The sequence below is a fragment of the Amborella trichopoda genome, chromosome 13 (assembly GCF_054954075.1).
Source record: "Amborella trichopoda isolate Santa Cruz 75 chromosome 13, AtrichopodaSantaCruz75HAP2 v2.0, whole genome shotgun sequence".
NCBI lineage: Eukaryota > Viridiplantae > Streptophyta > Magnoliopsida > Amborellales > Amborellaceae > Amborella > Amborella trichopoda.
Window position 1 is genome coordinate 24,817,076 of NC_142348.1, and position 60,948 is coordinate 24,878,023.

A 60,948-nucleotide genomic window follows, 5' to 3' on the forward strand; every position below is an offset into this window, starting at 1 on the left:
TTCTTGTTATTGTTTTATTTATTGTTCTATTTCTTGTTCTTATTCTTGTTCTTGTTATTCTTGTTCTTATTGTTCTTGTTCTTTGTTGTTCTTCTTATTGTTAATGTTGCTGTTGTTATTATTTTTTATTTTATTATTGTTCTTGTTATTCTTGTTTTTTTCTTATGCTTGTTTTTATTGTTCTTCTTCTTGTTGTTTTTCTTTTTGTTGTTGTTGTTGTTCTTGTACTTCTACTTGTTGTTATTGTTACTGTTTTTGTTCTTGTTCTAGTTCTCGTACTTCTACTTGTTGTTCTTGTTCTTGTTCTTATTGTTGTTGTTCTTGTAATTGTTTTTGTTCTTCCTGTTCTTGTTCTTGTACTAGTTTTTGTTCTTGTTCTTGTTCTTGTTCTTGTTCTTGTTCTTGTTCTTGTTCTTATTCTTGTTTTGGTTCTTGTTTTAGTTATTGTTATTATTCTTGTTCTTCTTGTTGTTGTTGTTTTTTGTTCTTGTTTTTGTTGTTGTTATTGTTGTTATCTTTCTTGTACTTGTCCTTCTTGTTGTTCTTGTTCTTTTTTCTTGGTCATATTCTTGTTTTTTATCATTGTTGTTCTTATTCTTGTACTTGTTATCATTGTTGTACTTATCATTGTTCTTGTTCCTATTATCATTATTGTTTTTATCGTTGTTCTTGTTTTTTGTTATCATTGTTGTTCTTATCGTTGTTTTTGCTCTTGTTGTTCTTGATCTTGTTCTGGTTATTGTTCTTGTTTTTGTTCTTATTCTTGTTCTTATTGTTTTTTTTTCTTGTTCTTGTTCTTGTTCTTGTTCTTTTTCTTGTTCCTTTTCTTGTTATTATTGGTGTTGCTGTTGTTCTTATTCTTGTTGTTATTTTTGTTACAGTTTATGTTGTTATTGTTGTTGTGGTTGTTGTTGTTGTTATTTTTTTTGATCTTTTTCTTCTTCTTCTTGTTCTTGTTGTTGCAGTTCTTGTTTTATTCTTGTTTTCGTTGTTTTTGTTCTTGTTGTCGTTGTTTTTGTTTTTAATATTATTTTTGTTCTTGTTCTTGTTATTGTTCTTGTTCTTGTTCTTCTTGTTGCTGTTGTTGTTGCTTTTCTTATTCTTATAGTTTTTCTCGTTGTTTTTGTTTTTTTTCTTGTTCTTATTGTTGTTGTTGTTGTTCTTAATCTTGTTCTTCTTGGTGTTGTTGCTCTTTTTCTATTTCTTGTTGTCGTTCTTGTTGTTGTTGTTGTTATTGTTGTTGTTATTCATTTTCTTATTTTTGTTCTCGTTGTTATTTTTATGATTGTTGTTCTTGTTCTTGTTCTTGTTATTCTTGTTCTAGTATTATTCTTATTCTTGTTCATGTTATTATTGTTTTTGTCCTTATTCTCTTCTTCTTTATGTTGTTTTTGTGTTGTTGTATTTTTGTTCTTGTTTTGTTCTTGTTTATGTTCTTGTTGTTGTTCTTGTTGTTGTTCTTGTTTTTATTATTGTTCTTGTTGTTGTTCTTGTTGTGGTTGTTGATGTTCTTGTTCTTATTCTGGTTTTTATTCATATTTTTTTTATTATTCTTCTTATATTTGTTATTGTTATTATTCTTGTTATCGTACTTGTTCTTATTCTTTTTATTATTCTTCTTGGTTTTTTTTTTGTTATTGTGTTCTTGTTCTTGTTGTTGTACTTATTCTTGTTCTTCTTGTTCTTGTTGTTGTTCTTTTTCTTGTACTAGTTCTTGTTCTTGTTCTTGTTCTTGTTTTTATTCTTATTCTTGTTCTTGCTCTTGTTCTTGTTCTTGTTGTTATTATTCTTGTTCTTTTTCTTATTAATGTTCATGTTATTATTCTTTTTCTGCTTCTTGTTCTTGTTGTTCTTGTTCTTATTCGAGTTCGTGTACTTGTTCTTGTTGTTGTTCTTATTCTTTTTCTTGTTCTTGTTGTTGTTCTTATTCTTTTTCTTGTTCTTGTTGTTGTTCTTATTCTTTTTCTTGTTCTTGTTGTTGTTCTTATTCTTTTTCTTGTTCTTATTGTTGTTATTTCTTGCTGTTGTTCTTGTACTTGTCCTTGTTGTTTTTCTTGTTCTTATTCTTGTTCTTCTTCTTGCTTTTGTTCTTATTCTTATTCATGTTCATGTTCATGTTGTTGTTTTTGCTGGTGTTGTTATTGTTCATTTTCATGTTTTTATTCTTGATGTTCTTGTTCTTGTTAATATTCTTTTTCTTTTTCTTGTTGTTGTTTTTATTGTTGTTCTTCTTGTGTTTTTGTTGTTGTTGTTATTGTTCATGTTCATGTTTTTATTCTTGATGTTCTTGTTCTTGTTCTTGTTAATATTCTTTTTTTTGTTCTTGTTTTTGTTCTTATTGTTGTTCTTCTTGTTGTTTTTATTGTTGTTGTTATTGTTCATGTTCATGTTTTTATTCTTGATGTTCTTATTCTTGTTCTTGTCGTTCTTGTTATTGTTCTTTTTCTTGTTCTTTTTCTTGTTCTTGTTGTTGTTCTTATTGTTGTTCTTCTTGTTGTTCTTGTTCTTATTCTTATTCTTATTGTTCTTGTTCTTGTTGTTATTGTGGTTGTCCTTGTTGTTCTTGTTGTTGTTCTTGTTGTTGTTCTTATTCTAGTTTTAGTTCTAGTTCTTGTTGTTCTTTTTGTTGTTCTTCTTGTAGTTGTTGTTGTTCTTATTGTTGTCATTGTTGTTCTTCATGTTCATATTCTTGTTTTTGTTCCTTTTGTTGTTCACAACACAACAACATGAACAACATTAAGAACAACAAGCATAAGAACAACAATAACAATAAGAACAACATGTTCTTGTTGTTGTTCTTATTCGAGTTCATGTTGTTGTTATTTTTATTGTTCTTGCTCTTGTTGTTCTAGTTCTTGTTATTGTTCTTATTCTTGTTGTTGTTCTTGTTGTTATCTTGTTCTTGTTCTAGTTTTTATTCTTTTTATTGTTACTGTTATTATTCTTGTTCATGTTGTTGTTGTTTTTATTCTTAAGGGTGTTCTTGTTCTTTTTGTTCTTATTGTTGTTGTTTTTCTTTTTGTTGTTGGTGGTCTTGTTCTTTTTTTCTTATTATTGTTGTTGTTGTTGTTGTTGTTGTTTTTGTTCATGTTCTTATACTTGTTCTTGGTTGTTCTTGTTCTAGTTCATGTTCTTGTTGTTGTTGTTCTTAATCTTGTTTTTTTTTTATTTTGGGTCTTGTTCTTGTTCATGTTGTTGTTCGTGTTTTTGCTGTGTATTCTTGTTATTTTTTCTTGTTCTTGTTGTTGTTATTTATTTATTTATTTTATTCTTTTTTTTTGTTATTGTTCCTATTGTTCTTTTGTTCATGTTGTTGTTCGTGTGTTTGTTCCTATTGTTCATGTTGTTGTTCGTGTTTTTGTCGTGTATTCTATTTAGTTTTTCTTGTTCTTGTTGTTGTTATTTTATTTTATTTTTGTTGTTTTTTTGGTATTGTTCTTATTGTTCTTTGTTCTTTGTTCTTTTTCTTCTTTTCTTTTTTTTTCTTATTCTTGTTCTTGTTTTTCTTCTTGTTCTTGTTCTTCTTTTTATTATTGTTCTTGTTGTTCTTTTTCTTATTCTTATTACTGTTGTTGTTCTTGTTATTGTTGTTGTTGTTCTTATTCTTATTGTTGTTTTTGTTGCAGTTTCTTATTCTTGTTGTTGTTGGTGTGCTTTTTCTTATTCTTGTTGTAGTTTTTATTCTTATTCTTATTTTTGTTATTGTTCTTGTTCTTGATCTTGTTATTCTTGTTGTTGTCGTTGTTGTTATTCTTGTTTTTATTATTGTTCTTGTTGTTGTTCTTGTTCTTCTTGTTGTTGTTGTTGGTTTTTTTGTTTTAGTAGTCTTGTTGTTATTGTTCTTGATCTTGTTCTTGTTCCGGTTCTTGATCTTGTTTTTTTTATTGTTTTTCTTGTTCTTATTGACGTTCTTCTTGTTGCTGTTACTATTGTTGTTATTATTTTGCTTGTTCTTGTTCTTGTTATTTTGTTTTTTGCTGTTACTATTGTTGTTATTCTTTTGTTGTTCTTATTCTTATTTTTGTTATTGTTCTTGTTCTTGATCTTGATCTTGTTATTCTTGTTGTTGTCGTCGTTGTTATTCTTGTTTTTATTATTGTTCTTGTTGTTCTTGTTGTTCTTGTTGTTCTTGTTCTTCTTATTATTGTTGTTGGTTTTTTTGTTTTAGTGGTTTTGTTGTTGTTGTTCTTGATCTTGTTCTTGTTCCGGTTCTTGATCTTGTTTTTCTTATTGTTTTTCTTGTTCTTATTGACATTCTTCTTGTTGCTGTTACTATTGTTGTTATTCTTTTGCTTGTTCTTGTTCTTGTTATTTTGTTTTTTGATGTTGTTCGTGTTGTTGTTTTTAATGTTCTTATTCTTGTCTTTCTTGTTCTTGTTGTTCTTGTTATTTTTGTTCTGGTACTTGTTCTTGTTCTTGTTTATGTTGTTTTTGTTATTGTTCTTTTCATCTTTATGTTGTTGTTTTTATGTTGTTGTTGTTGTTGTTGTTGCGTTCTTCTTCTTCTTCTTCTTCTTTTTCTTCTTATTGTTGTTGTCCTTATTGTTCTTGTTCTTGTTCTTATTATTGTTCTTGTTCTTATTAATGTTCTTGTTCTTATTGTGGTTGTTGATGTTCTTATTCTTATTGTGGTTGTTGTTCTTGTTCTTTTTTTTTATTATTATTTTTGTTTTTATTGTTATTGTTGTTGTTCTTCTTGTTCATGTACTAATTGTTGTTCTTATTTTTTGTACTAGTTGTTATTGTTGTTGTTGTTGTTGCTGTTCTTGTTCTTATTTTTGTTCTTGTTCTTGTTTTAGTTCTTGTTCTTGTTGTTATTATTCTTGTTCTTGTTCTTGTTCTTTTTTTCCTTTTTGTTCTTATTCTTATTTTAGTTCTTGTTCTTGTTGTTATTATTCTTGTTATTGTTATTGTTCATATTCTTATTCTTTTTTTTATATGTTATTGTTGTTGTTGTTGTTGTTATTGTTCTTATTTTTGTACTTGTCCTTGTTTTTTTTTATCTTATTCCTGATCTTTTTCATGTTGTTGTTGTTCATGTTCATGTTCTTATTCTTGATATTATTGTTCTTGTTATTGTTATTGTTAATCTTGTTATTGTTCTTGTTCTTATTCTTGTTCTTGTTCTTGTTCTTGTTCTTGTTTTTGTTGTTGTTATTGTTTTTGTTCTTTTTCTTGTTTTTGTTGTTGTTGTTGTTATTCTTGTTATTGTTTTTATTAGTATTCTCTTTCTTGTTCTTATTCTTGTTCTTGTTCTTGTTATTCTTGCTCTTATTGTTCTTGTTCTTTGTTGTTCTTCTTATTGTTAATGTTGTTGTTATTATTACTTTTTATTTTATTATTGTTCTTGTTCTTGTTGTTCTTGTTTTTGTTCCTATGCTTGTTTTTATTGTTCTTCTTCTTCTCGGTTTTCTTTTTTGTTGTTGTTGTTCTTGTACTTCTACTTGTTATTGTTTTTATTTTTGTTCTTGTTCTAGTTCTTGTACTTCTACTTGTTGTTCTTGTTCTTATTCTTTTTCTTGTTCTTATTGTTGTTGTTCTTGTACTTGTTTTTGTTCTTCCTGTTCTTGTTCTTGTACTAGTTTTTGTTCTTGTTCTTATTCTTGTTCTTATTCTTGTTTTGGTTCTTGTTCTAGTTATTGTTATTATTCTTGTTCTTCTTGTTGTTGTTCTTTGTTCTTGTTTTTGTTGTTATTGTTGTTGTTATCTTTCTTGTACTTGTCCTTCTTGTTGTTCTTGTTCTTTTTTCTTGGTCATATTCTTGTTTTTTATCATTGTTGTTCTTATTCTTGTTCTTGTTATCATTGTTGTGCTTATCATTGTTCTTGTTCTTGTTATCATTGTTGTTCTTATCGTTGTTCTTGTTTTTTGTTATCATTGTTGTTCGTATCGTTGTTCTTCTTTTTTGTTATCATTATTATTCTTATCGTTGTTTTTGCTCTTGTTGTTCTTGTTCTTGTTCTTATTCTTGTTCTTGTTTTTATTCTTTTTCTTGTTCATGTTCTTGTTCTTGTTCTTGTTCTTGTTATTGTTCTTGTTTTTGTTCTTTTTCTTGTTCTTGTTCTTTTTTTTTCTTTTTCTTGTTCTTGTTCTTTTTCTTTTTCTTTTTCTTTTTCTTGTTCTTGTTCTTCTTCTTGTTTCTTGCTCTTGTTGTTTTTGTTGTTCTTATTGTCGTTGTTCTTGTTTTTTTTTTTATCCTTGTTGTTGTTGTTGTTCTTATTATTGTTCATGTTGTTGTTCTTGTTATTATTCTTGTTTTTGTTCTTATTCTTGTTCTTATTATTCTTTTTCTTGCTATTGTTCTTGTTCGTTTTCTTATTATTGTTCTTGTTCTTCTTCTGGTTTCTTGCTCTTGTTGTTTTTGTTATTCTGATTGTAGTTGTTGTTGTTGCTATTATTGTTCTTGTTATTATTCTTGTTGTTGTTCTTATTCTTGTTCTTATTCTTGTTCTTATTATTCTTTTTCTTGCTATTGTTCTCATTCTTTTTCTTATTCTAGTTCTTGTTCTTCTTCTTGTTTCTTGCTCTTGTTGTTTTTGTTGTTCTTATTGTAGTTGTCATTGTTGCTATTATTGTTCATGTTGTTGTTCTTGTTATTATTCTTATTCTTGTTTTTGTTTTTTTGTTCTTGTTCTTGTTCTTGTTCTTGTTGTTCTTGTTATTCTAATTGTTGTTATTGTCCTTCTTTTTGTTCTTGTTGTTGTTCTTGTTCTTGTTATTGTTCTTCTTGTTGTTCTTGTTCTTGTTATTATTCTTCTTGTTGTTCTTGTTCTTATTATTCTTCTTGTTGTTCTTCTCTTTCTTGTTCTTGTTGTTCTTGTTGTTCTCTTTCTTGTTTTTGTTCTTGTTCTTATTTTTATTTTAGTTCTTGTTGTTGTTGTTGTTGTTGTTATTCTTATGTTCTTGTTCGTGTTTTTATTCTTGTTTTTGTTGTTATTATTGTTATTGTGTTTGTTATAATTCTTATTATTGGTGTTGCTGTTGTTCTATCGTAGTTGTTGTTGTTGCTATTATTGTTCTTGTTATTATTCTTGTTTTTGTTCTTATTCTTGTTCTTATTATTCTTTTTCTTGCTATTGTTCTTGTTCTTTTTCTTATTCTTGTTCTTGTTCTTGTTCTTCTTCTTGTTTCTTGCTCTTGTTGTTTTTGTTGTTCTTATTGTAGTTGTTATTGTTGCTATTATTGTTCATGTTGTTGTTCTTATTATTATTCTTATTCTTGTTTTTGTTTTTTTGTTCTTGTTCTTGTTGTTCTTGTTGTTCTTGTTATTCTAATTGTTGTTATTGTTCTTCTTTTTGTTCTTGTTGTTGTTGTTGTTCTTGTTATTGTTGTTCTTGTTGTTCTCTTTCTTGTTCTTGTTCTTGTTCTTATTTTTATTTTAGTTCTTGTTGTTGTTGTTGTTATTCTTGTGTTCTTGTTCTTGTTCTTATTCTTATTCTTGTTTTTGTTGTTATTATTGTTATTATTATTGTTATTGTGTTTGTTATAGTTCTTATTGTTGGTGTTGCTGTTGTTCTTATTCTTGTTGTTATTTTTGTTGTAGTTTAAGTTGTTATTATTGTTGTTGTTGTTATTTTTGTTGATCTTTTTCTTCTTCTTCTTGTTTTTGTTGTTGCAGTTCTTGTTCTATTCTTGTTTTCGTTGTTTTTGTTTTTGTTGTTCTTATTGTCGTTGTTTTTGTTTTTAATATTATTTTTGTTCTTGTTATTGTTCTTGTTCTTGTTCTTGTTCTTCTTGTTGTTGCTTTTCTTGTTTTTATAATTATTCTAGTTGTTTTTGTTTTTGTTCTTCTTCTTATTGTTGTTGTTGTTGTTCTTGGTGTTGTTGCTCTTTTTCTTTTTCTTTTTCTTTTTCTTGTTGTCGTTCTTGTTGTTGTTGTTGTTGTTGTTATTGTTGTTGTTATTCATTTTCTTATTCTTGTTCTTGTTGTTATTTTTATGATTGTTGTTCTTGTTATTGTTCTTGTCTTTCTTGTTCTTGTTATTCTTGTTCTAGTATTTGTTCTTATTCTTGTTCATGTTATTGTTGTTTTTGTTCTTATTCTTTTCTTCTTTATGTTATTTTTGTGTTGTTGTATTTTTGTTCTTGTTATTGTTGTTGTTTATGTTCTTGTTGTTGTTCTTGTTTTTATTCTTGTTGTTGTTGTTCTTGTTGTGGTTGTTGATGTTCTTGTTCTTATTCTGGTTTTTATTCATATTTTTTTTTTATTCTTCTTATTTTTGTTGTTGTTATTATTCTTCTTCTCGTACTTGTTCTTGTTCTTTTTATTGTTCTTCTTGGGTTTTTTTTTGTTATTGTGTTCTTATTCTTGTTGTTGTACTTATTCTTGTTCTTCTTGATCTTGTTCTTCTTGATCTTGTTCTTCTTGTTCTTATTGTTATTCTTTTTCTTGTACTAGTTCTTGTTCTTGTTCTTGTTCTTGTTTTTATTCTTATTCTTGTTCTTGCTCTTGTTCTTGTTCTTGTTGTTATTATTCTTGTTCTTTTTCTTGTTAATGTTCTTGTTATTATTCTTTTTTTCTGCTTCTTGTTCTTGTTGTTCTTGTTCTTATTCGAGTTCTTGTACTTGTTCTTGTTGTTTTTATTCTTTTTCTTGTTCTTATTGTTGTTATTTCTTGCTGTTGTTCTTGTACTTGTCCTTGTTTTTTTTTTTAGTCTTATTCTTGTTCTTTTTCTTGTTCTTCTCCTTGTTTTTGTTCTTATTCTTGTTCATGTTGTTATTTTTGTTGTTGTTGTTATTGTTCATGTTCATGTTTTTATTCTTAATGTTCTTGTTCTTGTTCGTGTTGTTCTTGTTATTGTTCTTTTTCTTATTCTTTTTCTTGTTCTTGTTGTTGTTCTTATTGTTGTTCTTCTTGTTGTTCTTGTTCGTATTCTTATTCTTATTGTTCTTGTTTTTGTTGTGTTCTTGTTCTTGTTGTTATTGTTGTTGTCCTTGTTGTTCTTATTCTAGTTTTAATTCTTGTTCTTGTTGTTCTTCTTGTAGTTGTTTTTGTTCTTATTATTGTCATTGTTGTTCATGTTTTTGTTTTTATTCTTTTTGTTGTTCACAACTCAACAACATGAACAACATTAAGAACAACAAGAACAACAAGAATAAGAACAACAATAACAAGTCTTATTCTAGTTTTAGTTCTAGTCTTGTTGTTCTCGTTGTTCTTCTTGTAGTTATTGTTGTTCTTATTGTTGTCATTGTTGTTCTTTATGTTCATGTTCTTGTTTTTGTTCTTTTTGTTGTTCACAACACAACAACATGAACAACATTAAGAACAACAAGAATAAGAACAACATGTTCTTGTGGTTGTTCTTATTCTAGTTCATGTTGTTGTTATTTTATTGTTCTTGCTCTTGTTGTTCTTGTTCTTGTTCTTGTTATTGTTCTTATTCTTGTTGTTGTTCTTGTTGTTGTCTTGATCTTGTTCTTGTTTTTATTCTTTTTATTGTTATTGTTTTTATTCTTGTTATTATTCTTGTTCATGTTGTTGCTGTTGTTAAGGGTGTTCTTATTCTTTTTGTTCTTATTGTTGTTGTTTTTCTTTTTATTGTTGGTGGTCTTGTTCTTTTTTTCTTATTGTTGTTGTTGTTGTTGTTGTTTTTGTTCATGTTCTTGTACTTGTTCTTGGTTGTTCTTGTTCTAGTTCATGTTCTTGTTGTTGTTGTTCTTATTCTTGTTTTTGTTTTTATTTTGGGTCTTGTTCTTATTCATGTTGTTGTTCGTGTTTTTGTTGTGTATTCTTGTTATTTTTTCTTGTTCTTGTTGTTGTTATTATTTTTTTTTTGTTCTTGTTTTTTTGTTATTGTTCTTATTATGTTTTTTTCTTTTTCTTTTTCTTGTTATTTTTCTTATTCTTGTTCTTGTTTTTCTACTTGTTCTTGTTCTTCTTTTTCTTATTGCTCTTGTTGTTCTTTTTCATGTTCTTGTTACTGTTGTTGTTCTTGTTATTATTGTTGTTGTTGTTGTTCTTGTTTTTTGTGTTGTTGTTGTTGTTGTTGTTGTTGTTGTTGTTGTTCTTATTATTGTTATTGTATTATTGTTCTTGTTTTTTGTGTCGTTGTTGTGTTGTTGTTGTTGTTGTTGTTGTTCTTGTTATTGTTGTTGTTGTTCTTGTTTTTTGTGTTTCTTGTTTTTTGTGTTTCTTATTGTTGTTCTTATTATTGTTGTTCTTGTTGTGGTTGTTGTTGTTAATGTTGTTGTTATGCATTCTTTTTCTTATTGTTGTTCTTGTGGTTGTTGCTCTTTTTTTGTTCTTGTTCTTGTTCTTGTTCATATTATTGTTGTTGTTGTTGTTGTTGTTCTTATTCTTATTGTTGTTCTAGTTGTTATTTTTGTTGCAGTTTCTTATTCTTGTTGTTGTTGATGTGTTTTTTCTTATTCTTGTTGTAGTTCTTGTTCTTATTCATGTTTTTATTATTGTTCTTATTCTTGATCTTGTTATTGTTCTTGTTATTCTTGTTGTTGTCGTTGTTGTTATTCTTTTTTTTATTATTGTTCTTGTTGTTGTTCTTGTTCTTCTTGTTGCTGTTATTGGTTTTTTTGTTTTAGTAGTCTTGTTGTTTTTATTCTTGATCTTATTCTTGTTTTGGTTCGTGATCTTGTATTTCTTGGTGTTGTTTTTCTTGTTCTTGTTGTCGTTCTTCTTGTTGGTATTACTATTGTTGTTATTCTTTTGCTTGTTCTTGTTCTTGTTTTTTTTTTTTTTTGTCCTTGTTGATGTTGTTAATGATCTTATTCTTGTCTTTCTTGTTCATGTTATTTTGTTCTGGTACTTGTTCTTGTTCTTGTTTATGTTGTTTTTGTTATTGTTCTTTTCATCTTTATGTTGTTGTTTTTGTGTTGTTGTTGTTGTTGCGTTCTTCTTCTTCTTCTTTTTCTTCTTCTTTTTGTTATCCTTATTGTTCTTGTTCTTGTTCTTATTAATGTTCTTGTTCTTATTATTGTTCTTGTTCTTATTAATGTTCTTGTTCTTATTGTGGTTGTTGATGTTCTTCTTCTTTTTTTTTTATTATTCTTCTTGTTTTTGTTGTTATTGTTGTTGTTCTTGTTCTTCTTGTTCTTGTACTAATTTTTGTTGTTCTTGTTTTTTGTATTAGTTGTTATTGTTGCTGTTGTTCTTGTTCTTGTTTTAGTTCTTGTTCTTGTTGTTATTATTCTTGTTCTTGTTCTTTTTTTTTTTTGTTCTTATTCTTGTTTTAGTTCTTTTTCTTGTTGTTATTATTCTTGTTCTTGTAATTGTTCTTATTCTTATTCTTTTTTATATATGTTATTGTTGTTGTTGTTATTGTTCTTGTTTTTGTACTTGTCCTTGTTTTTTTTATCTTATTCTTGTTCTTGTTCATGTTGTTGTTGTTCATGTTCTTATTCTTGACGTTATTATTCTTGTTCTTATTCTTGTTAATCTTGTTATTGTTCTTGTTCTTGTTTTTGTTCTTGTTTTTGTTGTTGTTATTGTTTTTGTTCTTGTTCTTGTTTTTGTTGTTGTTATTCTTGTTATTGTTTTTGTTATTGTTCTATTTTTTGTTCTTATTCTTGTTCTTGTTATTCTTATTCTTGTTGTTCTTGTTTTTTGTTGTTCTTCTTATTGTTAATGTTGTTGTTGTTATTATTTTTTATTTTATTATTGTTCTTGTTCTTGTTGTTCTTGTTTTTGATCCTATGCTTGTTTTTATTATTCTTCTTCTTCTTGTTTTTCTTTTTGTTGTTGTTCTTGTTCTTGTACTTCTACTTGTTGTTATTGTTATTGTTTTTGTTCTTGTTCTAGTTCTTGTACTTCTACTTGTTGTTCTTATTCTTGTTTTTTTTCTTGTTCTTATTGTTGTTGTTCTTGTACTTGTTTTTGTTCTTCCTGTTCTTGTTCTTGTACTAGTTTTTGTTCTTGTTCTTGTTCTTATTCTTATTTTGGTTCTTGTTCCAGTTATTATTATTATTCTTGTTCTTCTTGTTGTTGTTGTTTGTTTTTTCTTGTTTTTGTTGTTGTTATTGTTGTTATCTTTCTTGTACTTGTCATTCTTGTTGTTCTTATTCTTGTTCTTGTTATCATTGTTGTGTTTATCATTGTTCTTATTCTTGTTATCATTGTTGTTGTTATCGTTGTTCTTGTTTTTTATTATCATTGTTGTTCTTATCGTTGTTCTTGTTTTTTGTTAACATTGTTTTTGTTATCATTGTTTTTGTTATCGTTGTTTTTGCTCTTGTTGTTATTGTTCTTGTTACTGTTCTTATTCTTATTCTTGTTCTTTTTCTTATTCTTATTCTTGTTCTTGTTCTTTTTCTTGTTCTTGTTCTTGTTCTTGTTCTTCTTCTTGTTTCTTGCTTCTGTATTTTTTGTTGTTCTTATTATTGTTGTTTTTGTTTTTGTTTTTATCCTTGTTGTTGTTTTTTTTTTTTTTTTTCCTGTTGTTGTTCTTGTTATTATTCTTATTCTTATTTTTGTTGTTTTTGTTCTTGTTCTTGTTCTTGTTCTTATTCTTTTTCTTATTATTGTTCTTTTTGTCCTGGTCCTTGTCCTTGTCATTGTTCTTATTCTTATTCTTATTGTTCTTGTTCTTGTTCTTGTTATTCTAATTGTTATTGTTGTTATTGTTCTTGTTATTGTTCTTCTTGTTGTTCTCTTTCTTGTTATCGTTCTTATTCATATTCTTATTTTAGTTATTGTTGTTGTTGTTGTTCTTGTTATTGTTGTTCTTGTTGTTCTCTTTCTTGTTGTCGTTCTTATTCATATTCTTATTTTAGTTAGTGTTGTTGTCGTTATTGTTGTTCTTGTGTTCTTGTTCTTTTTTCTTATTCTTATTTTTGTTGTTATTATTATTGTTATTGTGTTTGTTATAGTTCTTATTGTTGGTGTTGCTGTTGTTCTTATTCTTGTTGTTATTTTTGTTGCAGTTTATGTTGTTATTGTTGTTCTTATTTTTGTTGCTTTTTCTTCTTCTTCTTGTTCTTGTTGTTGCAGTTCTTGTTCTATTCTTGTTTTCGTTGTTTTTGTTCTTGTTGTTCTTGTTGTCGTTGTTTTTGTTTTTAATATTATTTTTGTTCTTGTTATTGTTCTTGTTCTTCTTGTTGCTGTTGTTGTTGCTTTTCTTGTTCTTATAGTTATTCTCTTTGTTTTTGTTTTTGTTCTTGTTCTTATTATTGTTGTTGTTATTAATCTTGTTGTTCTTGGTGTTGTTGCTCTTTTTCTTTTTCTTTTTCTTGTTCTTGTTGTCGTTCTTGTTGTTGTTGTTGTTGTTATTCATTTTCTTATTCTTGTTCTTGTTGTTATTTTTATGATTGTTGTTCTTGTTCTTGTTCTTGTCTTTCTCGTTCTTGTTATTCTTGTTTTAGTATTTATTCTTATTCTTGTTCATGTTATTGTTGTTTTTGTCCATATTCTTTTCTTCTTTATGTTTTTTTTGTGTTGTTGTATTTTTTATCTTGTTTATGTTCTTGTTGTTGTTCTTGTTTTTATTATTGTTCTTGTTCTTGTTGTGGTTGTTGATGTTCTTGTTCTTATTCTGGTTTTTATTCATATTTTTTTTATTATTCTTCTTATTTTTGTTGTTGTTATTATCCTTGTTCTCGTACTTGTTCTTGTTCTTTTTATTGTGCTTCTTGGTATTTTTTGTTATTATGTTCTTGTTCTTGTTGTTGTACTTATTCTTGTTCTTCTTGATCTTATTCTTATTGTTGTTCTTTTTCTTGTACTAATTCTTGTTGTTGTTCTAGTTCTTGTTTTTATCCTTATTCTTGTTTTTGCTCTTGTTCTTGTTCTTGTTGTTATTATTCTTGTTCTTTTTCTTGTTAATGATCTTGTTAATATTCTTTTTCTCTGCTTCTTGTGCTTGTTGTTCTTGCTTTTATTCGAGTTCTTGTACTTGTTCTTGTTGTTGTTCTTATTCTTTTTCTTGTTCTTATTGTTGTTATTTCATGTTGTTGTTCTTGTACTTGTCCTTGTTGTTTTTCTTGTTCTTATTCTTGTTCTTTTTCTTGTTCTTCTTCTTGTTTTTGTTCTTATTCTTGTTCATGTTCATGTTGTTGTTGTTATTGTTCATGTTCATATTTTTATTCTTGATGTTCTTGTTCTTGTTCTTGTTCTTGTTCTTGTTCTTGTTATTGTTCTTTTTTTTGTTTTTTTTCTTGTTCTTGTTGTTATTCTTTTTGTTGTTCTTCTTGTTATTCTTGTTCTTGTTCTTATTCTCATTATTCTTGTTTTTGTTGTGTTCTTATTCTTGTTGTTATTGTTGTTGTCCTTGTTGTTGTTCTTATTCTAGTTTTAGTTTTAGTTCTTATTGTTCTTCTTGTAGTTGTTGTTGTTCTTATTGTTGTCATTGTTGTTCTTGTTGTTCTTTATGTTCATGTTCTTGTTTTTGTTCTTTTTGTTGTTCACAACACAATAACATGAACAACATTAAGAACAACAAGAACAACTGAAATAAGAACAACAATAACAATAAGAACAACATGTTCTTGTTGTTGTTCTTATTCTAGTTCATGTTGTTGTTATTTTTATTGTTCTTGCTCTTGTTGTTCTAGTTCTTATTATTGATCTTATTCTTGTTGTTGTCTTGATCTTGTTCTTGTTTTTATTCTTGTTATTATTCTTGTTCATGTTGTTGTTGTTTTTGTTGTTAAGGGTGTTCTTGTTCTTTTTGTTCTTATTGTTGTTGTTTTTTTTTTGTTGTTGGTGGTCTTGTTCTTTTTTTCTTATTGTTGTTGTTGTTGTTTTTGTTCATGTTCTTGTACTTGTTCTTGATTGTTCTTGTTCTAGTTCATGTTCTTGATGTTGTTGTTGTTGTTGTTCTTATTCTTGTTTTTATTTTTATTTTGGGTCTTGTTCTTGTTCATGTTGTTGTTCGTGTTTTTGTTGTGTATTCTAGTTATTTTTTCTTGTTCTTGTTGTTGCTATTTTTTTTTTTTTTGTTCTTATTTTTTTGTTATTGTTCTTATTGTTCTTTGTTCTTTTTCTTTTTCTTGTTATTTTTCTTATTCTTGTTCTTATTTTTCTTCTTGTTCTTGTTTTTCTTTTTGTTATTGTTCTTATTGTTCTTTTTCATGTTCTTGTTACTGTTGTTGCTCTTGTTATTGTTGTTGTTGTTGTTGTTGTTGTATTTGTTCTTGTTGTTGTTATTGTTTTTTTGTTGTTCTTGTTTTTTGTATTTCTTATTGTTGTTCTTATTATTGTTGTTCTTGTTGTGGTTGTTGTTCTTGTTGTTGTTATTTTTTTTTTTTGTTCTTGTTTTTTGTGTTTCTTATTGTTGTTCTTATTATTTTTGTTCTTGTTGTGGTTGTTGTTCTTGTTGTTGTTATTGTTGTTGTTACCCTTTCTTTTTCGTATTGTTGTTCTTGTAGTTGTTGCTCTTTTTTTGTTCTTGTTCTTGTTTTTATTATTGTTGTTATTATTGTTGTTGTTGTTGTTGTTGTTGTTCTTATTCTTGTTTTTGTTTTTATTTTGGGTCTTGTTCTTGTTCATGTTGTTGTTCGTGTTTTTGTTATGTATTCTTGTTATTTTTTCTTGTTCTTGTTGTTGTTATTTTTTTTTCTTATTTTTTTGTTATTGTTCTTTGTTCTTTTTCTTTTTCTTGTTATTTTTCTTATTCTTGTTCTTGTTTTTCTTCTTGTTCTTGTTCTTCTTTTTGTTATTGTTCTTTTTCATGTTCTTGTTACTATTGTTGTTGTTGTTGTTGTTGTATTTGTTCTTGTTGTCGTTGTTGTTTTTTTGTTGTTCTTGTTTTTTGTGTTTCTTATTGCTGTTCTTATTATTGTTGTTCTTGTTGTGGTTGTTGTTGTTGTTCTTATTGTGGTTGTTGTTATTGTTGTTGTTGTTGTTAACCTTTCTTTTTCTTATTGTTGTTCTTGTGGTTGTTGCTCTTTTTTTGTTCTTGTTCTTGTTCTTATTATTGTTGTTGTTATTGTTGTTCTTGTTCTTGTTCTTATTCTTATTGTTTTTCTTGTTCTTGTTCTTATTCTTATTCTTATTGTTGTTCTTGTTGTTGTTTTTGTTGCAGTTTCTTATTCTTGTTGTTTTTGGTGTGCTTTTTCTTATTCTTGTTGTAGTTCTTATTCTTATTCTTTTTTTTGTTAGTGTTCTTGTTCATGATCTTGTTTTGTTCTTGTTATTCTTGTTGTTGTCGTTGTTGTTATTCTTTTTTTTTTTTTCTGTTCTTGTTGTTGTTCTTGTTCTTCTTGTTGCTGTTATTGGTTTTTTTGTTTTAGTAGTCTTGTTGTTGTTGTTCTTGATCTTATTCTTGTTTTGGTTCGTGATCTTGTATTTCTTGGTGTTGTTTTTCTTGTTCTTGTTGTCGTTCTTCTTGTTACTGTTACTATTGTGGTTATTCTTTTGCTTGTTCTTGTTCTTGTTATTTTTTTTTTGTTGTTGTTTTTGTTGTTGTTGTTAATGTTCTTATTCTTGTCTTTCTTGTTCTTATTGTTCATGTTATTTTTGTTCTGGTACTTGTTCTTGTTCTTATTTATGTTGTTTTTGTTATTGTTCTTTTCATCTTTATGTTGTTGTTTTTGTGTTGTTGTTGTTGCGTTCTTCTTCTTCTTCTTTTTCTTCTTCTTTTTGTTATCCTTATTGTTCTTGTTCTTATTAATGTTCTTGTTCTTATTGTGGTTGTTGATGTTCTTGTTCTTTTTTTATTATTATTCTTCTTGTTTTTGTTGTTATTGTTGTTGTTCTTGTTCTTATTGTTTTTATACTAATTGTTGTTGTTTTTGTTTTTTGTACTAGTTGTTATTGTTGTTGTTCTTGTTCTTATTTTTGTTCTTGTTCTTGTTTTAGTTCTTGTTCTTATTGTTATTATTCTTGTTCTTGTTCTTGTTCTTGTTTTTCTTTTTGTTCTTATTCTTGTTTTAGTTCTTGTTCTTGTTGTTATTATTCTTGTTCTTGTTATTGTTGTTATTGTTCTTGTTCTTGTTCTTGTTATTGTTCTTATTCTTATTCTTTTTTTTATATGTCATTGTTGTTGTTGTTATTGTTCTTGTTTTTGTACTTATACATGTTTTTTTTTATCTTATTCTTGTTCTTGTTGTTGTTATTGTTAATCTTGTTATTGTTATTCATGTTCATGTTCTTGTTATTGTTATTGTTAATCTTGTTATTATTGTTCATGTTCATGTTATTTTTTTTTCATGTTGTTGTTGTTCATGTTCATGTTTTTATTCTTGATGTTATTGTTCTTGTGCTTGTTATTGTTAATCTTGTTATTGTTCTTGTTCTAGTTGTTCTTGTTATTTTTGTTCTTGTACTTGTTCTTGTTCTTGTTTATGTTGTTTTTGTTATTGTTCTTTTCATCTTTATGTTGTTTTTGTGTTGTTGTTGTTGTTGCATTCTTCTTCTTCTTCTTTTTCTTCTTCTTGTTGTTATCCTTATTGTTCTTGTTCTTATTATTGTTCTTGTTCTTATTGTGGTTGTTGATGTTCTTGTTCTTTTTTTTTATTATTCTTCTTGTTTTTGCTGTTATTGTTGTTGTTCTTGTTCGTCTTGTTCTTGTACTAATTGTTGTTCTTATTGTTCTTGTTCTTATTTTTGTTCTTGTTCTTGTTCTTATTCTTGTTTTTCTTTTTGTTCTTATTCTTGTTTTAGTTCTTGTTCTTGTTGTTATTATTCTTGTTCTTGTTATTGTTCTTATTCTTATTCTTTTTTTTTATGTTATTGTTGTTGTTGTTATTGTTCTTGTTTTTGTACTTGTCCTTGTTTTTTTATCTTATTCTTGTTCTTGTTCATGTTGTTGTTGTTCATGTTCATGTTCTTATTCTTGATATTATTGTTCTTGTTCTTGTTCTTGTTATTGTTAATCTTGTTATTGTTCTTGTTCTTGTTTTTGTTGTTGTTATTGTTTTTGTTCTTGTTCTTGTTTTTGTTGTTGTTATTCTTGTTATTGTTTTTGTTATTGTTCTATTTCTCGTTCTTATTCTTGTTCTTGTTATTCTTGTTCTTATTGTCCTTGTTCTTTGTTGTTCTTCTCATTGTTAATGTTGTTGTTGTTATTATTTTTTATTTTATTATTGTTCCTGTTCTTGTTGTTCTTGTTTTTGTTCCTATGCTTGTTTTTATTGTTCTTCTTCTTCTTGTTTTTCTTTTTGTTGTTGTTGTTGTTCTGGTACTTCTACTTGTTGTTATTGTTGTTGTTTTTGTTCTTGTTTTAGTTCTTGTACTTCTACTTGTTGTTCTGGTTCTTGTTCTTTTTCTTGTTTTTATTGTTCTTATTGTTGTTGTTCTTGTACTTGTTTTTGTTTTTCCTGTTCTTGTTCTAGTACTAGTTTTTGTTCTTGTTCTCTTTCTTATTCTTATTTTGGTTCTGGTTCTAGTTATATTTATTATTCTTGTTCTTTTTATTGTGGTTGTTTTTGTTCTCGTTTTTGTTGTTGATATTGTTGTTATCTTTCTTGTACTTGTCCTTCTTGTTTTTCTTATTGTTCTTGTTCTTTTTTCTTGGTCATATTCTTGTTTTTTATCATTGTTGTTCTTATTCTTATTCTTGTTATCATTGTTGTGGTTATCATTGTTCTTGTTCTTATTATCATTGTTTTTATTATCGTTGTTCTTGTTTTTTTATTGCCATTGTTGTTCTTATCGTTGTTCTTTTTTTTTGTTATCATTGTTGTTCTTATCATTGTTTTTGCTCTTGTTGTTCTTGTTCTTTTTATTGTTCTTGTTTTTGTTCTTATTCTTGTTCTTATTGTTCTTTTTCTTGTTCTTGTTCTTGTTCTTGTTCTTGTTCTTGTTCTTGATCCTGTTCTTGTTCTTCTTCTTGTTTCTTGCTCTTGTTATTTTGTTGTTCTTATTGTCATTGTTGTTGTTCTTATTATTGTTCATGTTATTGTTCTTGTTATTATTCTTGTTTTTGTTCTTATTCTTGTTTTTATTGTTCTTTTTCTTGCTATTGTTCTTTTTCTTGCTATTGTTCTTGTTCTTTTTCTTATTCTTGTTCTTGTTCTTGTTCTTCTTCTTGTTCTTTTTCTTGTTTCTTGCTCTTGTTGTTTTTATTATTATTGTTGTTCTTATTGTTGTTGTTGTTGTTATTATTGTTCATGTTGTTGTTGTTGTTGTTGTTGTTATTCTTATTCTTGTTTTTGTTTTTTATTTCTTGTTCTTGTTCTTGTTCTTGTTCTTATTGTTCTTGTTATTCTAATTGTTGTTATTGTTCTTCTTTTGTTTCTTGTTGTTGTTGTTGTTCTTGTTATTGTTCTTCTTGTTGTTCTCTTTCTTGTTATTGTTCTTGTTCTTATTCTTATTTTAGTTCTTGTTGTTGTTGTTGTGGTTATTATTCTTATATTCTTGTTCTTGTTCTTATTCTTTTTTTGTTGTTATTATTGTTATTATTATTATTATTATTATTGTTATTGTGTTTGTTATAGTTCTTATTGTTGGTGTTGCTGCTGTTCTCATTCTTGTTGTTATTTTTGTTGCAGCTTATGTTGTTATTGTTGTTGTTATTTTTGTTGATCTTTTTCTTCTTCTTCTTATTCTTGTTGTTGCAGTTCTTGTTCTATTCTTGTTTTCGTTGTTTTTGTTCTTGTTGTTCTTGTTGTCGTTGTTTTTATTTTTAATATTATTTTTGTTCTTGTTATTGTTCTTGTTCTTCTTGTTGCTTTTCTTGTTCTTATAGTTATTCTCGTTAATTTTGTTTTTGTTCTTGTTCTTATTGTTGTTGTTGTTATTCTTAATCTTGTTGTTCTTGGTGTTGTTACTCTTTTTCTTGTTCTTTTTCTTGTTCTTGTTCTTGTTCTTGTTGTCGTTCTTCTTCTTCTTGTTGTTGTTATTGTTGTCGTTATTCATTTTCTTATTCTTGTTCTTATTGTTATTTTTTTTATTGTTGTTCTTTTTCTTGTTCTTGTCTTTCTTGTTCTTGTTATTCTTGTTCTAGTATTTGTTCTTATTCTTGTTCATGTTATTTTTGTTTTTGTCCTTATTCTTTTCTTCTTTATGTTGTTTTTGTGTTGTATTTTGTTCTTGTTCTTGTTTATGTTCTTGTTGTTGTTCTTGTTTTTATTATTGTTGTTGTTCTTGTTGTTGATGTTCTTGTTCTTGTTCTTATTCTGGTTTTTATTCATATTTTTTTTATTATTCTTCTTATTTTTGTTGTTGTTATTATTCTTGTTCTCGTACTTATTCTTGTTTCTTTTATTGTTCTTCTTGGTTTTTTTTTGTTATTGTGTTCTTGTTCTTGTTGTTGTACTTATTCTTGTTCTTCTTGTTCTTGTTGTTGTTCTTTTTCTTATACTAATTCTTGTTGTTGTTGTTGTTGTTTTTGTTTTTATTTTTATTCTTGTTCTTGCTCTTGTTCTTGTTCTTATTCTTATTCATGTTCTTGCTACTGTTGTTGTTCTTGTTATTGTTGTTGTTGTTGTATTTGTTCTTGTTGTCGTCGTTGTTTTTTTGTTGTTCTTGTTTTTTGTGTTTCTTATTGTTGTTCTTATTATTGTTGTTCTTGTTGTGGTTGTTGTTGTTAATGTTGTTGTTATCCTTTCTTTTTCTTATTGTTGTTCTTGTGGTTGTTGCTCTTTTTTTGTTCTTATTCTTGTTCTTGTTCTTGTTCTTATTATTGTTGTTGTTGTTGTTCTTATTCTTATTGTTGTTCTAGTTGTTGTTTTTGTTGCAGTTTCTTATTCTTGTTGTTGTTGGTGTGTTTTTTCTTATTCTTGTTGTAGTTCTTGTTCTTATTCATGTTTTTATTATTGTTCTTATTCTTGATCTTGTTATTGTTCTTGTTATTCTTGTTGTTGTCGTTGTTGTTATTCTTTTTTTTATTATTGTTCTTGTTCTTGTTGTTATTCTGTTCTTCTTGTTGTTGTTGTTGGTTTTTTTGTTTTAGTAGTCTTGTTGTTGTTGTTGTTGATCTCGTCTTGTTCCGGTTCTTGATCTTGTTTTTCTTGGTGTTATTTTTCTTGTTCTTGTTGTCTTTCTTCTTGTTGCTGTTACTATTGTTGTTATTCTTTTACTTGTTCTTGTTCTTGTTATTTTTTTTTTATTGTTGTTATTGTTGTTGTTATTAATGTTCTTATTCTTGTCTTTCTTGTTCTTGTTGTTCTTGTTATTTTTGTTCTGGTACTTATTCTTGTTCTTGTTTATGTATTATTTTGTTATTATTCTATTCATCTTTATGCTGTTATTTTTGTGTTGTTGTTGTTGCGTTCTTCTTCTTCTGTTTTTTCTTCTTCTTGTTGTTATCCTTATTGTTCTTGTTCTTGTTCTTATTAATGTTCTTATACTTATTGTGGTTGTTGATGTTCTTGTTTTTTTTTATTATTATTATTCTTGTTTTTGTTGTTAATGTTGTTGTTCTTGTTCTTCTTGTTTTTGTTGTTTTGTTGTTCTTCTTGTTCTTGTACTAATTGTTGTTGTTCTTGTTTTTTATACTAGCTGTTATTGTTGTTGTTGTTGTTCTTATTTTTGTTCTTGTTCTTGTTCTTGTTTTAGTTCTCGTTCTTGTTGTTATTATTCTTGTTCTTATTCTTGTTCTTATTCTTGTTCTTGTTTTTCTTTTTGTTCTTATTCTTGTTTTAGTTCTTGTTCTTGTTGTTATTATTCTCTTTCTTGTTATTGTTCTTATTCTTATTCTTTTTTTTATATGTTATTGTTGTTGTTTTTATTGTTCTTGTTTTTGTACTTGTACTTTTTTTTTTTTATCTTATTCTTGTTTTTGTTCATGTTGTTGTTGTTTATGTTCATGTTCTTATTCTTGATGTTATTGTTCTTGTTCTTATTATTGTTAATCTTGTTATTATCCTTGTTCTTGTTCTTGTTCTTGTTTTTGTTGTTGTTATTGTTTTTGTTCTTATTCTTGTTTTGTTGTTGTTGTTCTTGTTATTGTTTTTGTTATTGTTCTATTTCTTGTACTTATTCTTGTTCTTGTTCTTGTTATTCTTGTTCTTATTGTTCTTGTTCTTTGTTGTTCTTCTTATTGTTGTTGTTGTTGTTCTTATTTTTATTGTTGTTCTTGTTGTTATGTTTGTTGCAGTTTCTTATTCTTGTTGTAGTTCTTGTTCTTATTCTTGTTTTTATTATTGTTCTTGTTCTTGATCTTGTTATTGTTCTTGTTATTATTGTTGTTGTCGTTATTGTTATCCTTTTTTTTATTATTGTTCTTGTTGTTGTTCTTGTTCTTCTTGTTGCTGTTGTTGGTTTTTTTGTTTTAGTAGTCTTGTTGTTGTTTTTCTTGTTCTTGTTCTTGTTCTTGTTCCTGTTCGTGATCTTGTTTTTCTTGGTGTTGTTTTTTTTGTTCTTGTTGTCGTTCTTCTTGTTGCTGTTACTATTGTTGTTATTCTTTTGCTTGTTCTTGTTCTTGTTTTTTTTTTTTTTTTTTTTTGTTCTTGGTGTTGTTGTTAATGATCTTATTCTTGTCTTTCTTGTTCTTGTTATTCATGTTATTTTTGTTCTGGTACTTGTTCTTTTTCTTGTTTATGTTGTTTTTGTTATTGTTCTTTTCATCTTTATGTTGTTTTTGTGTTGTTGTTGTTGTTGCGTTCTTCTTCTTCTTCTTTTTGTTATCCTTATTGTTCTTATTCTTGTTCTTATTATTGTTCTTGTTCTTATTAATGTTCTTGTTCTTATTGTGGTTGTCGATGTTCTTGTTCTTTTTTTTTTATTATTCTTCTTGTTTTTGTTGTTATTGTTGTTGTTCTTGTTCTTCTTGTTCTTGTACTAATTGTTGTTGTTCTTGTTTTTTGTACTAGTTGTTATTGTTGTTGTTGTTCTTATTTTTGTTGTTGTTCTTGTTTTAGTTCTTATTCTTGTTGTTATTATTCTTGTTCTTGTTCTTGTTCTTGTTTTTTTTTTTGTTCTTATTCTTGTTTTAGTTCTTGTTCTTGTTGTTATTATTTTTGTTCTTGTTATTGTTCTTATTCTTATTCTTTTTTTATATGTTATTGTTGTTGTTGTTATTGTTCTTGTTTTTGTACTTGTCCTTGTTTTTTTATCTTATTCTTGTTCTTTTTCATGTTGTTGTTGTTCATGTTCATATTCTTATTCTTGATGTTATTGTTCTTGTTCTTGTTATTGTTAATCTTGTTATTGTTCTTATTCTTGTTCTTGTTCTTGTCCTTGTTCTTAGTCTTGTTTTTGTTGTTGTTATTGTTTTTATTCTTGTTCTTGTTTTTTTGTTGTTATTCTTGTTATTGTTTTTGTTATTAATCTGTTTCTTGTTCTTATTCTTATTCTTGTTCTTGTTCTTGTTATTCTTGTTCTTATTGTTCTTGTTCTTGTTCTTGTTCTTGTTATTCTTGTTCTTATTGTTCTTGTTCTTGTTCTTTGTTGTTCTTGTTATTATTTTTTATTTTATTATTGTTCTCGTTCTTGTTCTTTGTTGTTCTTCTTATTGTTAATGTTGTTCTTGTTATTATTTTTTATTTTATTATTGTCCTTGTTCTTGTTGTTCTTATTTTTGTTCTTATGCTTGTTTTTATTGTTCTTCTTCTTCTTGTTTTTCTTTTTGTTGTTGTTGTTTTTCTTGTACTTCTACTTGTTGTTATTGTTATTGTTTTTATTCTTGTTCTAGTTCTTGTACTTCTACTTTTTGTTCTTGTTCTTGTTCTTTTTCTTGTTCTGATTGTTGTTGTTCTTATACTTGTTTTTGTTTTTTCTGTTCTTGTTCTTGTACTAGTTTTGTTCTTGTTCTTGTTTTTGTTCTTACTCTTGTTTTGGTTCTTGTTCTAGTTATTGTTATTATTCTTATTCTTATTGTTGTTGTTGTTTTTTATTCTTGTTTTTGTTGTTGTTATTATTGTTATCTTTCTTGTACTTGTCCTTCTTGTTGTTCTTGTTCTTTTTGCTTGATCATTTCTTATTTTTTATCATTGTTGATCTTATTCTTGTTCTTGTTATCATTGTTGTGCTTGTCATTGTTCTTGTTCTTGTTATCATTGTTGTTCTTATCGTTGTTCTTGTTTTTTGTTATCATTGTTGTTCTTATCGTTGTTCTTATTTTTTGTTATCATTGTTGTTCTTATCGTTGTTCTTGTTTTTTGTTATCATTGTTGTTCTTATCGTTGTTTTTGCTCTTGTTGTTCTTGTTCTTGTTCTTGTTCTTGTTCTTGTTTTATTCTTGATGTTCTTGTTCTTGTTCTTGTTCTGGTTGTTCTTGTTCTTGTTCTGGTTGTTCTTGTTCTTGTTCTGGTTGTTCTTGTTCTTATTCTGGTTGTTCTTGTTCTTGTTCTGGTTGTTCTTGTTCTTATTGTTGTTCTTGTTCTTGTTCTTGTTCTTATTCTTATTGTTTTTGTTTTTGTTGTGTTCTTATTCTTGTTTTTATTATTATTGTCCTTGTTGTTGTTCTTATTCTAGTTTTAGTTCTAGTTCTTATTGTTCTCGTTGTTCTTTTTATTGTTGTTCTTGTAGTTGTTGTTGTTCTTATTGTTGTCATTATTGTTCTTGTTGTTCTTTATGTTCATGTTCATGTTCTTGTTTTTGTTCTTTTTGTTGTTCACAACACAACAACATAAACAACATTGAGAACAACAAGAATAAGAACAACAATAACAATAAGAACAACATGTTCTTGTTGTTGTTCTTATTCTAGTTCATGTTGTTGTTATTTTTATTGTTCTTGCTCTTGTTGTTCTAGTTCTTGTTATTGTTCTTATTTTTGTTGTTGTCTTGATCTTGTTCTTGTTTTTATTCTTTTTATTGTTATTGTTTTTATTCTTGTTATTATTCTTGTTCATGTTGTTGTTGTTGTTAAGGGTGTTCTTATTCTTTTTGTTCTTATTGTTGTTGTTTTTCTTTTTATTGTTGGTGGTCTTGTTCTTTTTTTCTTATTGTTGTTATTGTTGTTGTTTTTGTTGTTGTTTTTGTTCAGGTTCTTGTACTTGTTTTTGGTTGTTCTTGTTCTAGTTCATGTTCTTGTTGTTGTTGTTCTTATTCTTGTTTTTGTTTTTATTTTGGGTCTTGTTCTTGTTCATGTTGTCGTTCGTGTTTTTGTTGTGTATTCTTGTTATTTTTTCTTGTTCTTGTTGTTGTTATTTTTTTTTTCTTGTTTTTTGGTTAGTGTTCTTATTGTTCTTTGTTCTTTTTCTTTTTCTTGTTATTTTTCTTATTCGTGTTCTTGTTTTTCTTCTTGTTCTTGTTGTTCTTTTTGTTATTGTTCTTGTTGTTCTTTTTCATGTTCTTGTTACTGTTGTTGTTCTTGTTATTGTTGTTGTTGTTGTATTTGTTCTTGTTGTCGTTGTTGTTTTTTTGTTGTTCTTGTTTTTTGTGTTTCTAATTGTTGTTCTTATTATTGTTGTTCTTGTTGTGGTTGTTGTTGTTGTTGTTATTGTTGTTGTTATCCTTTCTTTTTCTTATTGTTGTTCTTGTGGTTGGTGCTCTTTTTTTGTTCTTGTTCTTGTTCTTATTATTGTTGTTGTTGTTGTTGTTGTTCTTATTCTTATTGTTGTTCTTGTTGTTGTTTTTGTTGCAGTTTCTTATTATTGTTGTTGTTGGTGTGCTTTTTCTTATTCTTGTTGTAGTTCTTATTCTTATTCTTTTTTTTGTTATTTGTTGTTGTTCTTGATCTTGTTATTGTTCTTTTTATTCTTGTTGTTGTCGTTGTTGTTATTCTTTTTTTTATTATTGTTCTTGTTGTTCTTCTTGTTGCCGTTGTTGGTTTTTTTGTTTTAGTAGTCTTGTTGTTGTTGTTCTTGATCTTGTTCTTGTTTCGGTTCTTGATCTTGTTTTTCTTGGTGTTGTTTTTCTTGTTCTTGTTGTCGTTCGTCTTGTTGCTGTTATTATTGTTGTTATTCTTTTGCTTGTTCTTGTTCTAATTATTTTTTGTCGTTGTTGTTATTCTTGTTGTTGTTGTTAATGTTCTTATTCTTGTCTTTCTTATTGTTGTTGTTAATGTTCTTATTCTTGTCTTTCTTGTTGTTGTTGTTCTTGTTGCTATTGTTAATGTTCTTATTCTTGTCTTTCTTGTTTTTGTTGTTCATGTTATTTTTGTTCTGGTACTTATTCTTGTTCTTGTTTATGTTGTTTTTGTTATTGTTCTTTTCATCTTTATGTTGTTGTTTTTGTGTTGTTGTTGTTGCGTTCTTCTTCTTTTTCTTTTTCTTCTTCTTGTTGTTATCTTTATCGTTCTTGTTTTTGTTCTTATTATTGTTCTTGTTCTTATTAATGCTCTTATTCTTATTGTGGTTGGTGATGTTCTTGTTCTTTTTTTTTTATTATTCTTCTTGTTTTTGTTGTTATTGTTGTTGTTTTTGTTCTTCTTGTTCTTGTACTAATTGTTGTTGTTCTTGTTTTTTATACTAGTTGTTATTGTTGTTGTTGTTGTTCTTATTTTTGTTCTTGTTCTTGTTTTAATTCTTGTTCTTGTTTTTATTATTCTTGTTCTTGTTCTTGTTCTTTTTTTTCTTTTTGTTCTTATTCTTGTTTTAGTTCTTGTTCTTGTTGTTATTATTCTTGTTTCTGTTATTGTTCTTATTTTTATTCTTTTTGTTATATGTTATTGTTGTTGTTATTGTTCTTGTTTTTGTATTTGTCCTTGTTTTTTTTAATCTTATTCTTGTTTTTTTTTATGTTGTTGTTGTTCATGTTCTTGTTCTTATTCTTGATGTTATTGTTCTTGTTCTTGCTATTGTTAATCTTGTTATTTTTTTTGTTCTTGTTCTTGTTCTTGTTCTTATTTTTGTTGTTGTTATTGTTTTTGTTCTTGTTCTTGTTTTTTATGTTGTTATTCGTATTATTGTTTTTGTTGTTGTTCTGTTTTTTGTTCTTATTCTTGTTCTTGTTCTTGTTCTTATTATTCTTGTTCTTTATTGTTCTTCTTATTGTTAATGTTGTTGTTGTTATTATTTTTTATTTTATTATTGTTCTTGTTCTTGTTGTTCTTGTTTTTGTTCTTATGCTTGTTTTTATTGTTCTTTTTCTTCTTGTTTTCTTTTTGTTGTTGTTGTTGTTCTTGTACTTCTACTTGTTGTTATTGTTATTGTTTTTGTTCTTGTTCTAGTTCTCGTACTTTTACTTATTGTTCTTGTTCTTATTGTTGTTGTTCTTGTACTTGTTTTTGTTCTTCCTGTTCTTGTTCTTATACTAGTTTTTGTTCTTGTTCTTGTTCTTGTTCTTATTCTTGTTTTGGTTCTTGTTCTAATTATTGTTATTTTCTTTTTCTTCCTGTTGTTGTTGTTTTTTGTTGTTGTTTTTGTTGTTGTTATTATTTTTATCTTTCTTGTACTTGTCCTTCTTGTTGTTCTTGTTCTTTTTTCTTGGTCATATTCTTGTTTTTTATCATTTTTGTTCTTATTCTTGTTCTTGTTATCACTATTGTGCTTATCAGTTCTTATCGTTGTTTTTGCTCTTGTTGTTCTTATTCTTGTTCTGGTTATTGTTCTTGTTTTTGTTCTTATTCTTGTTCTTATTGTTCTTTTTCTTGTTCTTGTTCTTATTCTTTTTCTTGTTCTTGTTCTTGTTAGTTGAGAGGAAAATAAACTCATCTTAGTAAGGATTCAAGAGATGAACTTTGACGACAAAGTTTTCATTCAGAACGCTGCACTTCTCGCTTCTCTCGAAACGCAACATCTATCTTGCAAGTTGTTATATGTCATTTTTTGCATACTTACAGCTCCCACACAAATAACAAGAGAGCCGGTAATAGCTTGGTCCTGCTAGTACACAAGACATTGACAGACCAAAGTTGTATCGAGAAATAAGCCGCAAACTGAACAACTTAGGAGGAGTGCTATCGTGCCAAGGAAAGACCTTACAACTATAGCCCTGCCCTAGCAGCTTCTGAACAGTACCTGACGATTGTCATTGCTTTCAGAATGTCGAAAAACCCTTGAAGACCAAATTTGGCCACAATCGGACCACCCAAAAGGGGTCTACACCCATATTGCCTCAAGACAGGTATGGCATTGCGGCTTCACTGAACCAGTCCCCAAGCATAGAGACTACAACATCACATCTCGAGAAGGACTTCAATGACCCACAACACATTCGTCTAGAACCAAAAAAAGCCCAAATTTTGACATGTTCTAGATCGCGACAGCCCCTTCATTTTGACTTATGGCATGTACCATGGTGTGACCCAGAGTCAAACTTCTTCTATAAAGAATGTGACCTCAAATCCAGAAAAATTAGGGTTTTAAGAAGAAGACATCTTGAACCTCGTGAAGCACAGCTCGAGATCCGTGCATCTGATCATCATGAAAACGAGTTCAATGCAACCACCTCGCAAATAGATGCAAACTGGTATAACTGTTGTACCAGATCCAAGGTCTGATAAGCACAAATCCCAAGGTTACAGGAAAAGTACATCTGCTCAGTCGCCATAATCCCTTTTTTTCGGGGACCTCCCAAATTAGGAAATGCCTCAAATGAAGACCAAAACATGCCAAACTTGGTGCAAAATGACTATGACAGTCTCCTCTTTCATCTGCAAATAAGATAAAGACTCAGAGCATCATAGGTCGAATGACATTAGTGATCACAAATATGGCCGGACTCCCACTCAGTGGGAAAAGGCTGCCTCAGCACGATTAAAAGACATCAAAATGCTCAGAATCGAACGAGCATCGAGGAAATAACAGCAAACCAGTTGAACCATCGCTACAAGGTTTCAAAAAATCTTCCAAGATCTGCCAATGGTGCGAGGACCATCAGGCAGGGATGGTTTGGCCATTTGCATAAAAGGTTTTAAGAGCGTTTTGATCATTGTACCTAATTTCGGAATTTTATTTTATTTTCTTTAATTGTAATTAAGCTTAGTCTTTTAGCATTTCACCCCTGTTTAGTGAGTTCTCCATATAAACGAGCTTAAGTCATTTGTAAAAAGGCGGATTATTCATCACTAAATCAGAGGCATAATGTTTGTTTTCAATCGTCTTTTACTCCTGAACCCTTAATCCCGCTAAGAGGAGAGAGAAAACTTTCAGAGAGATAAAATACCCTTGAGTGTGCTGTCCCTATCCTTTATAGAGAGAGAAAACATCTCTGAGTGCGCAGACCCATTTTGTTTCTCTTGTAAGCCACGTCACATCTCGAACCCCACTCCCTTCTCCTCTACAAGCCGTCTGCCATGCGCTAGAACTCGCATTCGCAACAGACGCACGATCACGAGCGAACCCACGAGTCCTAACTCTCGAGTTCTATCGTAGCCTCCCGCCAGCCAGCCAGCCTCTCCGAGGGAACCACCACAGGGAGGGATAATCAAGCCCCATCACAACTGCTGACGAGAGAGAGAGAGAGAGAGAGAAGAGAATACTTAGAAAGCCTAAAGAGAATCCTCGTCCAAACCACACTGGCAGACAGACGGAGGCCTTCGTAATTGTTCTAAGAGGGCAAACCTCCCGGGTGTGTCCCACGAACCCCAAACGGTGAGGTGAGCATCTAGATGTAAACACCCCCCCCTCGTCGTGAAAATCTCTCTCGTTGTTGGTTCCTATCCGTGCCCAGGAGAGCCCCACCCACAGGTGCTCAGCACATGTGGATCCCCACGGTTGTTTGAAAGAGGGTTTTCTCTCGCGTGCGTGCACACCCTCCCTGCGCAAGGACCAAAGTGAAAACCAGGCCCCGACCAACTGCGCTGTCGCGTCACATAAGTGATATGGCAACTAGATGAAGTCCTGCTTCCCTCCCTGACATGACTCTTTGTGGATGATGGCGGGGTGGCTGGCCCGAGGTCTACACCGTTGTGTCCCAGGTGCAACATGACATGTCCCAATCGATGAGCTTTTGTGTTGTTGTAGTTCCTTGTCTTTCGTATGTTCCAGGTCCTGTAATGTCTTTCTAGTCGTGGTTTCTCACACGTATCGATTTCTTCCAGTGCAGGCCTTCATTCGAGTGTTGCTCGGCTCTGGTGGGTCATGGACATTGTGCGGATCTTGCGGCTTGATTTTCTAGCCTCTACCCATTGGCCACACAGTTAGTTTTTACGATAATTAAAGTGACTATTGTGAATGTTATTTTGGTAAAAAATAATTCACTTCATGATAATACGACTATCGTGATGTTATTTTGGTAAAAACTAATTCAAAATTGAAAAAAAAGAATGTGGGCTGGGTTTATGAAAATTGAAAGTTTTTTTTCTCTAAATAGATAAAAATTAAGATATATTTGTGATAATTTTCTATAAATATGTAATATATTAGAAAAAGTTGGCGGTCGAACCAATTGCAAACTTAGTAGGACCGGCCAAAATGGCTCAAATACTGGTTTTGCATCAAGTACAAGTTTCGTCTAGTTTTAACCCAATTTAATTTTTTTTCTCACGGGTCGACGGTTTTTTAGCCCACTTGTCGGGTCCGGTCGTCATTTGTCATTTGCGGTTGGGGCCATGTCACTCATTCTTCCTTGTACTGTAAAACTAGTGAATTGAAGGCTTGTTTTCCGGTATCATTATTTCTCTAGGTTTTGCTGATATTTGCATAGAGCTGGCAATGGCGACTGATCCTGGTTCAATGGCTCCTGATGTCGATAAGAGCGATCCCATGGTTACAAAGTTGCTTGAATCGGTGGATAACCTCTATCTTACGCGTGACAAGTTCTTTCCAGTTGACCCCATGGAGAGATCAGAAAGATTACAGAGAGAAGTTGATGAAGTTCTCAAGCTTCTTAGTTCAACCCTTCCTCCTGGTAAAATTTACTTTGTAATCTTGATTATTGGTTTTGGTTCCATGGGTTCGTTTGAACCATGGACTGTGTTCTCCCATGCCCCTGTTTATGTTTTTTATCGTTGATGGCTATCTGTTTTGGGGTTTTGGTATGTTTTTGTGTATTATTCTGTATACGGCTATTGGTGTTGAGCTGTTGCTGATTTTGTATTGGGTTTTTGCTGGGTTTGACTCGTGGGTGAAATTTCTATCACATTTTGTTCATTTATGAGGTTTCAGTTATCAACATTATTTTGGGGCTTGATTGTCATAAATGCCTCATTTACTTCCATTTATAAGAATGTAACAACAAATACGGTGAATCTCTTTTGCTCTTATGTCTTCTTTTGTGAGTTTTTGTAGATTTTTGGTCACATTTGAAGAGATTGGCCTCCATGGTGATTAGATAAGTGTGCTATAGAACTAATGGGATGTCAATACTAACTGCACATATCACTTAGTCATTTTCTTTGAGAGAGAGGTGTGTTTTTTTTTTCCTTATTTATTGGTTGATCATGACATGGTAGATTCTTTACCTGTGTGTTTGATCTGCATCATTCAAGATGGACTGGGTATCCCTGTAACTTATAATTGAAGAACTTGACTGGTCAAGGGATTTCCTTATCTCTCTTAGCCAACGTAGCGCATTTAGTTTTCTCTATTGACAAAACAATGGCGATTCAAAGACCTGCGTGTATCAACATTCCAGGGGTTTTCATGTTAACTTCATCAGATCATGCAAATATCAGGCATAATTAAGTTTGATGAATGATTGACCTTGAGGTAATCTGGTGGAGTACTCATTTGCATGAATGGAGCCCCTGTATCTGAAGCACATAAATTTACTGGTTGCCCTCTCAAACACCTTTTGTCAGTTACCAAAGATTACTTGAAACCTCAATATTAAGACACAATGAGTGAAGTTTTTAATTGACAGAATTTTCTTTTTCTCACTCTTAGTGACAAAATATTTATTCAAATGTGTCATACCTCTGTCATTGTCTGCCAAACATGGATGGATCTCCTCAGGGGATATGTCATACCTCTGTTGTTGTCTGCCAAACATGGATGGATCTCCTCAGGGGATATGTCATAGCTCTGTCGTTGTCTGCCAGATATGGATGGATCTCCTCAAGGGATACCATAACTCATGGAAAGAGGATACTTCCCAATTTTCATATATGAGCAGTGTTTTTTGCTTTATCCGTTGTGGTTTTGTGGAATTTGATTTAAATTCTCTTTTAAGTGATTTTCTAGGCAAGTATGCGTCCAATTCAATGCCTTTGCGAGGATCATGTGAAGTTTCTGCATCCAAGAGATTGTTAAGACCTGTAGATTTTATGATTGAAGATGGAAGAGATACCGTCCTTAATCTGAGAATCTCTGGATATGCAATATTTCATTTCTCCGAATCGAAGAGTTCATAATGCAGATGCTATGCCTATGCTGGTTTCATCATTTGTTGCCTATTTAATCCTCCCTATTGTGGAAGTTCAGATGATTGTTCCTATTGTTAATGCATTTCCTTGTCAAGCATTACTTATATCTAAAACTTCTTGGGTTATTGAGTTTGCTACTTGGAATCATTGACAAGAAATGCCAGTCTTCCTTCATATTCTTGCACTTTTTCAAGTGACTCTACCTTGTCTACAGATAGTGGTTGTTATATCATATTCGTGAATTTTCTTACTTCTTTCTAATCTTTATAGCCATTACTCTTATTTTGGTTCAATGTCCACATCATTGAAAAGTTTATTACTTCATCATAAACATGTCATTTTTTTTTCTGCAGTGTTTGTTATAATTCATAATCTCATACCTCTTCTTATAATAAACAAGTCCAGTATCTCATGTTTTTGCTGATTCTTGGAGTATGGTGGCTGAAAGTCCTTATACGCAAACCTTCCTATTTACTGCCCATATATTTGTTAAACCATCCATCACCAAGTTAACCTTAATATTTGTATGAGCCACCCTTGGGATGTCAAAATTTGAATTAAAGTTTAAATGAATTAAAATCTCCATGGGATCACTCCATCCTTTTGTAGCCTTATGTTATTCTTAGAGAGCTCTCTTCAATCTATAGGAGGAAACTGTAAAAATTCAATGTATTTCTAAACACGTGCTGGAGAGATGATACTACACGCCCCAGGGGGTTCGGAGAATTATTTATCTCTGATGACCTTCCCCCCAATTTGCTAGTGATCCAGATTTCATTTATGATACAATAATATGAGTATTCCTGCAGTTACAAAAAAAAGAAAAAGAAAAGAAAAGAAAAGAAAAGAGTGTCTATTGGACATGGGGACGTCAATATTTTGTGTTCTAGCTGTGGCTCCTTTTTGATGACCTTTAGGCAAAGGCCCTGATATTATTGGATTTGATGCTTTTCATATGATATAACTTATGAGTCCCGTTGGGTCTACTCCATCACCTCTCTCCATTACATTGTATATTTAAGAAGATCCTTCTGTTTTGCAAACATTACACCATATTGTTGGGCCTCTTGTGTTTGCATGGCATGAAGTACCTCTCATTCTTAGACATGCTTTTATTAAGATCTGATGAGCCCTAGACAATTTGAAGGCTGCAAGAACATCAAAAGCTTTTATGCTTAGTTTGGAGGAGAATGTGACAGCTGCTTTTAGTTATTATCGTTAAATAATTGACTGCATTGATTTATGCTAGAATAATGTTGCGTCTAGTTTATTTTTAGAAATTTTAGCCCAATGAAAGTACTTGATGCATGCGCTATCTTTCATGCATAAATTATAGAACTCTAGCCTTGAAATTTGCCTTTTCTAACTTTTTTTTTTTTTAATATCATAAAGGTTAAAATGTTGTTTTAAACTGGAATGAATTGAAATCTAGGGGTCGTATTACACAATAGAAAAATAAGAGAAGCAACTACGGTAATGGCAGGGGTAAGATCAAGAGTTCATTCAAGAGAGAGTCCCCCTCGAACTCCCTCCAGCCCATTAGCCTACCATGTAATTGGCATTTTTTGTGCATGTTTGAATTGGATACAGACATGTTTTCCCCTTTCTTGACTATATCTTTCACGTTTTAGCAAGTTTCTAGGGTATTTTGTTTTTCTACATCATCATCTAATGACATTGAGCATGTCCCATCCCATCTCTACTATCAAAGGTCTCAGAGGTGTGAAAGAAAATTTGAGGCCTGGCAAAAATTTCTTGCTTAAACCTCCTTTACATCTTAACAAGAAACATGCCTTGTAAGGGTCATGAGAGTCTTACTGAGGTTCTTTGGGCCCCCTGCATTATGAGGCTCAAGATTCCTACAGAGATCTACAAATTCATGCTATAATAATTCCTTAGATGGCTTTTTCAGAAAGCCCTTGGTCTAAGACTAGCAGTGGAAGTAACACTTTGCTCTGTGGGACTCAATCCTTTTATTCTTAGGTTTCTTTTGAAAGAGAGGCCACCTATCCTATGGTGTCTCCTCTCCATGCTGGCTATCCAATGCCTCTTGAACAGTGGTTAGATTATATAAGCATGGGAAAAGGATGTTCAATGCCTCCTTACCAAAATCCATCTGAATATTGACTCGGCCTCAATCATGTTTCTTGATTCTGATTCCTGTTGCACTCTATGTTTACGTAACATATTTTCCCCCTATTCACCTCCCAATTCATTCTTCTTTCTATGTTATCTAGCCTCATGCTCCCGTAGCACGATGATCCAGCCTAAGGCCATAGTTAGGACCATGTGTTTCAAAAACTTGTTATCTATAATAATTGTATGGATATGACTGTCATTTCATATTTGCATTTCATTGCAGGAATGTGACGAGCTTTACCTAACTTGTTGTTTGCGTCCTAGTATTGTTCTATACTGCATGGAGCACTTTGTCTGAGCCTATTGGTTTTTGGCTAAATCCATGCTTATCTCTCAATGATATACTTAAAAAAAAAGAAAAGAAAAGAAAAGAAAAGGAAAAAAAGAAAAAGAGTGATATGGAAGAACATTTATGGTCCCATGTATATTGGACTCTTGATACATTATGTTATGCCTCTTTTGCAGAAAAAAGAGTCTCTTCATTAGAGCGAGCTACTTATGAGTATCTAAGAGGGAAGATATTGGATGTATTTCCTGAACATTGTAAGGAAGCAGAAGATCATTTGTCAAAAGCTGTACGTTATTATTATTTTTTTCTTTTATATTGATATTGTAATAATGAAGAAAGCTGTATGATTGTTGAAGAGAAGTTTTGGCTGTATGTCTGCTTAAAATTATGTTCATGGAGATTTTGTAATTTTGTTTTTTTTGTGTTGCTCCAGATTAAGTTGAATCCTTTTATCCAAGATGCATGGCTGTGCTTAGGTAATTGCCTCTGGAAGAAGGGGGAATTGGCTGCTGCTAAGAATTGTCTCTTGCTAGCTCTAAATAAGGTCCCCCCCCCCCCCCGCCCCCCCTCCTTTTTTTTGTCTCTTTTGACTCACTTCTCTGGTTTTGGGTTGGGTGCAAATGGGCTGGGCTAGTCCGATGGGCCTCGAAGGCACGGGCCAATAGTTTGGGCCTCTTCACTGGGCTGTGCTGGGCCTTCAATTTAAGGCTCATTAGTTTAATAATCTGGGCCCAAGCCTTAGTATTAAGGTTCAACAAGCCCTTTCTATGTAAATTTCCATTTTAATAGGGTGTGAATGGGCCTGTCCAGCCAGATGGGTCCTAAAGGCCCTGATCAACATGGTCCCGGTTTGGCCCCCTTCACATGGCTTGTCGGGTCAGGTGGGGCCTCAATTTAAGGTCCCTTAGTTTAATGGGCTACCCCAGGTCTGCCTAGGCCTAGTCTGCCGATCTTGAACCCTGGTTTGAGGAAGCATTTTTGTTGTGTTTTGACCAATCTTGCTTCATGCTATCACAGTTTTCTCTCTCTTTCTTGCAGGGTCGGGAAAAGAGGATATTGTGTCTTCTGTCAATGCTTGAAAGAAAAATAGCTGAAGGCAAGGAGCCTATTCCCGTCCTCATGATGCTTAATTACTTGAGATTTTGGTCTTGTGGCTAATATTGGCCCATTTCCTCTATTTATGAAGAAATTTGGGCATCTCGTTGGTGTGATTCCAGCACGTTCCAAAAATTTGATTGAGTTCCCAACTTCTTATTACCCCCGACATGGGGAGGTAATTTGTGTTGGATTCTTGATCTGCACTTTCTGTTGAGAGTTCTATATGGAAAGGTATTTTCTGCGTACTTGCATGCATAGCTGAGTTTTATTGCTTGCCGTGGGGACCGGCTGTTTTTTTGTACATTTGGCTTGAACCACGATCTGGATTGATCCATAGACACTTGGGAGTTCTAAGTGCTTTAAAATGTCTGCAAGGAATTTCAGTAAGTCAAGTATGAAATTAGTTGAGAAGAAAATGAGAAAAAAAACTGGCCCAAACGGCGTTGTTATTTTTTACAAAAAAGGGTTCCCTTACAAGATATTTTATTTGAATTCACCTAGCATAAAACAACTTGTGTACTTTTTATCTTTCAAAGAGGAAAAGTTTTATGTAGTGTTTCAAAAAGCGCTAGGCGGCACCTAGGTGGTCGGGGGGGAGGGGGGTCCAGGCCGCCCAGTGGTTAGGCGGGCGCCCTGAACCTAGGCGGCCTTGTAGAATTTTTTTTTGTTTTGGTTTTCTCTCTCTAAAATAGCCTCTAATGGGTTTTACCCCTTTAGTATTAAAAAATTGACCCAAAAATTCCCTCAAGGAGCTGAATTCCCACCCCTGGGTGGGGCGCAGGCCCTGGTTGGCTGCCTAGGTGGGTTTAGGAGGGTGCCCAGGCATATCCGCCTAGGCGGGCGCCCAGGTGTTGGGAGGTCCGCCTTTTGAAACTATGGTTATATGTATGTTTTTTTCAACTTCAAAGATAAATGATGATCTATAACTGTACATCAAGGCCAACTGTTGTCTCTTTGAATGTAATAAACACCTCTCAAATTGGCATTGCAAGATCTAACATTCTCAATTCACTAATAAACAACATTTCTCTCTCTTCAAATTCCATTCGTCAAGTTATCTGCGAGCTATTAATGATTTGGCCCACTGAAATGGCAATAACTCATCATATCAACTTTTCTTATGAGATGGCAGTACCCATCAATATATTCCCTATAGCATATGGCTGGACAATATGTGGAGGGTGCTGGTAGTATATTTGTTGTAAGAGCATATTTACAGTTGAGAAAAAACATATGTTCATGATTTCAAGCAGATATTAGGCTCCCCAAAAACTCACTATTTGACATAATTTTTTAACATAAAATTGTATGGAGGTAGACCCTATGCTTTTTATGTGAGAAGTTGAGAGTGCAACTGGTATATCTTCTACATACAATTAGAAATGGCTCTGGTCAAATCCAGTGATCAAATACACATATGGAGGGTCTGCTTGTGATTTGTGTGTAACTAGCTTCGATTGTTGCATTTCTAAATATCTATATGCATGACTTGCATTGTTCGTGTTATTTGTTTGACTTCTAGTCAATCCTAAACATTTCATGGAATCTTTAGTATAACTTAGATGTATCTTCAAGAGCCTTGCCTTCTTCCCCTTTAGGTAACCCAACGGATGATTTGCTTAACTCTATTACATTGGATTCTTCTGTTTGGTTGCTAGTACATGGGATGCTTCTGTTTGGGTGCTGTAACCTGGTCATATTCATGTCAATGTACATACACTAACACAGATACTTCCAGATTATTTTCTTTTGTCACTAACCATTGGGCACATTATCTTAGAGACTTGATCTTCTTTTGGTTTTGAGTTGACACAAATGTACTATGAAAATACCTATGGATATGTGAAAATATCTGTGGATATGTAAAAATATCAATGGATAATGCTAATCCATGTTCCACACGGCCAAGGAAACATTTGAATTCTGACTTGGTGGAATCTTTCTCGATCAGAATAGTGGAATGGAAGGCACTACGAGGAGAGGGATATACTCCTTTTCACATCGCCCCATCTTTTTACTGTTGTCAACTAATCTCTTCAATGTTCGATTCTATTCTATGTTACAAAATCAAGAAATATCTATGGATTCAGCCAACTAAGGTATAATTGTCTTTTCGTTGCTACAGATTATGAAATAGGATATTAATAATACACGGTTGGATTTTGTTGTCTCTTCATAATATAGCTGTGTTGCTGAATACTCGTTTTCGTGGCATGAGGAATCCGACACGCCATACCTGTGTCTGGCATTGGTGCACATACCTGTGTCCATGCAACTTGCTTTGACTCGATTCATTTCATAGAGTCCCTTGTGCTTCTTTCCTGATCTCAAGCTATCTTGGCCCTTTGAGTTATATGACCATACCTCTTGTGGCAGCTGGTGTATCAAGGTGGATGTGGATGTTGTTGGAACTATCCATTGGATGTTGTGGGTTACATCAATCACTTGAGGACATGATTTAGATTTTAGACAAGAAGGAATTACATTGAATGCTGTTTATTTGGGGGTGCCTTGCACATATACGTAGTGACGGCTCTCTTTAGATGTTGATATGAAATCTGTGAAGTTCTCTCTAAATTTACCCTTTTGACTCATGTGTGCACAAGTTGAGATGGTTGGTTCTCTTGGATATAAGAATTTGAATGCTACTCATGTTCGTTCTTCTATGTCATTTTTCCTACAGGAACTGAAAATCCATTGGAATTAGTTGAAGAGAGCATTGGTCACGCAAAAGAAGCAGTCATGTTGGATATCAAGGATGGAAGCTCCTGGCGTAGGATTCTTTTTTGCCATCTATAAACATTTCTTTGAAAATGTTAAAAAGAATCGTTTAAATTGGATTGATTACATCGCATTTAATGTTTTTCATTATACATCTTCTCTTACTATTATGTCATGGTGCTCTAATGTATGTGCAAGTCTTGCCCGAGAAAATTTAGAACTGTAGCATTCCTATGCTATTTGGTTAGATAATGCCTACCTTTTTTTCCAGGAACCCACTCACCAATGCATATTTATGTGGGATCTTTTTAATATCTGCTAATCCTTGAACTACCACACATCCCTTTATCGCAGTAGTCACACCTTTGAATAGCTGGAACCCATCTTATGATTGTGTTGTAGCTTGCCTGGTTACTGCTACCAACTTAAACTTGCATACATGTTTTGCTATTTAAGAAAATGGGTTTTCTTGGACACAATATATGCTATTGCATCAGAAAATTGTATTTGGTGATAGCTCCCTTCACTTCCCCTTAGAGTGATTTGCACATTTCCCTCAGAAGAGCTCAAGACTCATTTATGGAGTTAGAGGGCATCCAAGACTTGAAGTAGTTTTCTTACATGCCTTTTTTCTACCTTCCTCTTACACTCGGGGCTCTCAAATGATTTTAGAAGTAAGACATCAAGTTATTTTGTCTCTCCTTTTGACCTTGACTTTTATGTCTGCAGTTGTGTGGGATTAGCCTCTCATAAGCCCTTAGCTTCTTTTATTCCTTTAACAAACATCAGTTGACGTTCTCCTTTGACTTTTGTGTTCTGAGTAGAGTCTAGATAATCTATTTTCTGTTCATCAAAAGCTAGAGTTAGGCCATGTTTGATAACAAGAAAGTTTAGATCTAGAAACTGGAAGTTCCAGTTTCACGTCACTGCTTCGTTTGTTAACAAGAAGTGCTACGGGAAACTGAGTTTAGGAAGTTTTAGGTTCTCAAAAAAATGTGAATCTATAGTTTCCAAATACCGCATTGAAGTTTGCTTATCCTGGTTTTTTAGGAAGTTTTCCTCATTTTTTTTTAGTCTTCCTATATCATTTTTCTATCTCGCTAGTTCTTTTTTTTTTAAGAGGCTAATAATTCTATAATATTAAAAAGAGAGAAGTACATTAGGTCAAAAATGAGGCCTCCCACAAGCCGAGAGCTCTATACAAAAATAAAAGGGCCCCCCTAAGGGGAACCCTATGCAAAAACAACAGTATAGAGGCCCATGTATGTACAAAACAAGGTCCCATGGAGAAACTAGAGAGAGGAACGAGGGGGTGTCTAAACCGCAGACGCAGCCTCCTTCGCGAGAGAATCAGCTTCGTGGTTTCCGTCCCGTCATATATGCTTCCAAGAGATGTCTATAGCCCTGCAAATTTGCACAAATATTCAAATATATAAGCAAGCGTCCATGGCCGAGGAGAAAGGCCGGAGGCGCCCATCGAATAATATTCTTGGAATCCCTCAACCACTAAAGAAGAGCTCCACAGGGGGTTAAAAAGCCTTATGCCCTTCAGGAGAGTGAGGGCCTCTGCCGAATTGGAATTTGTGTGGCCGATGTACTTGGAGAAGGAGACGAGGATATGGCGTGCATGATCCCTAATGAGACCACCAATCCCAGAAGGGTTAGGATTACCCGTGGAGCATCCATCAAAGTTCAATTTAGTTTGCCCTGGGATAGGTGGAATCCAAAGGGAGGCACAGGGAATACGAGTTTTCTTGAATAGAGTAAGGTTTCCAAGTCTTGGAAGAAGGCGGATGGGGGTAATCCTTTAAACATTTTGTGAGCAGTCACCCAAAAGATAACCAGGGATATAATTTTGTCGAACATTTCACTTGGCGAGGACCTTTCACCACGTAATATTCTGCTGTTGCGTTCATTCCACAAGGTCCAGAGGGTAGCAACAACCAAGGCCTTTCATAGGAGAATACCAGCTTTGGGCCAAGGGAAGGGGTGGAAGGAGCGAAACAGAAGTAGGACCGAGTTGGGCGTAACCCATTGGCATTTGAAGAGTTGGAGAAGGGCCCTCCATTTCGTGAGCCACGGGACAGAGGAGAAAAAGATGGGCGTGCTTTCTTCATCTGTGCAGCACATCACACACCTATTAGGGATGCGAAGACCCCTCTTTTGTAGCTGGTCAACAGTAAGGGCCCTTTTGGAAAAGAGCGAACAAAAACCATAACCTTTCTCTTTGTAACTCTTTCAAATCATGCCCTGTCTCTTTAACTCCTTTATTTATGTTATTCTCTGAATGTTCCGTATCTCTTTTTGACACCTTTCCCTCTCTAAATCTTCTCTCTAATTTTGCCCATATTCTCTCACTTACTCTCTCTCTAGCCATGCACTTTCTCTTTATAACACCTCTCTCCAACTGTGCCCTCTTACTATTTCCTCTCCTTCTCTAACTCTCTCAAACTCCTTTCTTCTGCTAACCATGCCATTCTCCCTCTAGCTCCTCTCTCTAATAGTACCCTTTCAAACTCTAACCGTATCCTTTCGATCAAAAGGCCAGAAAGCCCAGGAGAAGCGAGCGAGTGTTCCTTGAAGAGAGGAGGCCCCCCTAAAGGATCGGCAGGGGACGATAAGGGTTAATAGTCGGGGGCGGTGTTAAGCAAGGGTTCTTCGGCTCAGGAGCGAGACCCGGCCATTCAATTTGAAGATCAAGGCATCTTGGCTATAGGCCATCCCCTTTCTTCCAATTGCCGAGAAGCAACCGCTATTATTGGTGCCATTTCTTCTAACTTCATTTTGTCTCCATTGTGTCATTTCTCTCTTGAGCTCCTTTCAATCTCTATTTGTATTCTCTTTAAGTCCTCTTACTAACTGTTCCCCCTCTCTCTAACTCCATTCTCTCTCTCTTCTCTATTTGAGCCTATTCCCTCTCTCTCTAAGTCCCCTCTCTATAATCCTGCTCTCTCTCTCTCTTCTATCCCCCCCTCTTTGTGAATCCATGAAGCTTGATATCTGTGAAGTTTTATTAGATCAATGTGAAGCTTGATTTCTGTATTCGAGAACTTCCATGCAAGTGATCAATAAAGTTTTAGAACTTCCAGATGTCAAGTTACTACGGAATCCCTTGCAACTGGCTACCAAACTTCCCCTTAGAGAAAATGGGAGGTGCCTAAAGCAGTTACACTATGTACACACTTGCAGCAATCACATATGCATTAATATCTCATTACAACAAATGGTTTCAAGCTGAAGTTTTGTATACATCAACAATACTCATGGCCTTTATAATGTTAAGCATTTCACTAAAACCCATTTTACCATTGTCAAGAACAAGCTCCTTCAAGGTCCATTATTTTGTGGAGATAACAATTCTGAGTAATGTTATCAATATAGGACCACGCACTGAGCTGGTGTGGGGCTCGGTCTAATCAAAACCGGTTTGGTTGTTGGTTGAAACGGTTTGACCGAATGTTAAAAATATTAAGAAAACTATAAATAATAATTTAAATGTGTAATATCATCACCATTATCATCATCCAAGCCTTATCCCAACTATTTGGGGTCGGTTATCATGATAGAGATGTGAAAAAAGTTTCTCGCCAGCTGCCAACCTAACACAATCCTCATTCTTTCTCATTTGGGTTTGAGATCGACAATGGTTGAGTTTAAATATATGTAATATATTAGAAAGAAAGGTTGTCCACTTTGTTTGGTCAGTTGAAACAGGTCAGTTGGACATGCTAAAACTGGTCAAATACTGGTTTTGATCAAACTTGATTTTTATTTTGGACCAAATCTGCTTAGGCATCGGTCGACAGTCTAACTGGTCGGACCACCAGTCTGATCCGGTCTTGATAACTATGGTCGCAAGCTTAGAGAGAAGTCTTGGCACCATGTGCCATTGAATTATTCCTCGATCCTTCTAGGGTCTCAAGGCCACACAAAGGTAGGTTCATTGCAGAGCCTATGTAGACTAATGGACAATACTCCCTCTCTATCGAGTGATTAGGCAAGTACGTGAAAAAGTGGTTTCAAAGTATATCCCAACATACAACCCTCCTTGCCCTGAGTTCTTAGGCTTATAAAATGATCTCACCAAATGGGTATATAACTTCCAGATGGTCCTTTATCTTTCTTGGCAATCTTGGAGACAAGAGACACTTGGTCCTCTTTGTCCCATACAAGAGACATGTGCCCTCCCCTTGCTTCATGGAAGTGGCTCCTGGCCAACATATCTTGCCTCTTGTTATACTAATAGCCACCGACTTAGTGGCTTCTTTTCTCGAAGGGATTACCAGTTCTTGACTAGCCACCTTCGACAAAGATATGCACGTTTGAGGGCTAAAGGATGGCACCTTCAAGTACTTGGGTCGAGGGTTGATCCTTCGTCTTTTGGCAGAGAGAAGCATAGGCAAACTGAACTAGTGGTTTCAGGTTACTTCGATAGGTATGTTCAGGGGTCTACTTCAATGAGACTGTGCATACTAGCACTTCCAAATGGTTCGCAAAGGATTTATTTCGGTCAAGCATCCATCGTTCTTGGTAAAGATACTTGGTGAGGCTACCTTTGTCACCTAATTGGGTGAAGTTAACTCAGGGTGTCTACTTCGACCCATATAGACAGTTTTGGGTACTCTGTCTTTGACAATGTACAACTTTTTGCTAGTTTATCACATTCATTATTGTGACAACTTGTTGGAAAGGTATCTTACAACTCTACAACGCCCAAACCAGCTCTATCGGATTTGCCTGCTGATTTGGCCAGAATATCCAAAGTTTTTAGTGCGGCCAGGGATCGAACATTCATAGTCTCTCACGAAGAATCTCTACGGGTTACGGTTTCTAAGGTGGCTAATGGTCCAAACTCTTGACGATTGCTCATGAAACCTAGTCAATTGAAAATTGTATCCTTCACAGGGAGAGCTGATGTGCTTTTTATGATCTTAAGCCATGTCATTCAGACTTGCACATATCTTGTTTTCAGCCAAGTCGTCTTGAGGGCTTACCCAAGGCTCCTTAGGGTTCAGCTCAAAGACGATCTCCTCTTGGCTATAGGTGATGGCTTTTCCTTTGTCTTTTCACTAGCTTAAGCAAGTCTTGAAGGACATAATATCCACCCTTTCACTATTGGCTAGATATTGGTTTTATGGAGCCACCAGCCTTGGAATACACGGCAACTTTTTATGGATGTCACACATATGGCTCTTTCTAGTGGACATTGAACTGTTCTAAAATGCGTTGCTATTCACATTTCTTGGATTGTCTTGATTTATCACAATTCCAAGAACATTTGTATTTCTTTTTACATTGATTTGGTTTCCTTTGTGGAACCGGGCTTGAGATTGAGTAGTTAGTGTTTGACGTTTATTTGCAACAGCTAATATCTCAAGTTTGATTCCTACCACCAAACTACCCAAAAAAAAAAAGAACAAGGTTTCCTTTGACTTGCCCTGTGTCTCTAATTTTTGCCAACCCCTTCATACTTTTCACATGCTCCCCATGTTTGAACATGCTAATGCAACAGCATCTACTTTCTTTCATGTTTTATTCTTTATTTAATTCTTGCATGATATAAATTTGTTGTTGCGAGGTCTTGCCTTTTTCGTTGTGCAGGGGCTCTGAAATTTTTATCGGAATCGTTGATGGGTTTCTCTTAATTTAGTCTGTACTCTATTCTTGTACTTGATCAGTCAGTATAGAAAATATTAAATTGTTGTTTAGTTGTTTTCTTGAAATAAGGCATTATTGTTTTCTTTAATTGAGGCAAGAGTTATTTAACTCAAGAGTGATCAATACCCCTAGTGGGAGGAATAAAATTCTCATTACCTCTTCAACCTTTCTTCTGCTATTCATGGAGGCATCATCTCTTTACAAGATATTCGTTGCGCATTCTACCTTTTCTCGCTCATCTCCAATTACTTGCATTTTGCAAGCCAAATAGTGGACATGTATTGCTTTTTATACCTAGATAATAAACATCTCCATTGAAAGCATGGAATTTTTTTTTTTAGTTCTTAATATGTTCTATTTGTTTTGGGAACTCCCTTACTGGGTGTAGTGGTGTTTGTTACTTATAGTTGCATATTCTCTTTGCAAATTTCTCGTATAATTCTGCTAAATTATCTTTCTTTATAGCAGACACCCTAGGCAATTCATACTTTGTCAGCTTTTTTGTTGGTGGAACCCAGGATGAGGAAAAACTGAAGCATGCATTAAAAGCTTATGCAAATGCTGTAAGTTTACACAAATTTTGGCCATGGAGTTATAAGGTAACAGATTATGTGGTTTATTTGCTGCATGGTCTGTACTTCCCTGGCGTTATGATAGATTAGGCTGCAAAGATGGACTCAAGGGTTGAATTTGCAGAAATGCATGTTCTGCTATTTGTTTGGAATTTAAAATAACTTTATTTTTTCATTACTTTTTTTGGGGAAAATTTCAGGAGAAGGATGAAAGCATGAAAACCAATTCAGATCTTCACTTCAACAAGGCCATTGTGAGACCTTAGCTCGGCCCACCTTTTTAAAGTTTTCTAATTGTTATTATTTTGTTTAGAAAGTCTTCACAGTTTTGTCATTGTAAAATAACTAACCAATGTTACTTCCTGGCAAATTCTGTAATCTATGATTCCACTTTTGGGGCTTCTTTTTTCAACTTAATTGATACCCTCATCACTTTGTTTCAAGATTTTATAAATTTCTTATCTCTTTTGTAGTTCTTACACATCTCGTATAGACTGTACAATGATTTTGGGAATCTCACTTTTGTTTATTTCTGAGTTATAAGATGAATTGAACAACTACTATCTTTCCTGTAAACATAAGTAAAAAAAATCCGAATATTAGAATTATGGTTTTTTTAAATTTTTTAATTGGTAACTGACCATTCTTTTTGAATTGGAGGTGTGTTTTATATATAATTGGGAAATTTATCCAAATGCCCATGAGACATGAACTATTTAAATATCTACCTATATCTTTTGATTGAATTTCCAAATATCCAAGAAAAGACACATGATCATAAGTTTTGGAATAGCTGCAAATTTAAAATGTTAAATAGTTGACCTTTTATGGGTATGTTGATAAATTTCCCTGTATAATTAAACTTTATTGCGATAGAATGTTAACTTTATTTTTCCCCATTTGTTATTCTACTCAAGTGACTGGACTTCATCATCTTAATTCGATCTGTGTCATCTCGTTATCTTTTTTAGTTTCTACCATTACTTTATAGTTGAATAGTGCTTCAATTAGTGAGATCTCATTTCCAAGAAGGTTTTATTCAGTTGGACCAGTTTATGGAGAAGTATGATGCTGCTCTCAGTGGATTTGAAGCTGCTGCTTTACAGAATCCTAGTCTCAATGCTGACAAGAATATTGAAAAGATTATCAAGGTTCTTGACAAGCTGAATGATTCTGTAACTAACCAGGTGATATATTTTTCCTTTACTTGTATATCTTGGACCAGGAACTATGGGATGGAACACGTTTTTATTTTACTCTGTATGTTTGACATGCAATGCAAAAAAAATGATCCATGGAAAATTAGCTTAAGGTTAAGCTTAGTTACCAAAAGAAAGAGCAGTACAGAAGAAATGATACGTGAAACATCTTAAGCGTAACTATAGAAAATTCTACATTCGTCCATAACTTCAATGAGAGAACGATTGACTTCTTTCTGCCAAAATTACAAATTCCTAATATCACAGTTATTGCACGAAATTAACCTTAATGATTTTGTTCCAGTTCCTAATGCGTTTGTAAAGGAATGATAGCTGTTGGCAGTAAGCATGAAGGAAATGGCATTTTTGATTTGTTTCTTGCCTTCTATGTAAACTATTTGATGTTGGGTTTAGTAGGTAAAGCATAAGCTGAGATTACAATGAATTGTTCCCTAGCTGATCAAAAATGAAAACAGGATTGCTTCGAGATTCATTAGTACCTAAGGTTTAGTATATCCTTAACCATGACAGTATTTTATCTCAGTTGGTGGGTCATGATGACAAAGAACTTGTATACTTTTTGCTCTTGCATCAGTCCAGAAGTGTCTGCTTGTGAACTTACGGGGAAAATGTATTTCTTAATTGAGATTTTCTTAATAAGTTTTACATGCTAATGCCCATTTTTGTGGCTTTGATTTCCAATTCTAAGAAGTCTCCTTCAAAACAGTTTTGTGGTATGAAGCAATATTTGAGTGCTCCTTGTTGAATGTACTACAAGCATTATTGTCATAATTTGTGTGGATGATATTGTTTCGCAGCCATGCTACTACTTGTTTTGGCATGAAAGATTTTAACCTTCTTGGGTAAGTTTATGTATTAATTGCTTGATTCCCCTATCTGCTTTTGACCGAAGTCTTCCTAAGATTCAGCTGACCCATTTTTTAGATTGGAAAATAATCTACCTGAGTTGATTGTGGAAATATTATCTTTCCTCAGTTGCTTCTGATGGTTCCTCATGCTACTTTCGTTATGTGACTAGTTTCTATTGCACTTTTTTGGTCAGTTCTGTTAAAGACAACATGATGTTGTTCATGTAGTGACTTGATGGCTTCTCTTTTGAGTCTTAATCTTTTATTGTGCAAATATGTAAAATAAAATTGCTGGAAACACCATGGGAATGCATAATAATGAGGGAGCAAGAAGTGACAATCTTCCTTTAGCAACTATATGGTAATCACCATTAGTCTTTTGGTCAATGATGCCTAAATACAGGTTCCTGCATACACATTATTCCATACGCTCGTCCTGGACCTGTATGTGATCTTTTATTCTTCTCACGCATTTCTCTTTGGGATATAGTGTATTGTTGCTGGGCAAGTTAGTGATAGTCTGTATCTTTTTATTAACCTCTATTCTTCTCTGCGTTTTCCATACAAAACTAGATTGTAATCTAGTTTTATGAGGATGAAGCACATTGAGGCTGTTTGACACTGTGTTTCACATTGAATATGTGGCTAAAGAATATGCTGTCCACACAAATCTATACATTAGTTCCAATTGGGCATGTTTAAGAAACTAATCCTCTATTGTGATGCTTTCTGAAGCATGATGTTGCTGATTAAGTGCATGAGGCTATTATGATGCATGTTACCCACTTCAATGGAACATTGCATGGATAAAGATGCATATCTTGTGAAATAGGTGGGAATGGGAAACTATATCATGTGAAACAAGACCAACATAACTTGATTTCCTTCAGTAAAGGAGATGCTCTACCTAATTGAGCTATATGTCACGGCCTTAGTGAAGCGTGTGCTTCGATTGTGCGGACTCGCTCCTTGGTCCGTAAGGACGAGTTAACCTTCCCAACCATGACACAAGTGTACACCAACAAGCACGGTAAGGTGGTCAACACTAGTGTGCGCCACCCACCCACTAGCACAATCAACACAAGTACGCACTACGCAAAATAGAGCATTTACGCTCACGCACAAGAGAGGGACACAATATAATAGGAAGAGCTTTGTATTCCATTAATGCTCAGTAGCTTACAAGGTCTGAAGTATGTTACAAATGAGGGGTCTTCCCCTTTATATAGGTACTAGGCCTTACAACCAATGGGTAAGATTAATACACATGGCACCAATCCAATGGCTTGGAACTTTCTAGCCTCTACATTGTTTTAGAATACTATTTCCAGCCCTTCTCTTAGGAAAGATATAAGAACCTTTTAGACCTTCTATGAACCCACTAGAATCCACTAGATTTTTCTATAGTTCTAGGCCAAAATGATAAACAAGGGTCTATGTACATAGTGTACAAGCCTTGTAGGAATGCAGCATCACTTAACTTTTGGGGTGTAACATTCTCCCCCACCTAATCTGGCAACGCCCTAGCCGTTCTTCTTCCGTGACACAAGGTTCCTAGATCTTTCCTAAGAGAAGAGCTGGAAAGAGTATTTTAGAATAATGTAAAGCCTAGATAGTTGTTAGCTATCGAATTTGTGCCATGTGTATTAATCTTAGCCATTGATTGTTAGGTTTAGTGTCTATATAAAGGGAAAGACCTCTCATTTGTAACATACCTCAGATCTTATAAGCTATTGAGTATTAATGGAATACAAATATCTTCCTATTCTACTATGTCCCTCTCTTGTGTGTGTGCGTGGCTACTCTCTTTTGGGCATGGTGTATACTTGTGTTGGTTGTGCTAATGTGTGGGTGGTGCATTCTAGTGTTGACCATCTTTTCGTGCTTGTTGGTGTCACTTGTGCTGTGGTTGAGAAGACTGACATGTCTTTTACAGACCAATGAGCGAGTATCGTACAATAGAAGCGCGGGCTTCACTAAGGCCGTGACAGATGGTATTAAAGAAAGCTTGAAGCGTGGTGGCTGCAACAGATTTGGCCATGTACCCAGGATTGTATAGACCACCTCGAGAAACAGTAGAAGCAGCTTACTTGAGGGATCCAGGATGGTGACTTGTGAGAAGAACCTAACTGTCTTGGAGGCAAGATCGAACGTATTTCGTTGAAAGTGCAAAGCTCATACCAAGACCCAAAATGAGCACTTGGAAGACATCCGTGGGACTTGGTCGCAAACCCAAACACATGATGGTAGCATACAGAACTAACCATGCGTTCAACAAGTGGGATGTGGTGGCAGCAATGGAAGTGGCCACTGACTCTGACACATGGTGGTAGCACAAGGATCGATCACGTGTGTAAGCCTGTGAGACTTGGTGGCAAGCAATGGATCCGACCAAGTGAGAGGACATGAGCATTGGTTGGAGCTGCGGTTTATGGGAACCCTGTGAAGGACAAGCGTCCGATGAGGATGTCGAAGTTTAGAGTGAGGAAGGCTTGTTAGACCCCTTTCTCTGTAAGACTCATGTGACCTGTCTGATGTGTATGTGCAGGCAGCCAAATGCAGGCGGCCTGGTCCAATGGTGCGGACTGACGAGAGGAAGTTGAGGGCCTGAAAGTTTTGGACCCTTCCAGGAGACATTGGGGTCGAGTGGTGGAATGTAGTCGACAAAGCATCACCATGAGAGTGACCAAGGTAGTGGTGCATGATCGAGAGCTGGCGGTACGCAACTAGAGCCAACAATGCGAGAGCGATGATTAGCGGTAGGTTACCCTTGTAAGTATACTCTGCTGCTGTGTGGTGCATTGAGAGAGGCAGAATCTAGCATCCAAGTAGGGCAGGCTTGGGTGTTAGGGCTGCATAGGGCATACCTAGAATCTCCCCCGTGACATCTAGCCCTACCCTTATCATAGATATCTTACCATATGGATTATTTCTTTTCAAAATGAATATTACCTTATTCAACCATTGAAAGGTGTGGCTATGTGGAATTCAAGATAATAAAATGAAAAATTTTCATTTTTTTTTTACTAATGAAACTAAATTCTACTTACAAGTGCCACAATACACTGCTGTAGATGAAAATTAAAACCTTAAATATAACTTAGGATATTTCCTTTTACTGCCAAAACAAATAAACACAACCCATGAATAAAATCCAACCTTCCACTATCAATTTAAGTACAAAAGATGTTCCTAAAAAATCACAGTAAATGTGCGAATATAATTGAAAATAAATAAAAACAGCTGGGAAGACTTACTGGATAGTGCCTAGGGTTATCCCCATAGGACTTAGTACATCCCACACCTAGCTTCCTAACCGATGGTGCACTTTTTATCCTATTGATCCTGTTGGAATTTCAAAGATGGGAAGCTTTCATAGGCAATACCTCTCAATCTAGGGTTTAGAGAGCATCAAAACATAATTAGGGTTTTACTAGAACCTCTTAGGAACAAATTTAGGGCATGCCAAAAAAGGCACCCTGCATTTCTTGGGCAGGGAGTGCCTCACTCTCTCACCAAACCCTATCTAGGGTTTTTTTTATATGGCATGCCACCCTTATATTTTCTTTTAGGGTGGTGTGCCGCCTTAGAGAGTAAGAGGAGAGAGAAAGGGCAACAAAAGATGAGAGAAGAGTCTCTCGTTTGGGTGTGGGGAGAGAGAGAGAGAGCTTAATTGTTTGTAGAATTGAAAGGGGTTCAGCTCTTTTTATAGGTTATATGTCCCTCTTTAGGTATGCCTATCCAATGACATAGCTTGACCAATAGAAATTTAGGAAATTTGTGAGGCGATAGAGAATAAATCTTAGCCATCTTTCCCTTAGATCAGCCATCATAATTTAGGTAAGAACATTAGGAACTTTATCCCCTTAATTTTTGGCCTATATCCACTTCTACTCCAATTGGGATTTAAAGCTATCTAAATCTTTTTAGAACTTCCTAATGTCTTTTTTTTTGTTGAGAAAAGTTAACATTTGTATTGCTATAAAGCGTTGGAGTACAATTTTGAGATAATCCGAGTGTACCCACTAGACAGGTCTCTTGATAAGAAATAGGTCAATCGACCCTATACAAAAAATGGGCTTATAGATCTACCCTATTACAATAGATTTACAATGAGGTTACAAATAATGGGCTTATAGGTTTACCCGTTTACAAAGAGATGTTCTAATATGTGTACCCTCTGAGGTCCAGAGCAAAAAAGGAGATGGATCGGGTTTGGTCTTCTACTTGGGCCCTAGCCCATCCTTTGCTAGGAGGTCGGCGAACTCGTTTGACGTCCTTGAGGTATGCTTCCAGAAGACGAACATATCCCTGCAAATCTAAATAATCTCATCAAAGATTGAAGCAAGGTACCATGGAGGTGTGGATCTCCCTATTGACCAAGAAATAATATTACGTGCATCTCCTTGCACTAAAAGATTCCGCCCCCAAGACTGATTGAAGCTTTTGAGGCCCAACAACAAGGCCAAAGCTTCAGCATACTAAGAATCTTCAAGGCCTAGGTACTCGGAGTATGTAAACAGGATTTTTCGATGATGGTCTCTGAAGACACTGCCAGCACTTGCAGGGCCGGGGTTCCCCAGAGAACAACCATCGAAATTGAGCTTAATGGTTCCTTCTGGAGGTGGTTGCCAGTTGCAGTTCTTTGCGCCTGCCGTGGTTGGTGGTATAGGATGTTTTCCCATTGACTTAGGAAAGTGTTCACTAGAACTTCCTAATATATTTTTCAAAATTTTTAGGAATTCAAAGATAATATAATCGTGGTCAAAACTAACTCCCAAAAAATGGGGCACATAATCTTTTCTTTTAAAAGATTACTTTGTTCAACTTCAAACGTCTTTTAATTAAAGCATAACTTAAAATTAAAAAAGGGGGGCGTTCCACCCCTATGGGTGGCATGTGGGCTCCCTGGGGTGTGGGGCATGGCACACATGTGGGTTTGGATCTAAGAGACCTACATGTACCATTCCTTTATCCCATAACTATAAAAATACCCCTTTTAAGGATTTTGCAGCAGAAAGAAATTCTAAGAATTCTTAAGCGTGGAGCGTGGTACATGTGGGGTTGAATCTAAGAGGTCCCACATGTACCCTTCCTTTGTCATATAATTATGAAAATACCCTTTTTAAGGATTTTGTAGCAGAAATAAATTTTAAAAATTCTTAAAAAATTTATGAAACTCACAGAAATATTTATAACACAGAAAATAAAATATCTAGAAGTGGATTGGTACCAATCACCATGATTGACACCTGTCTTTTCAAACCGACCCAACAAGACCCATGACCCGTAGTTTCATGCAGGGGCTCATAATTGGCTTGTCAAAGCCGACCAATAAATAGTAGAACCATAGTTCTCGAATGTGGATCACAGTTCCCCCTCTTCAGAGCAAGTCAAGCACATGTCACTACAGTGCAAGTGGGACTCTCTATGCACATGTACAAGTGTCCCTTTATAGGGATACTTCCTTAAAATGTGGTTGTCATATGTACATGTTGTGCGGAAGTTAGTTGAGGATTTGACCCTCATTATCACAAGCCTACAACCACACTGTTCTTCTGGCCTACAAACCATCCTTGGACATCTTTTCGACCTAACAAGGGATGACCCTCTATAATCCTTTTCGATAACACCTTGTGCCTATGGGTAAGTGTTTTGGACATGAATAGGGCCATAAACTGCCTAACCCTTAGTCAGGCAATAAAACACACTTCCACTGAAGTGTATAATCCACTATAAATGTCTTTTTACATGCTCTCACAGCCTTTAAAGGCCCCAAACCCCAACAGCTATGATGGCTCTAATCGGGTTCTTGCTAGGGGTTGGTGTTGCGTAGAAGTGATATTCCTTTATAATCTCTGACGTTTTCTATCTTTTCTCTTTGATCGTCATTGTATGAGCCTTTTTCCAACTATTTGGGGTTGAAAAAATAGTTGATAAATAACCTCATTTCTCTTTGAGGTGATAAATAACCTACTAACCTCAATGGATAGAGTATTGCTTTCATATGGCCAGACTAATTGGTTCAAATCTAATAGTAGGTAGAACTTATTAGGTACCATAGTCAATGGCATCCTTTGATTTCAACAAAAGTCTTCCCAAGATTCAGCTCATTCATTTTTTGAGATAGCAAAAATAATCTACTCGAGTGAAACTCTTTCTGCACTTGCCTTGGACCTGGATCTGATAATCTCACCCATTCTCTCAAGATTATAATGTATAATTGTTGGGCAACTTAGTGGTAATTATCGATTTTTTTTTAATTGTTGTTCTCTGCAATTTCCATACAAGATTAGACTTTAATCTGGTTTTTTATGAGAGGATGAAGCACATTGAGGCTGATTGACATTTAACTAGGCAATGATTTTATGGCTAAAGAAGATGCTATCTGCATACATCTATAAATTACTACCAATCAGGCTTATTTTGAAATGGGAGGAATGCATAACAATATTAGATTTTGATGACCCTTAAGGTTATGATATCTTTAAAAAGCCCATAGTTATTGGAATCTCTCCACTGACCTCGCGTTTCCGTTTTCGACACCCGATTCCGCATTTCCGTTGAGGAATCTCCACAGAAACCGTTTTTCGGAACCGAGGAAACTCAATTCCTTAATTTCGGAATCTCGATTCGACACATCTTTAGAAACCTTTTTTCGGAACCAAGGAAACTCGATTCATTAATTTTGAAATCTCGATTCAACGCATCTTTAGAAACCATTTATCGGAATCAAGGAAACTCGATGCCTTAATTTCGGAATTTCGATCCAACACATCTTTGAAAAACCATTCCATAGTCCATATTATTGTAAATCTCGATCTCAAATTGGCATGGATCTCTGATAAACTTGATTCCAAATATGTTAAACTCACGATTCGAAACAACATATCTATGTTCCACACATGTCAGAAACTCTATTCCATAGATGTCGAAACTCGATTCCGCATATTAAAAAATCTTAACTCCTGGAATGTCGATTCTAGGGGGATGGGAATCCCGATTCCAAGGAGGACGCAATCTCGATTCCATAGGTGAATGAAACTTGGATCTATTTAGGTCAAAACACGATTCTCAAAAAATAAGAATCTCGTTCCTAGCGATTCGTATTGTATGGATAACGATTCCTAAGACATGAATCTTCTAGCCGGCTGCGATTCCGCGATTACGGTTCATAAAACGATTCAGGTTCCTAGGCGTTTCAAACAACTATGAAAAAGCCTATAGATAAAAGTTTCTGATGAACTTTCTAATTTGGGATCTGATGTTCCGCACTCTGGTTTTTCACATGTATTTAACCTTAAATATGCAATTATGTTCTAAATATGTGAGGCATGTCTTATCGTGTTGTAAATTTTAGCATTTAAAGATTCTCTTAAAAGAAAAATAATAGGCTCTAATTGATTGAGGGTTTTGTCTCAAAGGAAATCTGCTATTTAAACCCTGAGGGCTCTTACATATAGTTGAGTGCTGAGGGAATTGGAGTTGATGGGGGAACTGAATCGAGAACTGTGGGGGATATCAGTGTTTAGAAGGATTAGGATAAGTAGGCTGAGAACTAATATTTCAGAGCCTTTTATGCCTTTCATGACTTCTGTTATATACATTGACAGGTTAAAGCCTTCAAGGCTTCAGAAATGCCAAAATTATGGCCTTCATCACAACTATATGCAATTCTGACTTCATTACATGTGCAAGTTACCAGATTGTAGGTATACCCATGCACCTTGCCGCCGTATCACACTCCTACGCCCCAATGAATTAAGGTATAGTTGGTGGAATCTGTCTGCAGTTAGTGCTGTACGAGGACATACTGGCAAACAAAAAGATGAACTTTGATTTTCTAACATTTTGATGATGTCGGTACTTGTGTATAGCATCACATCCTATGTATGATGTGGGTGGCATTATTTGTTCATGTCTCCTATCAGCTGAACTTCTCACCAGATAACAGGTTCAAAAAGGCATAGTATCCAAATTATGGCTGGATTGTGCTTATTGATTGCCTTGTCCATGTTTAGGGTGGAAGTGGTCATACATCATTCAAGGGCCTATATGTAGATATATACATATATAATGTAGTCTTGCACATTTTATATGTACATAATGTAGAATATTTCTTCTCTGGGTTTTGTAACTTTGACAAATAATACCAATAGCTTAGCAGTAAATGGTGGAAGAAATTATGCTTTTAGTTGGATTAGTGATAGAAGGCACATGACTAATAAAGGCTTCTAGGCCAAATTTACTTTTCGGTATTTGCATATCTTAAGTTGGATATTACTAGATAACCTGTCTGCCACATGGACTTGGAAAGACATTAGGTAGGTGGCTAATGCTTTTGAACATCTATTTACTACAAAACTGAAAATCACCTTTTCAAAAGTGATACCCTATTAAAATTAGGTGTTCATGCTTTTTTGTATCAAAAGCTTCTGTAAGTTGACAATTAATGTAGTCAACGTCATGTATATGGTAATGCAACAAACAAAGGTCTAGGTGACCCATCTTAGAATGTGGAAGGGGAGGTTCATTGTTTTTAAAATGATTTGAACCAGATCCTCTTTCTAAAGCTCAACTTGTTCGCATAACCCCACTCTCTTGCTACATTACCCTTTTCACTTTTCGGTGTCCAGTCATTCTCTCTCGCACACACACACACACACATCTTCATGGTAATGAGTCTCTTTCTCTCTCTCTCTCTCTCTCTCTCTCTCTTTCTCTTTGATGAAAATAAAAATTGGGGTTATCAAAATTTTATTTTATTTTTCTTAGGAATAAGTAGTGCGATAGGATAAGTTAAGTTGAGAGGAATGGGAGGATTTTGTGTGAGTTTTTTAGAGATTAGGGTAGTACGTGATTTGTTTTGATCAATTGGGTTGGTTAGTTTTTAAAGAGAGAAATATAAATAGGATAAGGTTTATCAAGAGGGGTTTTATCTTCTCAATTGTAGGCAACGTTTTGCATTTTAGGGGAAGCTTTTGATTAGGTAAAATGTGGGGTTATCATCTAGAGATAACTCTCAAGGGTTATAAGAAATATTCTTTTAGTTAAGGATAGATATTTTCCAGAGGGAGATTTTGACGTAACTTTTCTTTTTGGAAGCCAAATCTTTTAACACGTGAGGTGGTAGAGTAGTTATAAAAAGGAAGCTGTAGAATGTAATGATAAAAATAAGAGAATTGGATTTGAGTTAAGAATTTGGGTCTTGTGAAAAGATCTTTTGAGGTGGACTTCCTTGTAGATCTAGAGAGAGGGTATATTCTCTCACCCTTTATTATTATTTTTATTTTAATTATTTCTTCCCTTTGTCTTCCCTGCAGCAGTTGGTATCATAGCAAGTAAGATCCATCATTCACAATGCCGACGAAACCTGCTCTTACATTCGAGGATATATTGCTGCAGATCATGGGATATGTGGATAAGTAAATTCAAGAGAGCATGAACACAACCTTGTAGAGCATGAAACCAACTTTGGAGGGTATCCGACGAGACATAAGTGAAACTAATTAGGGTTTGCAACGGTTAGATCAAAGGTTGCAACAATTGGAGGACACCATTCATCGAGAAGAGGGCATTCGCAACCACATGGATTTGTCGCCAAATTTCATTCTAGAGACCAATCGAGTTCCCCGGCCGACCCAAGTTGCTGATCTAGAACGTCAAGAACAAATTTGTAGACAAGATCAACGTCCTATAGAGCAGTCCACGAGATTTCGGTATTAAAGTTGATCTCCCAGAATTTCATGATCCAGGGTGTTCATCGATTGCATATGGTGCTTATTTGGAGTTGGGCCCATTCCTGGTTAGGAATAATTAGTCCAAGATTGTATTCAACAATTACTCTTGGAACAAAATCATGAACCTTATGTTCCTTGAGGCGCCAATAGGCGTAGGCTACACTAACAAAAGTGAAGATTTATAGGTGCTTGGGGATCGTATCACTGCAGAGGACACTCATACTTTCCTCTTGAATTGATTTTAAAAAGTTTCCTAGCTTTAAGTCCCACGATTTCTACATTGCTGAAGAAAGCTATGCAGGTCATTACGTACCTCTGCCGGCTGAGCTCATATACAATGGGAACACGCACATAGGCAAAGAGTCTCACATCAATCTTAAAGAAATCATTAAGGTCGAGATCTCAGTGTTTCATTGTTCTTCTTAAAGATGAGCAAATGGTATTTTATGAATTGGTTCATTGAGGAAAAAGTGTTGTCCCGCATAGTGGGACTACATCACCGATTAGTCGATTGGCTTCAAGCTCGAGTTTGAGCTTCTCCCAACCCTGGGAGAATGATGCAAATAAAAATTGAGGTGCCTTAGGATAAGTTAATTTGGGAGGAATGGAAGGGTTTTGTGCGCGAGTTGTTCAGAGAATAGGGTGGTGTATGATTTGTTTTGATCAATAGGGTAGGATTTTGTGCATGAGTTGAGAGTTGCGTGATTTGTTGTGATCAATTGGCTTGATTAGTTTTTAAAGAGATAAATATAAATAGGATAATGTTTATCAAGAGGGGGTTTTATCTTCTCAATTGTAGGCAACATTTTACCTTTTAGGGGAAGCTTTTGAGTAGGTAAAACATCGGGTTATCATCTAGAGATAACTCTCAAGGGTTATAACAAATAGTCTTTTAGTTGAGGATGGATATTTTCTAGAGGGCGATTTTAAGGTGAGTTTTCTTTTTGGAAGCCAAGTCTTTTAGGACGTGAGGTAGTACAGTAGTTATAAAAGGAACTTGTACAATGTAATGGAAAAAAGAAGAAAGATAATTGGATTTGAGTAAAGAACTTGGGTCTTGTGAAAAGATCTTTTGGGGTAGACTCCCTTATAGACCTAGAGAGAGTATATTATCTCACCTTTTATTATTATTTTTATTTTAATTATTTCTCCCTACATCACTCTCTCATCCTCATCTTAATTGTCGTGACTGGATTCATCCTTACAAACAATCGAACCAGCCTTCTGTTGTAAGGGTGTTTTGTCTTCTGTGCTGGGTTTGTTAATAACTAAATTTAGGAGTAGTTTCTGGTTTTGTTGGTCATTCACTTTTGGTGTATATTTCATTCCGGTGGTCCGTTTCTCTTTCTTCTGCAGTCCCAATTTACATTTTAATAGAAATTGCCATGCAAAGCATTGGTCAGATTAAACGAAATGAATGTCATTTATAGTATGACTTCACATCATATTCCTGGTCTCACTTTACCAGTGGTGGGATTAATTCTTCTGTTTCTTTTGAGTTGATCTTTCTTTTCGCTAGTCCACAGCTAAAATTACGCTCATCTAGAAAGACCCTTAGCTTTGTTGGCTCCAAAATACTTTTATTAGATACATTGGCATCTTCTGAGCTTAAAGTGCTGAAATTTAGGGTCATCTCAAGCCTCATCGGATTGCCTCAATGGTAGAAGCGCTGCGTAAGACTACTGGTGAGCATCCTCTTGTTCTACTCAGTTATGCATGATTTATTTACGCTTTTTCTTTCATTTTGGCCTTGGACTTCCTTTGTAATTATAATTGCACCTTCTAGTGAATATCCCATACACGATGGCTACATTAAATCTCTTGAGGGATGGGAAGAATAATGGCATGGCAGTATTAGGAAAAGTGATGGTCTTCATTCGGTTGCCCTTTACTTCCCTCCCGTAAGTTCTCTGTTTTTCTTTCTAGTGTCATTTGTTTTATTGTATGTTAAAAGAAGAACTTGGAAACTGTAATACATGCATTTACTCAAAATAATATTACGAGGACATTCCAAATTTTCGTGGCCTATTTTGCTGAGGTAAGTTACTGTTTGGAAAGAACATATCTAATAATTTCATGATTGCTATGTTCTTTTACAGATACTTTTTGCTGTGTGATTCGGATGGGACATTCTTCATTCTCTCATTGTATGCGCTATCTAGCAACGGGGTGAGGCTAGATTCAATGAATGCTATATTTCACATTACTGAGACATGTATTGCAAAAAAAATGAAAAAAAAAAAGGAACATTATAATTCGAAAGAAGTTTGGAAAAATTTAATGCCAAACAGATGATGAATTTGAAATAGAAATAATCATAGAAAGCAGTATAAGATGTAGCAAAGCATATATTTTAAAGTGTTAGGAGTCATATTTATATGAAATTGATTTGGCAATCTTGAATTAACTAATAGTAAAAGCTAAAAATAAGGTTAATTTGAGAAAACAGCTATTATTGGTGGGTAACTACACGGATTGATCTTGATATGGTGTCCTAATACTAATTGGATTCTTGTCTCTTCTAGGTTAAGAATGGAGACACCGTGACACTGCTCAATCCTAATTGTAGAGTAATTGATTTCTCTTGGAAGGGCAAGGTATGGCTTAATTTTGCTTTCCTTTTGGACGAATGCTGATATAATCCTGGAACATTAGGGTTCGAAGAGGACGATATATTGTGTACTAAATGAAAGTAATCATTCAATATGATATAAGATGGAATTTATGGTGATTTTTGGCAATAAGGGCGTCCAACATGGGATAAGGAAATCTTGAATCTCCATGATATGCAGCTCTTGTTGATTAATGTAGTTGCCACATAATTTTCTTCTAAATAACAGTTTGCTATTCTTTTGGTGTCTAATGCGAAACAGGAATACCGCTTCAAAAGCATACGGGTGGATAGGTTGGGGAATATTCTCGTGAATGGAAGCCCACCGCATTCTGACCATGTGCGGCCAATGGCCATCCATACAAAGCACATAGCATGAGTTGCAGTAATTTCTCAAGAGTTGTGCATTTTTTTGGCATTGTGTATGCGAGCTACATGAAGAATTAGTCAATTTTTGGTGTACATATGAAGATACCATGGCAATTTTGTCACTTTGAAATCACCATAAATGCAATATTTTACAAGAGCTTAATGACTGTCGATGGATATATTTTTTAGTTCTATATTTGTTAATCATGCACGGGGAATGATGTTGTATCAAAATGGTTAATGAAATTGGTATTGGGATGGGAACCACCCAAAAAAGAGAATGATGGGAATTTGAAACTAACTTTGTTGAACATCCCTTGTCCGTAAATGAACTGGCTATGCTAATAGATGGTTCGTACCCAGCAACTTTTTCAAAATACTGAAGGAGCTTGGGGTTTGATTGGTTAGCAGTTGACTTTTAGGGGCACCACATCTCAAGTCCGATTCCTACTATTGAACAACCCAAAAAGAAAAAAAAAATGTGAGATGAGCAAAACCAGTCTTTTTTGTCAAGGGTTTTGACGTTCGACGGAATTTTCTTAATAATTATCCGTGTTTAAAAAATCAATGATCTAATTTGAAATTGGGCGATCTGGATAGGGTAACGAATAGATTGTTCTAGATTCAACTATAAAACAGGATTTGGTTATGTTGATGGTAGCATGATGTCACAGCACACTTTGTTCATTATGATGTCATCAAACTTCATTATGATGTCATTGAACCTGGTTCATTAGACGGTTCATTATGATGTCATCAAACTTGTTCATTATGATGTCATTATGATGTTATCAAACTTGTTCATTATGAAGTCATCGAACTCCATTGACTTTGTTCATTCATTTTGAAGTCATCAAATTGAGTATCAGACATCAAATCGAGTATAGGACTTATTTTTTTAACACGGGAGGATATTTTTGAAATTTTTCTTAAAAATTAGGGCAACTATATAATAGGAAAAGTTTAAATAGAGTCGAGGCTCTAAACAATCAAATTCAAGCCTACTTCAAAAATTTTACAAGAAGATATTATTTTGATGCTCAAATATCTTCAAATTCATCATCTTGATATCAAAATGGATTTCAAGTTTTAAAAATAATGTATTTTGTAACGCATTTTTGGATCGTCAAATATCGAGGTTTTCAAGTTTTCATAGATCTCTCGATCTACATTATTTTTGAAGCTTTAAACTTTATACATAAAAATGGAAATATATTTTAAGGCTATATTTTCGACATTGACCTATTTATTTCTTGACACGGAGGCTCTAAAACAATCACTATGAAAGGTAAGCTCTAAATTTGATTGTTTAGAGCTCTAGGCAAACCGCACCCCTATATATTCCTTCTTGTGTTTTGACCGCGCCTCTATATAATAACCCCTGTATATTACTTCTTGTGTTTTGACCGCACCCCACCCCTATAAAGAATTTAAGTGTTGATATCAGACAATCTCAGTGGTGTACAAATTGATTTTAGTTTTTGGTGGTCTTCGCCGCATTCTATCTCGTGATTTTACTTCAGGAAAATTTGCTCATGCGGGTTGGACCGCGTGGCTACATATGCGGTCCAAAAAGTGTAAAGCATCCATTTTAAAGATAGATGCAAGTAGGTGTTCCATCTAAAAACAATGGAAACCAATGGTCTAAATATTTTTTTTATTAGAATTATTGTTTCTAGTTTTTAAAATTTAGTTATTTTTTCATATTCA

General features: G+C 33.2%; 1 protein-coding gene across 16 annotated transcripts; it reads left to right on the top strand.

Moving 5' to 3' along the window:
• The first annotated feature begins 30,039 nt into the window (after positions 1–30,039).
• On the top strand, positions 30,040–59,401 carry LOC18434176 (uncharacterized). Of its 16 annotated transcripts, none has more exons than XM_011625044.3 (13): positions 30,040–30,517; positions 34,578–34,687; positions 34,835–34,945; positions 35,440–35,497; positions 38,183–38,272; positions 44,347–44,441; positions 44,651–44,704; positions 45,494–45,637; positions 57,886–57,943; positions 58,045–58,159; positions 58,358–58,427; positions 58,784–58,855; positions 59,132–59,401. In XM_011625044.3, exons 1-13 carry the CDS (start codon positions 30,322–30,324, stop codon positions 59,246–59,248), a joined length of 1,290 nt encoding a protein of 429 aa, XP_011623346.1. In that variant the 5' UTR covers positions 30,040–30,321; the 3' UTR covers positions 59,249–59,401. The 16 variants fall into 16 exon arrangements, with proteins under 16 accessions (XP_011623346.1, XP_020522845.1, XP_088712014.1 ...); XM_020667186.2 differs by having other exon boundaries at positions 30,100–30,517; positions 44,347–44,477; XM_088855888.1 differs by having other exon boundaries at positions 30,100–30,517; positions 44,397–44,477.
• The last annotated feature ends 1,547 nt before the right edge of the window (positions 59,402–60,948 follow it).

Coding starts and splice junctions, on each gene's coding strand:
- LOC18434176 (XM_020667186.2), top strand. CDS start 30,322: ATGGCGACTGATCCTGGTTCAATGGCTCCTGATGTCGATAAGAGCGAT. Junction 34,946..35,439: donor TCTTGCTAGCTCTAAATAAG/GTCCCCCCCCCC, acceptor TCTTTCTTGCAG/GGTCGGGAAAAGAGGATATT. Junction 38,273..44,346: donor CAAGGATGGAAGCTCCTGGC/GTAGGATTCTTT, acceptor TCTTTATAGCAG/ACACCCTAGGCAATTCATAC.